The sequence below is a fragment of the Oreochromis aureus genome, linkage group 3, assembly GCF_013358895.1.
Source record: "Oreochromis aureus strain Israel breed Guangdong linkage group 3, ZZ_aureus, whole genome shotgun sequence".
Lineage (NCBI taxonomy): Eukaryota > Metazoa > Chordata > Actinopteri > Cichliformes > Cichlidae > Oreochromis > Oreochromis aureus.
In genome coordinates, this window is record NC_052944.1 from 1,254,229 (window position 1) to 1,326,317 (window position 72,089).

The window sequence follows — 72,089 nt, forward strand, 5'->3', positions numbered from 1 at the left end:
TCAATGAACAGATGATGGATCAATAACTGCAGCTGGATTGTGTTTGTTCTCTCCATCAGATTCCTGTCAACTCACAATCGACACAAACACAGTGAACACAAAGCTCCAACTGTCTGACAACAACAGGAAGGTGACACGTGTGGAGGAGGTTCAGTCATATCCTGATCATCCAGACAGATTTGATAGTTTGTGGTATTATCAGCTGCTGTGTAGAAATGGTCTGACTGGTCGCTGTTACTGGGAGGTCGAGTGGAGAGGAGACGTTTATATATCAGTGAGTTACAGAAGCATCAGAAGGAAAGGAGACAGTGACTGTTTGTTTGGATTCAATGATCAGTCCTGGTGTCTGGACTGCTCTGATGATGGTCCTCAGTCTGTCTGGCACAATAAGATACAAACATCCATCTCCTCCTCCTCCTCCTCCTCCTCCTCCTCCGTCTCTAACAGAGCAGCAGTGTATGTGGACTGTCCTGCTGGCACTCTGTCCTTCTACAGAGTCTCCTCTGACACTCTGATCCACCTCCACACCTTCAACACCACATTCACTCAAACTCTTTATCCTGGGTTTATGTTCTATCCTGGTTCCTCAGTGTCCCTGTGCTGAGTGTAAAGAGTGTCTCCTGTTAGAGAAACACTCTGACTGTTGAACAGTTCAGTCTGTACATGTCTGTCTCTTTCACTCACAAACACGTTTTCACATTCATGGATTCAATCAGTTGATGTTTGAAACTCTTCTCAATGATTCCTTGTAAACTTCTTCAGTCACAAACAAACAGGAAGTGATGTCACATGTGTTCCTGTCCACACAGCAGAATGAGTCTATTGCTGACAGTGATGTGTACAAACAGAGTGAGCATTTCTGAGGCCAAAATAAACTGAGTAGTTCACTGAATGAACACTGTGAGCTCAGTTCCTTCATCATTAGTATGGATTATATATGTATATGTATTATATTAGTATCATATATATCAGGTGCTGCTGGTTCCAGTCATTGTGCAAATGTGCTGTTTGTAAGGTTGTAAAGCTGCAGTCAGCTGAGACTGAAGAAGTCACCTGATCAGTGAGCAAAGGTGAAAACGTCCAGATGAACAGAATCAAGCTTTTGGGATCAGCCAGCAATGCAGCATCATTGTTGTTCAGGTTCAGAGGTTTGCAGGAATGAACTGATGACCAGAAACAGCTGCAGAGTCCAATCAAATACCAGCTGGAGTTCAGCTGCATTTGAAGAAGTCAAAGAAAAGTAAGGATGGCAAAGGCGATGTTTTCTTCCAAAGAACTGAAAACATGGTCGACGCCTCATTAGAAGAATCATCTGGACATTTGTGAGGAACTCTAACCAAGAAAGCAACACAAGAAAGCAACGTCACACAGATCCAACAGACAGTTTCCATGACTGCAAGTGTTCAGTGTAAAAATGCTCCATTGCATTATTGCATCCTCTCACCACAGGAGGCGCTGTTGGCACCACTGATTGCTGATCAGCTGTTCTCTGATGATCTGATTGATCCTGTGAATAACGGGACTCACTGAACTCTGTGACACAGTGAAGATTACAGAGTTTAACATCTGACTGACGTCACACAGACAGAAGGATGAACCAGTGAGGCACAGAACACAGTTACTGGAGATACTGGATCAGCTCCATGTGAACCTCTGATGGAGAAGCTGCTGACCCAGAGAAACATCAGGACATGACAGGCAGCTGCACTGATCTAACAACATGTAGCAGAGCTGATCTATGTTAGAGGATCTATGACAGCAGCTGAAAGTCCAACACTGGATACCAGCTGAGCCTGTGCTGAGTGTTACAGGAAAAGAAACACTGACACTGGGAGACACAGTATGCTGACTGGGGCACAGAGCTGAATGATGCAGCATCAGGACACTGTTTCAGTCTGACTGACAGAGAAACCTGTAGCTGCATCTACATGTGAGGCAGAGGCCACACAAGCAGGTTTCTATGTTTCACAGTGACTGAGATCTTCAGTGGGGGTGGACATGCTCCTGTACAGACCTCTGAGGAGAACCAAGGTGCAGTCAAAGAGTCCAGTCTGTCCTCACAGATGTCAACATGTGGTTTCATCAGGTCTGCTGTCAGCTAGCAGGCTCACATCAGAATCACTGTTCCTGAAAAACACAGTCTGTGTGACATCATCAGTCAGCTGATCGTCCCAGATCTGAATGGTTTCTGTCTCTACTGAGGAAGTCAGAGAATCTCACTGAGGTGTGGATCAGGTCTGAGTGAGCTGTGGAGGGACAGCTTTAAACAGTCCACAGGTCTCACGTCCTGCTCAGTCTGGTAGCAGATACCTCGTATTGTTCCAGATGTGCTGACATCACCAGCAGCAGCAGCAGCAGCACAGCTGTGTGATACGATGAATCTCAGTTATTGATCCAACACACAGTAAATACAAAGATCAGGATTTATGAGAGTAATCATTATGAGTCTGAACACATGATCACTGAATGTTAGTCTCCACAATAATAAGCTAACACAAGCAAACACAGCTTTCAGCTCTTATTTTGAAACTTCTTTAGAGAGCTGTGATGTGAGCGTGCCTGGCTCTGAGGCACTTGGGTCAGCCTCTGTTGTTTAGAAGTGTTACAGACTGTGAATGACACAGATCTGTCAGTTTCATGTTTGTCTGTAACACAGCTCAGGGCTCCATGCTGAACGCATCCATCCAGTGTTATTGATCCAGGACTAATACCAGCATTGGGATCAATACTACACAATCACATGTGTCCACGTGATGCAGTTTGAAGACCAATCAGATGTCTCTGTATGAGGAGGCGGGGTCACAGGAGGTTCACAGAAACTCTGCAGCAGCATCATCAGCTCACATGGAAACTTTGATGATTCACTTCTGTGGTGTTTTACAGAAACACGTCACAAAATTAGCTCCACCTGTTTTGTGAGCTTTGAGTTTCTTGTCTTCATCCTGGATTCTTGTGTTGGTGTTTTTACACACAGCAGATGTTTCCTGGTTGGTTCCTTGATGACCACATGAAGCTTTCTGAAGCTTGGATTGAAAACGCTTCATTACTCAAAGCTTTCCAACACAGGCCTCTGTGCTGCCATCTGGTGGACAAACATATGAAGTGCAGCGTGAAGCTACAAATTAAACTGCTTCAGCTGCGTTTATATATAACATACTATAACCTATATAACTATATGTATAGTGTATTATGTAGGTTTTAGAGCTGGGGTAGAACTGCTGATGGCCTGGTTGTTATTTATGTTCCCCATGGTTCACCAGCTCTCACACAACATCAGCACCAATGATCCACGTCCTTATAAACCTCTGAATCAGGTCCTGAAGCAGTGACGTCCTGAGTGAAGACCTCACTGATCACATGACTCTGGTCACCTGGACTCAGTGTTTCTGAAGCAGTGTGCTGGGTTTTACAAATACGTGGCTGCTGCCTGATGTTGGGCCCACAGAGGAAGACGACTCACTCACTCTTCTTCACTTCCTCCTTAAACATGTGGAAGGAGAGCAAAGTGCTGCCAGACTCTTATTTCTGACAGGAACAGAAGAAACCACAGCAAACTGGTCCAGTTCTTCATCTTCATCACAATCTATTCATTTCTGATGGTGTCTTCAGTCTGAGGGTTTGAAGTTTCCATGTCTGTGTGATGTGTGGTGTGAAGGCTGCTGGTTAAACTGGGACTCACTGTTTAAAGCACTGAGTGCTCATAGAGAGATGCTCCATGAGTCCCAGTACAGACTACAAACATGGTGGAAACTTAGCTTTGATATCCACACACTCTGCACGTCTGTGAGTAACTGTGATGAAGATGTGCAGAGATCTGTGTCCAAACAGGAGAAAGACTGTAAAGACTCTGTGCTTCTAACAGCCTCTGTTAACATATGTGAGGCTGTTTGTTGTTGTTGCCATGGAGCTTTTCACTGTTTGGGTCAGCAGGTCATGTGATCAGGTTTGTTCTGCTGGACGATGGTTCAGTGTCAGGGTTTGTTTGCATTCATCAATAAATATCTAAATAAATCAAAGACTCCATGTTTGTTCTTTCATCATGTGACCTCTGCTCATCCATCTCTGTGTGTATCAGGATACATTTAGTTCATAATACACAGAAAAATCAGAGTTATTACCTGTAATAATGTGAAAGATTCCTGCAGTGATAACCAGGCAGGACTGAAACACATCACAGCTGTCACCACGGTAACAGCACCGTCCATCCACAGTTGAGGGGCGGAGCAAAAAGAGGGACTTTCACCATTTTATACTAAAAACACTCAACTAATGTTTCTAATATGAAACAAATAAGCCCACATTAATGTGAGCATTTATTAAATAATAATAATAATGATTTCCTCCTGATCTCATTTCCATAGCAGAGAAAACTGTGGTGTATATTGAGGTGGAGGGTGTGGTCTATGGCTCAGGTTTAGAGTGAGGGTGGGGTGCACCACAGCAGCATGCTGGGACTGCTGAGGGTGGAGGAGGGAGTGATGATGACATCAGAGCTGCAGCAAAGCAGTCAGCAGCACAGAGACCAGTGAACACACAGTCTGTTCATCTTTGCATAGATACAATATATAGCACAATATTGAATGACAGAGACGCTGTGTGAGCTTCCACAGATACACTGACGTCAGCATCCAGAGTCCTCCTGCTGCTCCCCCTCAGAGCCCCGTGATCAGCACCAACACATTCAGTTAGATGACAGAGTCCAGCTGCAGCTAGAATCAGCTCTGTGAACAACAGCACAGCGTCAGTGTTTCACACTCAGTGAAAGGAGGAAACAGCAGAAGAACACCATGTGTGCTACGTTTCCCAGGACACACTACAAACTGCACAAATACAGCACGTGGAAGGACCTGGAGCTGCATTTAAAGAGAAAAGACAGCGTGATGTCCTGTATGGACAGGTGGAAGGAACCAAGTCCTCAGCTGAAACACTCGTGTTTGTCCACAGGAAACACAGCAGGAAACAAAGAAGCTCATGGATAACACACTTCCTGTCAGTCACAATGAGGCTGCAGCCAAACACAGAAAGGTGTTTTTGTCCAGATGAGCCCAGAGAAGAAACACGAGTGTTCACAGACATCAGAAGCTCAGAGAGGTGAAACATGAGGTTGGAGTCCTCGTCAGCATCCAGAAGAGCTGCTGTGAAACCCTGAGTACTCATGACAGACTCTGATGGCACAAACACATCATGATTCAAACATGAAGACAAACATGGAGCTCCTGATCCTCCTGCATGAGAACAAGCTGACATGAGCGCTGTGTCTGAGAGTGTCTCCCTGTCACAGTGACAAGAACACAGCTGCTGCTCACAGTCATTAAACTGACCTGAGGTCAGCTGCTAGCACGTCTCTGTGCTCCTTACATATGAACCATGTGACCTCACATCAGTGCTGTGGATGACTGTAGTCATAGAAGAGTAGAGCTGTAGCAGGTGGTGTGAGGAGGAGGAGGAGGTGGTGTATTCTAGTTAACGCAGTACTGAAACACTCCAGCAGAGGGCGCTGTTAAGTCCTTATTGTAACACAGTTACTGTGTGCAGTTAGACTTCATACATAATCTGCACTGATTTCCATCAGACATGCTGTCAGTAAATGATTGTTTCTATTGATTCTACTTCCTGTTGACTAGTTTGATGACAGTGAAACAATCACAGCTGATTGTGTGATGATGTCACTGTTACATTCAGTGTGTGTGACATCATGTTAGTGCAGCTGATAACAGCCTGGTTATGATGCTGTTAGAAACACATGAACGTGTCCATAGATCAGTGTGTGTTTAACATGAGAGCTTCAGCCCTGCTGATGTGTTCAATAAAGACATGCAGGAAAACTGATGAGACTCTGAAATAACTCTTTATATTTATAATGTAACTCTGCATCAAAAGAACAACAAAGGATCCCAGACAGGTTTATGTCAACAAAGACGATTCTGATGTTTCTGTGTTTCTAACAGTTTGACATTATTAGTAAACAGACTGCAGTGAACAGGATTTATAAAGAGCTTATATATAAAGATATGACAGCTGTTTGTTGATCACTCTGTGTTTGGACCTGATCAGTCCAGCTGTTTACTTGAAATATGTTCATTTACCTGTGACGTTATATTTATGTTCTTGTCTCTGTTGAAAACACATTTTAATGTCCTCAGATTTTTCTCCCAGATGAATAAATATAAAAATGACACAAACTGACTGCAGCTACTTTTTGTCCTTTCTGTCAGAAACCTTCATGTGACTCATGAGAGACACGTTTCAGCTGTTTGTGACAGATCAGAGGCCAACAAGTCATTTATAACACTTTCCATCATTGTTTAGCACAAACACATGTTGACACAGCAGCGGGGCCGCAGTGAGAGTCAGAGCCAGGAGATAAAAACTCCTGTTTGACCACAGCCTCAGTTTGTTCCTGCAAACACTTCCTGTTGTTGACTGGGTGGAGTCAGGAAGCCAGCGAGGCCCTGCAGGACTGAGACTGCAGACTGGGACGTGCTCTGTGATGGAGATCAACAGCATCACTGACTGTTTCTGTGAGGACACCATCATCCCAGCAGGGCTGTTTCCCAACAACAAGCCTGGACCATCAGAGACCTGAAGCTGCTGCTGAATGAAAGAAGAGGATCTTCAGGTCTGGAACAAGGACCAGCTGAGAGTGTCAATAACGTTACTAATGTTCAGCTACACTTTACTAGGTCACATCTGTGACACACGTCACTTAAATAAAGAAGGAAATATTGGCTCTGTTTTATCTGCTGGGCCCAAAAGTGACTCCCGTATTTAAACTGCTATGAATAACTTGTTGGTCTATAATATGTGAAACATGTGTCAAATGTCTCCATCATGAAAGATATCAGGTCATCTTGAGCCACAAAACATTCCTATCATGAGGTAGAAGCTGGAATCAGTTTGTTGCAGAGGGACGTTTATATATCCCATATTTATCCAGTTAAAGTCACATTGAAATTCAAAATGTCTTTTCAAGAGTCGCCTGTCCAAGAGGAGCAGAAACAAATATAACAACAGTTATTTAAGCTGTTTTAAAGGCCACAAAGGAGCAGATTGGTTATAATGCAGCTGCTTCAGAGGAATAAAGATGAAACACTGTTTTTATTTCATGTGTAACACCTTTCAATCATGTGTTGACTAAAGTCTATTGACCAGTATAAGTAAAGACATCACACACACACACACTGAAACCTGTTTTTGGTGCAGCAGCGGTCCCAGCTGCTGGCCTTTATCTAGACTGGGTCGGCTGCTTATCTCAATATAATCAATGTTTAAAGTTCTCAGTGTTTCTGTGTTGCTTCCTATAGGATCTCCCAGCATCATCACTGTGCTGTCCAATCATTGTGTGCTAGGTTACCCTTATAGTGCGATGTGTGTTTGCACAAAGAGAAGCATGTGTGTCAAATATAAATAAGCACAGAACAGAAAAAGCTGCCAGTTTCTTCTATTTAGAGTCAAGTTAGTGTTTTGTGTCTTTGTTTGAGGCCTAATGTCAAGCAGAGGTGTGTGTAACTGCACTGCTCTGTTATATGTGTGAAATGTGTGCTTCAGCATCATCTTCGTCACTGCTGATTCCTTTGTGTCATCATGTGTTGAGAAGAGAGAACAGTTATAACGGAGGAGCAACAGGAAGCCCTGAAACCTGCATCAACAAGGAAGTGTTGGCTCACCAGTGATCCCAGCAGAGCCACTGGTTTGGCTCCAGTTGTTCTAGATTCAATGATGTTGTTGCTACAGATACATGTTAGCATCTTTATTGTAGTAAAGTCTTGTAATGTGAAGCTAGAAACAAGGCAGGAAACAGCTCCATGATCTGATCTTAATGATGTTGTTTTTATTTCTGTCTTTCAGAACTGGATTGAAACTATCAAAGGTCTAAAAACAGCCTCAACCCTCCCAAAGACAAACTTTACACACGTCATCTTTCAGCTACAATCTTTGTTGCAGGGATCTTCTGCCAAACAAGGCTGAGAGAAGATTTCTTACAGCTGTTGATGCTGTTTCAAACACACTCATATATTAGGGCTGATATCAGGGCTGCACAAGTTCTTTGTGATCATGAATAATAGAAGTGTGCCTGTTGAAGATCATGTTTCTACATGATTATATGTCCTGTTATTGTTCTGTATTATATTCAGCTGTCAGCATCCTTTCCCAGCCCCTGTTACACCATCCATACAAAGCCAATCTGACTGTGAGCCAATGTGTTTGATAGTTTGTGTTGGATCAATAGATTTGACAGACTTGGTTCTCATCCAGAGAAACAGTCCAAATTCAGATCTAATGAAATGATGGAGGCTGTTTCCTACCACGGTGCTAATGTGTGACTAACAAGGCTCATGGTCTCCAGCAGACAAGCGCCTGGAATGAGGTGAGCTGAGTCTTGCTTTGGTGGTTCTGTGCCCACCAGGGGCGGATCTAGAAGGGTGGCATGGGGTGGCAAGTGCCACCCTAAAATGATCCCTTGCCACCCCAGTTTTGCATATGACAGTGTTGTTTATTAAAATAAGATAGCATTAACAGTTTGAGCGTAGTTACAGTCAACAGTGAATATAAATGCTAAAACTGAATATATTGCATAGTGTTCCCCCCCTCCACCATTAACAAATGGTTCAGCCCATAGCAGGACGGCTTTTTTCTTGTTTTCAGTAGCAAGCGATGCTTCTGATTGTGCCAGAGCACATTTTGAACAACACCATGGGAATTTCTGATTTTACACAGGTGGGTGGATGTTACACTCTGGAAATGGAAGGAAGGTGAGTGTTATTAACCCTCTGTGGTCCACGGACACGCTGCACCTCCAAATCACATGACTGATGTAAGCTGACACAGCAACAAGCTGCAGCTGAGTCTCTGTTTCAGCCCACATTGAAAGTTCGGACTTCAAAGTTTTTACATTTTAATTACAGGCCAGTAAATCCAGAGTTATGATCATATATATAAGCAGGGGCGATTCTAGGATGAGAGCTTTCTGGGTGCTGAGCAATTTTACCTTCTCTGTGTAAGTCTGCAAATTTCTTTATTAAATCATCACAAAACATGACATCACTGTTTTGTACATGTTAACACAATTTAATCCCCACATTTGTGAAAGAAAAACAAAACAATTTTTTGAAAAGTCTGTAACAAAACCATCAAATCTGATAAAGGTTATTTAAATGCTGCAAAAGAAGAATGGATTGGAATTTAAAAAATACATGTCCTAACTTTAATTACTGTGCGAGAATAATGAATGATGCTCACAGTCAGTAAAAAATAAACAGTGCATTTTTTGGACAGAGGTTCACTTTTAATGTGTATGTATAATATAATACAGATACATAAAAATACACTCCAAAAATAGAAGAGTCCTTGAAATGTACAAAATATTATTAAAAGATTAGAAAAATGGAGACACCTTGGCCTCTGGTACAATGTATTGTCAGGGTTCAATGTTGAGAGAGGAATCCATAAATAACCACAGATCCAGGCGTGTGCAATTAGACGACATTTTAATGAACACATGTGTGAGTCCAACAACCCAATCAGTATTGAACTGTCTTTACCATATTCAGACAACGGTTTTATAGGGTTAAGATAGTACAGCCCCCTTTTCTGTTGCTAGGCAGATTTAATACAGCATACGTCAGCTCAAAACCACAAATGTTCTGTCAACAACCTTTAACATAGTTTTAAAGAACATTGTCTTCGGTCGGTACTTCCCCTCAGCTCGTCTTAAGCTGTCGCTTATCTCCTGGGACATCTGTTGCACTTCCTCTAAGTACGTCGGCACACCCTGCCTTTGCAGCAAAACACATCTTCACTTCTGCCCTACCAAAATAGATCTATTATGGTGTGCATGTGTGTGTGTGTGTCTGCAGTGTATGCTATGTATGTGTCATGACCTCTCCTGCACTCGGCTCACCTCACAACCCTCGTCCCAGCTAGCCAGACATAAGGCCTGTGCTCGTGCACAGCTGAACTATGTGTGACTTCTAAATGTCACACTCAACTGATGATACTCAAACCATGAAGGAAACTTACTCAAACTGAACATAAATGAAACTTAAGACTTACTCAAAAGGATATAAGTGATAAATGATACAAACTTAACTCTTAGCTCTAAAGAATATAAGGATATAAGGATATAACTCCAGGCATATGTCATGTAAGCAGGTGTGTTGCAATTCCTTTCAGAGCTCCTGTCCTCCTCACCGTGTATTGGCAGATCATAACGCCCGCCAAGAGTTTCTGACCTTCACTTGACCAGGAGCCACAGCTCTTTAATAAGCTCCAATGCATATTCCTCTCCAATGCTCGTTCAATCCGTTTCAAACTGGATGAAATACGACTGCAGATCGCCACCCGACGGACTTTCAACAACTGTTCGTGCATGATTTTCACTGAAACCTGGCTGGACAGCGCCATTCCCGACGCGGCTATTGAGCTAGCAGGCCGCACCGCCTACCGAGCCGACAGGTCTGCGGACTCTGGTAAGAAGACCGGCGGGGGGCTGTGCATCTATATCAACAACTTTTGGTGCACGAACGTCACGGTAACGGACAGACTGTGCAGTACAGAGGCAGAACTGTTGGTGTTAAAGTGCCGTCCATTCTATCTCCCCCGGGAATTTTCTGCCGTTTACATCTGCGCTGTTTACATTCCACCAGATGCTAATGCTAAGCTAGCGTTAGCACAACTGAGCAGCAGCATCAATAACAGCCTGGTAGCACACCCGGACAGTGTCTTTATTGCGGCTGGGGATTTTAACCACGCGGACCTGAAATCTGTACTTCACAATTTCCACCGAAATGTGAAGTGTGCTACCAGAGGAGATAGAACTTTGGACCAGGTGTACACCAACATGGCGAACGATATACAGAGCCCAGGCCTATCCCCACCTGGGTCTGTCAGACCATCTCTCTCTTCTGCTACACCCAATATACACACCAAAGATCAAGAGCACTGGGATTACAACCAAAACCGTGAGAACATGGCAAGAGGATGCTATTCCGATGCTCCAGGACTGTTTCCACTGCACAGACTGGGAGGTGTTCAAGGAGCAGGACACTGACAATCGTGTCGCATTGGACAGTTACACCTCCACTGTCTTGGACTACATCTGTTTCTGTGTGGACAATGTAACAACCTGGAAACGACTCCGTGTGTTCCCTAATAATCCACCCTGGATGACACACGGAGTTCAACAACTTATCCGAACGAGGAACAACGCTTTCCATTCCGGGGACCTGAGGCATACAGTGCTGCCAGGGCTAACCTGAGAAGAGGCATCAAGACTGCCAAGCAGCAGCACAGGAGGCGCATCGAGGCCAGGTTTGAGAACATCACAAACCCAAGACAGGTCTGGGAGGGCATCAGGGCTATCACGGACTACAAGAGGAGAACACCACCACCCTCAGCCGACAGTCCTACTCTGGCTGAGGACCTAAACCTCTTTTATGCCCGTTTTGATAGGGATAACACCGACCCTGTCCTGTCCCCACTCCCCTCAACCGACCCTGCTCCAGTCCTGAGCACTCATGAGCTGAGGCGTGTGTTCCGCAGCATTAACACCAGGAAGGCGGTCGGACCAGATGGAGTGCTGGGCCGGGTGCTAAAAGACTGTGCTGCGGACCTGGCGGACGTCTTCACCTCTATATATAACACCTCGCTGTCCTGTTCACTGGTACCATCCTGTTTCAAAGCAGCAACCATCGTTCCCATCCCCAAACAGTCAAATGTCACATGTCTGAACGATTTCAGACCTGTGGCACTCACCCCCATTCCCGCCAAATGCCTGGAGAGACTGGTCATTAAACACATCAGAGCTGCCCTTCCACCATCTCTGGACCCGCACCAGTTTGCATACAGGGAGAACCGGTCAACTGAGGACGCGATCGCCACAGTGCTGCACACACTACTGGAGCACCTGGAGCACAAGAACACCTATGCACGGCTCCTCTTTATAGACTACAGCTCGGCTTTTAATACCATCCGGCCATACAAACTCCGTCCCAAACTCCATCAACTGGGACTCAACTCCTCCCTGTGCAACTGGATTGTGGACTTCCTCACTAACCGTAGACAGAGCGTCAGAGTGGGTAAGAACACCTCTTCCACCCTTGTGGTCAACACCGGTGCCCCTCAGGGGTGTGTTCTGAGCCCTCTGCTATACACTCTCTTCACTCATGACTGTATTTCCTCCTGCGCGTCCAATCTCATTGTTAAGTTTGCCGACGACACTACAGTGCTCGGACTCATATCCAACAACGATGAGACAAACTACAGGACAGAGGTGCAACAACTAGAGTCATGGTGCCGCGACAATAACCTGGTCTTAAACACCAAAAGACCAAGGAGATTATTGTAGATTTCCGGAGGAAAGGTCACAACAACTACCTGCCTCTCTTCATTGGCAGTGAGGCGGTGGAGAGGGTGAGCAGTTTCAAATTCTTGGGGGTAACTGTGACTGAGGACTTGTCCTGGGGCAACCACATCACCTCAGCTGTACGGAAGGCCCAACAGCGCCTCTACTACCTGAGGAGACTGCGGAGCGCACACATTCCCAGACCTCTGATGTTGAACTTCTACAACTGTGCCATCAGCAGCGTTCTGACGTATGGATTTCTAGTGTGGTTCCCCAGCTGCACCAAGGCCGACCAGCAAGCACTCCAGCGGGTGGTGAAAGAAGCTGGCAGAATTATTGGAACGATTCTGCCAGAGATTAGCAACATCTTCCCCACTCGCTGTCTGAGGAGGGTGCACAGTATCCTGCGGGACCAACACCACCCTGCGCACCACCTTTTCCACCTGCTGCCCTCAGGGAGAAGGTACAGGTCCATACAGGCCAGAACGTCCAGACTGGCCAACAGCCTGTATCCACAGGCTGTGAGGCTTCTGAACTCTGCCCCCCCCTCCCTCTGCCCCCCCTCTCACGGACATTAACCATATCCAACTTATTAATAGCAGTGAACTGGTCTGGAAAATAGACAATTATCATATCTCACAGTACAATAATTGAACGGGTTGCACTGTTGCACTTTGTCATATTTCTCAGGTCTTTGTTTGAATGTCCCATGAACATTTCCTGTCATATTCTCATGTTTTTGCTAAGGATCGTCTCATTGCACTGAAGTCACACTGGGTTAAATAGTCACACTTGGGTCTAAGGGGAATTTAGTATTTAAAGGGGAATTTAGTATTTATTATTATCTGTTGTAGAAGCTCCAAACACAATTTCATTGTTCTTGACAATGACAATAAATACTTGAATTGAATTGATTAAAATCATTTTCATAACACAGGTTTTCCTTCTCAGATCTGCCAATATGTTTGCTCCTCCTAATATAGTCTAACAGCAACCCCAAGCAAAACAATTTGAACTTTCCCCTATCAGTGATCCCTCTAACTAAGTGTGCGTGTGGTTACGTGTATGTCCGAACCAAGACTATGTATGTGTACTCTACTGAATTAATGTTTTGATCAAAAGCCTCTACTAAAAGCTTAAATCAAAGATAAATGCATAATAAACACCCTACTCTTTGGCTTGCACTCGCTCTGCTTTCGGTTTCACTTCTGCAAAACCTGCCTTGCAGACGCATTTCCTGTCAGCCTGCAGTCAGCTTCTCACCCACTGAAGACTTCAGTATAAGAATACAAAACATTCAAAAACCTTTAAATTATAGATTCAACTCAACAATTTAAAATGGTTCTTACTGGACCTATAATAAAGACTTATATAATACCAATATATTTGAACATCTGAATGCGTCTGAATGCAACATCACTCTCAATCATGAAATATTAATGATGATTATACTAATAGCAGCAAATAATAGCAGGAAAATATTTCTATTCCTCTCAGTATACAATGTATGAAAAGATCTTTACTGCAGATACTACTATGGCTGCAGATTTTTTCTTTTCTTTTAACCTATGTGCCTCACCTTGAGGTTGGTAAATCTGTCCATCACATTTTGGTGGTCAAGTCTCTTGATGCATGATCTCTTTCTCAACTGACATCACAGCCAGGTGCTGGAGTCTGCTTTGACCCATGGTCCTTCTCAGGCAGGTATGGAGCTGATGAAAGACACTAAAAGACCTCTCACAGCTACAGCTGCTAACTGGGTTTGTTAGGGGAACCTGAATAACAGTTTTCAGTGTGGGGAAGATCTGATTATCCAGAAGATTGTACAATGTTAACATATCTGGGATGGTACCAGCCTCACTCTTGAGCTTCAAAAAGTTTTTGGCAACCGTGACTTCCTCTGACTGAAGCTCAATATGGTAATGCAGTGCCAGGGCTGACAACCCAGTTAGTTTTGCAGACTCTGTACAGCAGCTTTAATATAGGGAGAACACAACTTCCAGATTGTACGAGTAAAATTAGTTGTTTTTTTTCTTTGCCAGTTTAACAGTTTCTGCTTTGCCTGTTTGTATTTCCTGCCTGTTTTCTTACCTGCTTCTTCCTGACCTTGTACTTTCCCCTCTTTCCTCTCTCCCTCTTTGGACTGACAATCACACACAAATAGATTTTATTCAATTAGATTAAATAAAATACTATTAAGATCACTAATAAAAAAAGGCCTCTCTCAGTCTACTTTCAATCAAAAGGCAAATAACCAAACCACATGTACATCTAATAAAAGATATAAATACTGAAACACTGATCCAACATTATCCTTTATTGAGGGATCATTTGATCTGATCTTATATGAACCTGGCTGTCTCTCTGCACACACACACACACACACACACACACACACACACACACACACACACACACAGGAGTTATAAGGTTAATGGGAATCCAGTCAGTTAGCTATTAAGTACCTTGAGATTAATATTGGCACATATGACAAAATAAGCAGCTTCTCTCATTCCATTTCAAATAGTCTGTATACATTTCAGTGGGAGCAACAGGACGGTCAAGTGTAGCTGATTTTACTACAGAGCAGGACGGATTGTAGGGTAGCAAACATCGTCGGGAAACACGTTTCCAACACTGCAGGTTACCTGGTGTAATGTTTTCAGCTAAAAGGAAACATGGCCGGACTCCTACCTAACTATATAAAGACTGAAGGTTAAATGCTGCTAATATGTCCTGTTTTAAGGCAGGCGCTTCCACCTCCGCTCTGCTGCGTCTCAGCCACTCTGGCAGCAATGGCGCTAGAGCCAGAGTCGGGGAGAGCTGGAACAAACCATTTTGGGAGGGGGGAGGGGTTATCTATACTTTTGCTGTTAAAATGTTCCATCTCAATTACGTACTGTATGCTCTTTATATTCTTAGTAGTGTGTCCCACAAACAGCAAATATTGTCAAAAAAAAGTAAAAAAAAATCTCTGGGGGTGCTTTGATTCATTTTGGCCCAAAAATGGGCTAAAATCGCCCCTGTATATAAGCCACGCTTTACAGATACTGTCCTCACGTTTTGTGTGTGTGTGTGTTTTAAGTGCGAAAACAGGGAAAAAAAAGGGAAAAATCCACGTTTCCTATCGGTGGAAAAATGCACCATGTCGACCAATTTAAAAAAAGTCAACATGTGAGCCGCGGTCAAGCCAGCCGCCTCTTATTCGCCGCATAAATTTCCTTGCAATTTTACACCAGTCTTTACGGTAGCGCCTTTTCGCTTTATATCCCGATTGAAAGACACACGTGCACGCGCGCACACAAATTAAGGAGCTTCTTTCAAAGAAAAAACTCTGGTAGGTGTTATTTTATATATTATGCTTTGTATGTTGTTCAGTATATTTCTATGCAAAACAAGAGGAATTTCAACACACAGCAGTATATTCTTTCTAAAACCTAAAAGAGGAATTATGGATTTGATCAACTGGTCTCTGAATGCAATTGACACCCCTTTCTCAACAATAAGTTTGGGCTCGGGTGAGCCTGAGTGGTGAAGATATCTACCTATTCGGAACCATCGTAACAGGGTTCTTGCTGATCGGAGCTGGCCTGGCCCTGACTTATCGAAGAATTAAGGAAGCGGAACCGGCTGTTCAAACCTCCACAAGGCTGCCCGCTGGAATTGAAACGATGGGACGAGGCGTGAGTTTCTCAAAATGGGCTCATTGAGTGCAGCACGGATAAGATCTTGGAAAGGCTACGGCTGCTGTGAATACTCAGAATAAGATCTCTGAGTGCAAACTGGATGACATCTCGGGGAGGCACACTGTCGTGAGTTTTTCATAATCGGCTCCTTGAGCACAAGAATGACAACATCACAGAACGCAAGTATGGCGAAGCTCGCGGCTCTCCATCGGGAGATTGAGAGACCAGTGTTGGACTGTAGAACAGCTTTGAAAATTATATAAGCTGTTCGCACTAAAGTAAAAAGCACCTTCACTTCATGCAGATACCTTCTTGGCGCCAGCTGCGGTCGCAAGGCTGGAGCTGTACAACAACACCCTGATTACAGACTGTGTTTAGTCTGTTCCTTCCCATTCCATGCAAGGCCAACTGGGTTGGCTGGAAGACTGTTTACTTAGCCTGGCAGGGCGAAGGACACTGTCTCAGCTGAACTCTGGACACGCACACACATACATATACACTGATAAGCACACACTCATCCTCCCTCCCTTTCCAAACGCCTTCGACGCTTATTCCCTTCCGATGCTGACGGTGGATCATGGAGACCAGCGCATAGGCTGCAGGCCCGGATGTACTGTCTACATCGGCTGTCTCTCACCCTTTACCCGCCCCTGTTGCTTGTCATGTGTTTCTTTGGTGTATTAGAGTTTTTTCATGTGCTATGTGCAGAGGTGTTTTTTTCTGTTCTCAAATTGATCTCCCTGTTGGAGCTCAGTCTGGGGGGAGTTATTTTTTTCTCCTTATCTTTCCTCATGTTGTGCTTTTTCCATGTTATACCTCTCTGACCTGTCTTCCCCATGTGATGTTTTGTGTAATGTATGTATGGTCGGAGGGTAAGATGGCGCCGCCATTGCGTGCAATAGGTCGGCAGCCTTATGAAATTTCCCCCTTGTGGGACTAATAAAGGCATATCAATCAATCAATCAATCAATCATTCACAGTTTAAACCAGATATTTACACACACTTTATGGAAAACACAAGAACATTTTTTTACTGTACAACATCAATTTAGAGTAAACTTTTGTTTTAGATAAATAAATGTTGAAATATCTTTTGAATTAGTTAAATGTCAGAATAAAAAGAGCGAGCTGTTTATTTTAATCACTTTCATCAAATGTAGGAGAACATATACACTAAGTTCATTGTTAATTAATAAGAAAAATCCAGACGATTCCATTCTGAGCTGAAGAAGCTTCTGATAGGTTCGTAGAGTCCATGTGAGTAAATTGGTGGCACAGCTGTGGATGCATATAAGGCAAAACACAGAGCCTGTTTCTGTGACATGTGAAAATCAAGAGATATCAACCAAAACACCAGGAAAAGAATCGTGGAGCTCCATAAGTGTGGCTCAGTTTTGAATACAATTTGGTGCCATTTACAATTAAGAAATACAGAGTTTCTCTCTGATAGGTCCGTAGCTTGAACCCATTCGCTGGAACGTTGAAGGCAATGTAATTACACAGCAAGAACAAGACCCAAGTAGGCAACGTTCTTTGTGTTACTCATGCATGAGGAGGCCTGTCTGGAGCCAAGTGTCGTTCCACCCACTTGACCACCGTCAGACTCTCAGCCAGGTTCCCCATAGCACTCCTTTTATTGTGGTTACATGAATGTGCATAGGGTCATTAACATAAAACATCTTACATAGGTATACATGTGAACAAAGAATACCTTGTGTGTGCGTGTGTGTGTGTGTGTGTGTGTGTGTGTGTGTGTGTGGGGTCAAAGCATGACCCCATATATGACTTCCCTAAACCTGCTGGCCTGGAAGTCCAGCAGTTCATCTAAACAAAAGGCACTTAGGCTGCGTTCACACCGAACGCGATAGAGGCGAACGAAAACGCCCTAAACGCCCCTAATTTGACGCGTGCACATTCGCACCTCAACGTGTGTCCAAGAAAAACCCATCGCGCCTCAAAATTGCATCTTTCCACGCGCGTGGACCGGAAATGTGGGAGGAAGTTGTGCCAGATGTGTTGTGCTGCAGATGTCCTCTGAATAAACACATTATCTTGTTAGCGGAAAGGTATTTGTACATCAGTGGGAAAATAGCGGGGACAGTAGGCGGGCTTGCTAGCTTTTGCGCCGGCTTTATCGGGTCAGTCTGAAAATTAAAAGGAGAATGAATGAACTTACCAGGTTGCCCGATCTCCTCACTTCTGTGCCTCCAAGCTCGGTCCTTTTTATTCCTGTCTCGGTAGAAGTAGCAGCTGGCATCATACAGCTCTGGGTGATTAGCCACGGCAGTGATGAGTTTTTCCTCCATACTGAATGAAGAATGAAGGGCTTTGGTTTGATCTGCCCCTGTGACCTGGTTACAGCCACGTCACTGGCCTCCTGATTGGTTGTCGGGGCGCGATTTGATGCCGGAGTTCATATTTTCCAACTCCAGCGGTTGGCGCGGTACGGGCGTGTGCACAAAATGCAACACACAATCTGACATGCGTGGTTTTCTTCGCGAGTCAAACGCGCCCCACGCGGTACACTGACGCGCGTTTCACGGGTTTTGGCGTTTTCGCGACGCAAATCTGCTTCCGCATGTTCGCCGGATGCACAATCGCGTGTCATCGCGCTCTTTCCATTGACTTTACATGTGAACCTGACGCTCTATCGCGTTCGGTGTGTGCGCACCGTTAGACTAAACCAGATACAGAGGAGGTGTCCTCCTATACCATAAAACAATAAGACAAGGCACGGCCTCTCCCACGCTCCCTGAGTGCTCTGGAGTCTCTGCTGTCTCTGCAGACTACTAAGGATCAAACCTCCTATCACTACACAATCGGTTATATACTTCTAAGCATATGGTATAAATATTTCTAAGCATAAATGACAATCAACATTACAAAAACCTAACACTCTCTTTACTCTTAAAGTTAACAAATATGTTTTTATATTTATCAATTTAAAAAAATAAACATTTAGTCTGATTTGATGTTACAATTAAAAAAGTGTTTTTATCTAAAGAGTATGTAAATGTCTGGTTTCAACTGTATATTTGATGATGTTGGTGTTTAGCTTGATTGCCTTGATAGCACATAGAGGGAGAGAGAGAGAGAGAGAACAGAGATGAACAAGAGCAGGTGAGACTCACATGTTAGTCAGATGGTTGTTTACCAAAAGTATCACCGTATCACAGGTACTCGTGTATCTCATACCTAGTGTTTCTTTTTAGTTTGTTATTTTTCAAATTCTATATTTATTAAGTTATGCAGGCTTGTTTGCACAACAAGGCTAAATAATTATAGTGCAGGTCTATGATGATTTTTAGTGCTACTATCATCTAGTTCTGATTCTGGTTCTGGATCTTTGATTAAGTCCTCAGTAGTCCTGATTTTGAACTGTTGTAGTCCTGTTTTAATTCTGGATCAGTTCTGGGTCTGGTTGAATTGGGGTTTAGTCCCTGTGTCTTGATGCAGCCCTGATTTTGTTCTGCCTTGCTGCTTAATTAAAAACCTAGTTTAAGGTGTCCTGCAGATGTGATATTTATTTTTCCCTATATGAAGTCATTCTTTTTTGAACAAAACTCAAAACAGAGCCTATTAATCTTTCTTTTCTTTTCATTAATCCCCCCCAATCACACATGCATACTACCCTTTAGGGCTAAGCCCCGGGTGTATCAAATGTCTGCCTCCGCCTCTGTGGTAAACCCGTGTGTCTTATTAGTGGAGCTAATGCGGCTGTAATTAAGGAATTTAATTTAAGACGGCACTACGAGACAAAACGTCAGGATAAGCTGAAAAACCTAAATGCAGAAACTACAGAAAGTAGAAGAGCTAAAGAAGAATCTGACATTTCAGCAGACTTTTTTCACCAGAGCAAAATCACAAAGTGAAGCTGCTGTGAAAGCAAGTTTTATTGTAGAAGAGGAGCCAAATCAGCCAGTACCACTCTGAGGAGCTGCAGGATGAAGCTGTGCGACGTCTTGTGTCCAGACAAAAGGCAGATTTTGGCAAATGTGAGCCTGAGGAGAAACACGATGATCGGGTTTGTGAGATGGCCGCTGATTTAAGAACACAGTTGTGTGAAAGAAGCAAAAACTTTATTGCATACTCTCTTACTGTGGATGAAAGTATAGACATGATGGACATTGCACAGCTGAGCATCTTCATCCGTGGAGAGGAAATATTGAACATTAAATCGATGCACGGGACAACGACAGGAAAAGACATTTTTTAAAAAACGTATGTCAAAGTGTAACCGACATGAAACTGGGACAAACTTGTTGGACTTACAGCAGATGGAGCGCCGGTGTTGTGCGGTGAAAAAAGCGGACTAGTCAGCAGGATGCGAGTAAAGATGCAGGAGGAGAAGTGTACCGGTGAGTTAACAGCACATCACTGCATCATACACCAGGAAACGCTGTGTGGTAAAGTCCTAAAAATGGAGCATGTAATGATCACCGTAACGCAAACCGTAAATTTTATCTGAGCTAAAAGTTTAAATCACCGTCAGTTTCAGTCTTTTATGTGGGAAATAGATTCAGAGTTTGCCGACATTCCTCATCATACAGAGGTCCGCTGGCTGAGTTGGGGAAAGTTCTCAATAGAGTTTTTGAGCTCAGCAAGTAAATCTGTCAGTTCATGGACATGTATGATGCTGTGAAGGCATTTCAAGTGAAGCTGTCACAAATGCACCAGTGCAACCTGCCTCACTTTCCCTGTTGCAGTAATGTTGAACCAAGTCAGCGGACTTTGCTGCACCTGTGCAGATTCAGATGGAGCTGCAGTGTAATGATACACTCATAGGAAAGTACGACACTGAATGGCCCGCACAGTTTATTAGCTCCACTCCTGAAGCAATGCTCCGCCTACATGTGGCTCCAACCTTGTGTTTGCTTTCATTTATTTTTTCTGGGGGTTTTGGCAGCATGTTCATATTTCTAACTTGCAGGTTATATTTTTATGAAGAGCAAAATATTTAAAGTTAAAGTTTATTTGTTTAAGTTTATTTAATCTGGAATAATATTCCTGTCTGTTTTTATTCATATTTATGTTTAAAAAACATTGTTTTAGTGTGTTCAATAAATGTTTATCTTGTTTGGCCCGCGACCTAAAGTGGGCCTTGAGTTTTGGCCCCTGTGCGATTCAGTTTGACACCCCTGGTGTAGAGTATACAGCTGGAGTTGTTATTTGCAGTGGAAGAAGACGTGCCCGTCTTTTGCCAAATAAGTGATTTACTTTTGGCTGAAGACGACATTTTGTTAAACAAGTTGTTTGCAGAGAGTTTTGATAAGCATCTACATGCATTCAGAGTCGTACATACCGAGGAGAGATGTATAGTGAAAATGTACATTGGACCTTCATTCACAATGTTTTGAAGACAAAATAAATGTGGGAAAAATTGTTTTGTGCAATGTAATTAAACTTTAACACTTTTCAGTGTAGAAAGCCTGACTGAGTGAAGCCAACACTAACCAGAAGGTTCAAACGTGTATCTCAGCAGAGTCACTTGTTCAGTCTCTAAAGTGTTATTTTAACTCTGTTTTGCGAGTTAAAACATGAACTCTGGCACAGTGTTAAATATTTTAACCATTTCAGAAATGTTGATTTAACTCTAGAGAGTGTGGAGCTACATAAACCCTGAGAAAGTGTTGAAAACGACTCTGTGGGAGTTAACACCGGTCTTTTTGCTGTGGTGTGTCACGTACTTTCACGTATCGCATTCAAACTCACGGGGACGGCCATTTTGTCCCCATAAGGCAGTGGTTCCCAAACTTTTTTTTGCTGGGCCCCCCTTTGTTTTACAAGAAAAATGTTCACGCCCCCCCGCGTGCACGCACGCACGCACGCACATCCTCCAATCACACACACCCATATTTTGCTCCATTGCAGTTTATTTCACACCTCAAACATTTAGTAAACTATTAAGCAAATACAAGTAACCTGCAATAAATTACAGGTAGTAATAAAATAAACTACTAACTCTTTTACGCTGCGTCCACACCTACACGGGTATTTTTGAAAACGCAGCTGTTTCGTCCACACGTAAACGGCGTTTCGAATCACCGAAAACTTAGACTTTTTAAAACTCCTTATTTGCGTTTACGTGTGGACGAGGATTACAGAGTTCCTCACGCAACGTCAAAGGTATGTGCCTCTTTTCACGTCACGCTGTGCGCCACGTTATTGTTTACATGAGATGAATTGCAGAATGGCAGATAGAGACAAAATACTGTTAATCTATCTGCAGGTTTTACACGCTTACACACACACAGCTACTGTCCCTGCATTTAGAAAGGCAGAGGCATCACAGTGTGATTATTTTACGTGTAGTTGTTTTGTTTCCTGTGTAATAATGTTCAACATTGCTGTCAATACATTTTTCAAAAAATGTCTCTCTGTGCAAAATAGGTTTAAACACATAAACAGCTGTGGGATACTGTTTGTCCGTGATTTGAACCGGGGGAACAAATTACGGCAGGATCAGCCTGATATTATTTGTATCCCGCTGTAACTTTACTGTATAAAGTATAGTATAGTGTGTATATCTCCAAAATGTCAGGAGTAGTTAGTCATTACAACAAGTGTTTGTGAACTAAAAATCACGGATGTAGGATCCTGTTTGTCCGTGATTTAAACAGCCCAGCGCTGCTCCCGACGCAGGGAAATCAGTCCTGCAGGGAGACCTACCTCAGCACCTGTGCAGGTGAAACCAAAGGGAGGATTTCTTCACCATATTTTCTAGTCTTTGGCTTAGAATGAAGTTGGTTTGGAAACATATTCAGCGATGCTTCATCTCCTGCTTTGTGTTTCTGTGGGCGCCCCGTGCTAGCAGTGTCGTTTTGTTATTTTTCCCCCCTTTTCATGCCGCGCCCCCCGCCATGGCTCTGCGCCCCCCCTAGGGGGCGGGCCCCACACTTTGGGAAGGTCTGCCATAAGGGCTGTTGGCCCCACAAGTATGGTGATGCCAATTATCTGTCCTCACAAAGATGTCTAAACATGCACACACACACACACACACACACACACACACAGAGTTTGGACTGAAATGTTTAACATTAGAATTATTTCATTGTATTGATTCTATTCTTCTTCTTCCACTTTATTGATTCCTGATTCTATTTTGATTAATTACAGTATTAATAACTATGAGCAGAAGCATAAACGCTGTCACTCTGTGTACGTTACACCCACACAGCAGGATTTTATTTCATGTAGCTGAGTGATCTCAGTCTCCTGGTCTAATTGATGAAAGATGACTTCAGCTTTAGATCATCTGCTGTCTTCTTTAATGAAACGCCCACGTTAAGCTGAACTGAACCATCGATCACATCCTGCAAACACACCATTACACGGCCTGATGGGAGAGGATCATCTCTGCATCTCTGGAACTTCTTCGTTAGTTTGTAGTTTGGACACTTTCATCATCTTTGTGATCTTTAAAGAAAAACTATTAAAATTCACACAGCACTTCTGACACTTTGGATCAATACATCAACCAGCAGGTCAAATCTGGGAGGGGGGGTGTAATCATGTGAAGGCACTAGAAGCAGGTGAGAAGACATAAGATTAACACTTATGATTAAAGATCATCTAAACCATGTGTTCAGGTGTAAAATGTAGAAAATGAAATATCTGGAAACATCAGATAGTGAGCTGTTTTTTAATCATATTAAAGTTAAGTAATGTGAAAGCAACGTTATCCATCTGTCAGTCAGTCTCCACCTCCACCTGTGGTCTCCACCTCCACCTGTGGTCCTGAGCCAATGAGAGGTGCTAAACAGCTGCACTCCAACTCCATCAGCAGTGTTCAGCTGAACCAGGTCTGTCTTAAAAAATGAGACCCTGAGTCTCTACGGGACCACCTGTAGAAATAAAGGTTAAATAATTAAAGCTAACGGCTCTCCTTCAGTCTGCAAAGGCTCATGGGAGTTCTACCTCTGCTTCTTCTCTATAGCACAGCTACATGCTAACCACACAGCTTTCTGAGAGACTTCCTGTTTCCTGCGCTGTAACTTGAGGTGAACGCCCCTCGTGTTGTTTCAAGTGTTGTGATTGGTCCGTTCTATACAGTCGACTCCTTTTTAATGGATCAGTGAGAGAATAACTTCAAGGATGAGGAATAAGAATCAGATTATGAATATAAAGACTCACAGATGTCAGAACTTCCAGGAGGCTGAAAGTGTTGGAATGAATGTGAGCAGCTGTACAGAGAAGTGGAAGAAGCAGAGGGACGAGTGTGTTTCAGGCTCTACAGAGACACAGAGTCCATCAGACACTGAAGTCTTTATGAACCGTCGCCTCCAGGATCAGAGTGAGCGCTATCATCAGAGCCCTCATCATGAAGGCAGACGATGAACTTCCTGTGGTCAGTGATACCATTACTCCTTCATCAGTGAATCCATCCTCAGCTCCACCCTCACCACCTGCAGTCTGCTCTCCCTCCATGTGTGCGTCCCTGATACAGGTAGGAAACCTGCCTCAAAGAGAAACTTCCTGAGCTGCTCCCCTCAGGCTGCGCTCCATCAGGGCCAGAACCTCTCGGCACCAGAGCAGTTTCTGTCCACGTGAAGTTGAACTCCTGGACACGAGCTTTATTGCTCCAGCCCGTCCGCTGGTCACTTCATTAACTCTTACTATGAACACACTGGACTCAGGGCCACGTTTCTCCTAATCTGTGCATGGATCAATAAATAAATGTCAGAAGGTTGCCACCCGTCTGTGTGCAGCACTAAAATCTCCCGCTCCCTACCTTTTTACATGCATCATGTTTCAGTTTATACCATGAAAACTCATCTGCCCCCTCACTGATTCCTCAGTTTGGTGCATGTTTGTCACACTTATTGTTTCCGATTATTAAACAAATGTAGACTTCCGCTTCCGGACGATGGAGTAAGTAGCAACGAAAGGCAGCTCCGCCAAGATTTTCCATTATCCAAACCTCCTGGGACACATATTGACTTTGATTTTGACCAAGATTCAGCTGTACAAACTCCTCCTGAAAGATTACAACAAACCACACGACAAATGCCTGGATTTAGAAAACAGAAGCTGCAGAAAAAATGAGCGTGTGGTGGGCATTAATGAGGATGCAGAGGGGGGAAACCCCAGCCGTTTCATGGCAGAGTGTTTCTGTGCTCGGGAAAGAAAATGGTGATTCGCTTATTATAATAGACCGAGCCCACAGAACCCTCGCCCCGAAACCACTTGTTAAGTCTAATTGTCGAATGTTGTCATTGTGTTTCTTAAATTTGTAAAGTCTTAGTCCAATCTATAGGATCAAGACATTCCTTTGTCTCTGACCACCTCTACAGCCACTCTGTGTTGGGGGAGGAGTTATTGTAGATACATCCTGTCTGACAGATCTGTTTCTTGTGATGTTGTTGCTTCCTGCTTTTATGATCCTTTTGGTGACCTGAGGTCACACACACAATGATGTTTAATGATTTATTTAAACTGATATGAAGGCACAGCAGCTGAACTTTGTGAGCTGCAGCTTAAGCCTCTTTTATGGTTTGGTGTTTAATGTTTTAACTGTTTATGGCTGTAGAGACGCCCACAGTCAGGCTGTATACTCTAGAAAAGTGAATCGTTATATACAGTGCAGCAGCTGATCTTTGACCTGTGAGCTGGAGCTTCAGACTTTGCTGGTGTGAAGTGTTTAATGCTCATCTATTGAAGCTTGCAGACACACCCACATCATCTGATTTGATCTCAGTGTTGTTCGGTATGTTGAAGTTGGAGCAGAAACCTGCTGCAGGTTAATTATTGATCAAATTAATATCACATAAGGTGCAGGAGCTGACCTTTGACCTGTGAGCTTCAGACTCTTTGCTGGTGTGAAGTGTTTAATGTGACACAGCCTGCAGACACAGAGGACTGATGATGGAGAAGAAGCAGAGGATTGTCTCTGTTTCTACACAGACCTGGTCCAGATAGCAGAGAGCTGCAGAGTGAAGACGTTCATGAGAAGAAGCTGAGTAAGTGAAACGTCCTCTTTGAATCCTGGATCAGGAAGTAAAGCCGGTGAATATTTGGTGTTTAAATAAGGTTTCTGTCTTTGACTCAGTCTGCTGTCACTTTGTTTCAGAGAGAAAAAGAGGTTTCAGATTAACTGGTGTTGCTGCTGCTGCAGCAGCACTAAAGCACAGTATAGGTGACCGCGCTGATGCCTGTTCATGATGTCACTAAAGCTAATAAACTGTTGGCTAGATGTTCTTGTTGTCAGAGGTAAACAGAGGTGACATGAGCGGATAATAAGGATTAAATATATGCTGAGTAACTAAATACTGCTAGTCTGTGATGTAACTCCCAGCAGCATCACCTCATTTCTTTACTCTGACCTTCAACATGAGCTAGCAGAGCAAGCTAGCAGAGCAAGCTAGCAGAGCAAGCTAGCAGAGCAAGCTAGCAGAGCAAGCTAGCAGAGCAAGCTAGCAGAGCAAGCTAGCAGAGCAAGCTAGCAGAGCAAGCTAGCAGAGCAAGCTAGCAGAGCAAGCTAGCAGAGCAAGCTAGCAGAGCAAGCTAGCAGAGCAAGCTAGCAGAGCAGCTAGCAGAGCAGCTAGCAGAGCAGCTAGCAGAGCAGCTAGCAGAGCAGCTAGCAGAGCAGCTAGCAGAGCAGCTAGCAGAGCAGCTAGCAGAGCAGCTAGCAGAGCAGCTAGCAGAGCAGCTAGCAGAGCAGCTAGCAGAGCAGCTAGCAGAGCAGCTGCTACCTCTGCTGTCATGTGACTGAGTCAAGTGTGTGTAGTAGACTTGTTAGCATAGCTAGCAGGCTGAAAGAAGCTAGCAAACTGTGTGAACACTTTGTCAGAGGTGAGCAGTAAAGAGAAGGATAAGGAGCTCCTCCATATACTGATTATGCCCTTAACCTGATTTTACTCTTTGATGCATAATATGTGATGTTCAGTCGAAAACAATCACTTAAGTTGACTTTATTATTATTATTATTATTATTGTTTGTTTATTATTCCTAACAAGGCTCTATACCAGGGGTCTGCAACCTTTAACACCCAAAGAGCCACTTGGACCTGGTTTCCACACAAAAGAAAACACTGGGAGCCACAAATACTTTTTGAAATCTAAAATGAAGATAACACTGTATATATTGTTTTTTACCTTTGTGCTTTGTGTGAACAACTAAAGTAAGTAAGTAAAGTTTATTTATTAAGAGCTTTTCACAGACAGGCAGTCACAAAGCGCTGTACACAAATATTAAAATAAACAATACAATCAATAGACATTATACACAATGTAAAAGATCAAATGTAAATAATGTAAAGAATATAAAATACGTAGATCAACAAAAGGCTTGTTTGAACAGAAAAGTTTTTAACTGCTTTTTAATTGGAAAAAAAACTGTTGTGAGGGTGGCGGCTCACAACAGTTTTTGTTTGCTACATGGATCATTTTAGTTCAGCTGGGTGTCTTTGCTTTTGTTATATTTCTTTAAGAGTTCAAAATGTGTTAATTACATAAATAAAATGTAATTTTCTCTGTAGCACTTCATGGATTTCATAAGCAACACACCTTAGTTTCTCTGTGGATTCTTTTAAAAAGTAATTGGAAAAAAAAGCACTATGCCGCTAAAAAAATTGATATTTGCAAAATTCTGCCTAAATATGTATTTTACCTGGTTAATGTGTGTGGCGGGGCGTGGTCTGCAGTTCTGCTGCATGGGAATCGGACGCACCTGAGCGGCACCCGCAATCACGCCTCGCCGCCTTAAAGTCTGTGCTCTCTCTGCTGTTGTTGGTATATGTCGGGCTGTGAGCTGAAAAGCTACAGCCGGCTGTATGCATACAGCAACCGTGTGTGAAAAGTGGTAAATATAGAGATGCTGAAAAGCGTGTTCATGCAAACATCGTCGGGTCTGCCGTGATATGTTTACAATGAGACTTCTGGTCCCGAACCTCTGCGCACAGCGTCTGCAAATCGGGGCTTTCATCTTTACGCAGGACTGTAAGCTGTCATCTGTGAGGCGTGAGCGGTGTTTGTCTTTAACATAGTTCACGGTGGAGAACAGCTGCTGACATAATGTGGATCCGAAGATCCATAATTGGCCTACCTGGGGTCGAAAGTCTCGATAAATGCACGGCGTTTCAAGGGTACACCGCTTCATGAGTGTGGCGCTTATTGTGAGCGATGAAATAATAAAATATAATTGTATTTTTATATTTCAAAATCACAATAATCTTCCAATTTAGAACTACAAGTTAAAAAAGCACTAACATAAATAAAATACACTTCAGCTAAATACTTCTAATTTATTTTCCCAAACCACCCGGAGCCGCAGTATAAGGACTAAAGAGCCGCGGGTTGCCGACCCCTGCTCTATACTGTAGTGGTTTGCACATTTGATCTGAGGTTATTGTGTCCCTGCAGATTCAACAATGGGCCTCAATGCAAAGCATCAAACAAATATTTTTATTATCAAGTCACTCAACTTACTAAATGAATCATTGCAGCCCTGAAAGTGAAGCACACTCATTTTATTGATAGTCACCATGTAAGTGCTTTTAACTCTCATTGATGAGTAAAACTCATTAGAAACATCTGGAAGCAGTGAGTGAATAACAGGTCTGACAGCAGCAGCAGGGACGATGCTGTCAGAGTTTAATGTGGAGTCTGTCTGCAGTCACACAGTGAAGAGCAAAGAAAAGAACTGTGATGGTTCTTGGTCCTTTTGACCCAACACTGAGTTTCTGTGTTTTGGTGAAATTTTCTATTATGGTTTATGTTCTGGTTCATTTACAGACTTAGTTATGCTGTTTTCAGTTTCTTATGTTTCTTTTTTAGTTCCTTGATTATTAGATTCCCCCGTGTCTGTGTTTATGTCCTGTGTGTTTAAGCCCTCTGTTGTTTCCTTCTGTCCACTGTTGTGTTCATCCTTGTTTCTAAAGGCTGTGTTATTCTTTGTGTGTTTCTCTGTGAGTTTAGTTTAGTATTACTTTTTCCATTCAGCAAATAAAGCTGTGTTTTATTAAGTTAACGTCCCACCCATGAGTCTGCATTTGGGTCCTATCCTGCCTGCATTACACAACCAGTTCATGACAAGAACGTTTTTCTAGTTTCCAAAACAGTGAATCTGTGTGCAGTTCTCTCAAACTCAAAGTGTGTCAGTGAATGCATCGTGTGTGCTTCAGGCTTCATCTAGTGGACTGATAGTAGAGCAGCTGATGGCAGCTTCCTCTGCCTCACACTGCTGTCTGACTGCATTCAGCTGACACTGAGATGAAGCAGGAAAGAAGCAGCTGATATTTGGACAGCACACATGATGGAAAGGAGGATTTCAGTCGATGTGCACATGAATGATTTGTGTTTCCTCTGCAGGTGAAGGTAGAAAGTGTGTGTGAGCTGATGTGAGCAGCATGGATCAGTGTGAGGACAGAGAGGAGGGAGTCCCTCCCTCTAAAAGCACTCTGTGTGGGGAACATGAGAGCCAGACCAAAGCTCAGAGGTGAGATGACCATCTCTAACTGTCCATGACTCTTCTCCATGTCACAGCTCAGCACTCACTGCTCCATCATTATTCACAGGAACCAGCCTGGACCTCCACCCAGCTCTGTGTCCTGTAAGAGTGACTGGTCTGCTGGTCGCCTCATTGATTGTAAAGTCCAGCCTGTGTCTGCTGCAGAGAGGTGAGCTGTTAGTAACATGAAATCTTTGATTAAACTGCTTGATGTTGTTGGATATAAACTGCAGTGCAAATACATCATTCCTTCAGTCCCATTTAAACTGTCTTTTAAAACAAGCTTTTGGTTTTTAAACAACTGAAAATCCACTTCAGCAAACAGGAAGTGATCAGAGCGTCCGTCCACTTCCTGTCAGGCCTTGCAAACATTTCATATTGAAGAAAAGTAGTTGATATCTCACATTTTTACTCCACCACATTCAACCATTTTGACATTTTAGGCCACAGCATGAAACTCTTGTCACATGACTCCTGTTATGTTATAGAGTCATGTGACCACCAGGGAGTGATTTGTATGGATGAAACACATTCAAATCAATCTGATTCATCAATGGAAACATTTTTGGTGTAAAATGCACCAACACTGAAAACGCTGAAGATAAAAACATAACAGATGAAATATGAACAAATCGAGGCTTTGAATACACGTGTGTGTGTGTGTGTGTGTGTGTGTGTGTGTGTGTGTGTGTGTGTGTGTGTGTGTTTGAGACAAAGAGATAAATGGATTGTGTGTCTGTCCTATTGCTGCACGAGGATTTTATTGTAGATTTTGTGCGTGTACGTTTTTGACCACGAAGGTGTTGAAAGGGCGTAAAACAGTTGGAGGCACAAGAGGAAACACTAGTGCTGTCAGTAGATGAAAAAATGACTCATTAATGACACAATTTTCTGTCATTAATCGTGATTAATCACAATTACTTGATCAATAGCTGCAATTACATGTTTCCAACTTTATATTTAAGCCTGTAACAGACGTTTACACCATATAATGAAGTAAATGCAGAATAAACACAAAGAATGTTAAACGCTTCAATTCAAAGAGAATTTGAATAGTTTTCAGTCTTTAACTCAGCTTCTCTCCTGTAAATACAACTTTGTAACAAACATATATACTAAAAGGTAAGTATGCACTAATATATAATAATATATAATCTATATTACTGCTGTTAATGAACATGTTTAATCAGACTCATCACAGGGTTACTGTGGATTAATTTGGATTAATCACGATTAAATATAATCTTTAATGTAAACTAATCAAATTTCATTTCATGAGCAAACAGACTGGAGAGAAAAGGGCAAATTTACACACTGAACATGTTTATTGAACGTGTAAACATTGATTAACCTCCTGAATGAGCCCCAGGCACAGTCCTGCATGCTAATGATGGCTCTGCTCTGTACACTGTGATTCTGTCAGCCACAAACTCCTCAGCTGATCCTGAATCTGAGCCCATCTGTAAAACAATCATTTCCTTCACAAGTGTGTGGAGGTGGCACTGATCCTGCAGCAGTCTAACACACTCTGTCACTCTTCTTCAAGTCTTTGACACGAGGAACCAAAACTCTGTTATTAACAATATTAACAGGTCTGCAGTTTGTCCACTTGGCAGTTGTGTCATCAGTGCTTTTGCATTATTGTGATATTTTAAGCTGGAAGCTTCGGTGAAAAGAAAATTCCTTCAGTCACAATGTGCAGAATGCTTCATGTTGGTCGGCTGGTCCGTCTTGTTATTTTTTTAACACTCAAACTTTCCATCGAGAGGTCAGTGTGTGTTTATCATCTTCCATATTGAGCTGATTGGTTCAGCTGCCCGTCACTAACAGATGTGCTGCACATCTGCACGTGTGCAAAGGTAACTCTACTCGGACAAACTGCCCGAAGTGCGTTGATAGAAACATTTCAGGGATTTTGAGTCGTTCTGCGCTCCAGATGTGTCGTGTTAAAGATTTTTATCATGTTAATCATGATAACAGATGAACCCCCTCACCCAACCCTACATGTTCATTTTGACAGCACTGGTAAATCCTGTTTAATGTTCTTCTGTCAGATCATTGATTAGACTCGACTCCAAGTACGAGACTCAGAAAACTCAAATGAAAACTCAAATCAAACCAATGAGAAAAGGACTTCTTGTGTTAGAATGAAAACATATGGAAGTCGTCAGGTTTCAAACACTCGATGAATCTACTGCACAGTTACATTCAGGGACCTTTGACCTCCTGAGAGCATTAGTTGATGGTTCATCACAGTTTTACCTTCCAGTGAGTGAATTTATCAGTTTGATGAAGTCTCAAAGTTTCCTCTGAGCTTCTGCAACATCATCACTTCCATCACTGATGAAAGAAAGTTCATAGAAAACAGAAAATATATCTTCACAATCTGAGAGTCTAAAACTTGACAGACTTGATTCAGATGAAGTTATTTGAGCAGAAACTCCTGGATCTTTATCCTGTGTTGATCTAATCCTTCATGGTTCCTCCACAGAGTGGACCAGCAGAGCTCAGAGGTTCCCAGTGCTCAGTCTGCCCAGCAGCATCAAACACAGCTGGACTCCATATTTATGGTCTGTACATGTACAACAACTACTGTTACATCTGTTCTGTCCACAGTCATCTCCATGCTGCTCTTTGGAGACCAGTGTCAGTGTGTCCAACATGGATCTGATGTTTGGCTCCATGATTTCAGTCTGATTGGCTCATTCATAAATATTCTGTTCCAGCTGCTGGAGGACAACATCATCACTTTTGTGAAGAACGAGCTGAAGAAGATCCAGAAGGTTCTGAGTCCAGATTACCCAGAATGCTTAGAGAGTCAGAGGAGCAGCAGCAGAGAGGCATTTGTGAAGATCACAGTGGACTTCCTGAGGAGAATGAAGCAGGAGGAGCTGGCTGACCGTCTGCAGAGCAGTAAGAGGATTTATCTAAAGATTTAAGCTGCTGGATAAATGAACATTTTCCAGAGATGGAAGATGGAGCAACATGTTTTAAAGATTAGTTCTTTTTGGAATTGAGTGTTTATTTTTCTTCTCATTCAGAACTTCAAGCTGCAGTTTGTCAACGTAACCTTAAATCTGCTCTGAAGAAGAAGTTCCAGTGTGTGTTTGAGGGCATCGCTAAAGCAGGAAGCCCAACCCTTCTGAATCAGATCTACACAGAGCTCTACATCACAGAGGGAGGGACTGCAGAGGTCAATGATGAACATGAGGTCAGACAGATTGAAACAGCATCCAGGAAACCAGACAGACCAGAAACAACCATCAGACAAGAAGACATCTTTAAAGCCTCACCTGGAAGAGACGAACCAATCAGAACAGTGCTGACAAAGGGAGTGGCTGGCATTGGGAAAACAGTCTTAACACAGAAATACAGCCTGGACTGGGCTGAAGACAAAGCCAACCAGGACATCCAGTTCATATTTCCATTCACTTTCAGAGAGCTGAATGTGCTGAAAGAGGAAAAGTTCAGCTTGGTGGGACTTGTTCATCACTTCTTTACTGAAACCAAAGAAGCAGGAATCTGCAGCTTTGAAGACTTCCAGGTTGTGTTCATCTTTGATGGTCTGGATGAGTGTCGACTTCCTCTGGACTTCCACAAAACTACAATCCTGACTGACCCTAGAAAGTCCACCTCAGTGGATGTGCTGCTGATAAACCTCATCAGGGGAAACTGCTTCCCTCTGCTCGCCTCTGGATAACCACACGACCTGCAGCAGCCAATCAGATCCCTCCTCAGTGTGTCGACATGGTGACAGAGGTCAGAGGGTTCACTGACCCACAGAAGGAGGAGTACTTCAGGAAGAGATTCAGAGATGAGGAGCGGGCCAGCAGGATCATCTCCCACATCAAGAAAGCTCAAGCCTCCACATCATGTGTCACATCCCAGTCTTCTGCTGGATCACTGCTACAGTTCTGGAGGATGTGCTGGAAACCAGAGAGGAGGACAGCTGCCCAAGACCCTGACTGAGATGTACATCCACTTCCTGGTGGTTCAGGCCAAAGTGAAGAAGGTCAAGTATGATGGAGGAGCTGAGACAGATCCACACTGGAGTCCAGAGAGCAGGAAGATGATGGAGTCTCTGGGAAAACTGGCTTTTGATCAGCTGCAGAAAGGAAACCTGATCTTCTATGAATCAGACCTGACAGAGTGTGGCATCGATATCAGAGCAGCCTCAGTGTACTCAGGAGTGTTCACACAGATCTTTAAAGAGGAGAGAGGACTGTACCAGGACAAGGTGTTCTGCTTCATCCATCTGAGTGTTCAGGAGTTTCTGGCTGCTCTTCATGTCCATCTGACCTTCATCAAGTCTGCACTCAATCTGCTGGAAGAACAACAAACAACGTCCATGTGGTCTAAATTATTTGATAAACTAAAACTTCAATCTCTCCACCAGAGTGCTGTGAACAAGGCCTTACAGAGTCCAAATGGACACCTGGACTTGTTCCTCCGCTTCCTCCTGGGTCTTTCACTGCAGACCAATCAGACTCTCCTACGAGGTCTGCTGACACAGACAGGAAGTAGCTCACTGACCAATCAGGAAACAGTCCAGTACATCAAGAAGAAGCTCAGTGAGAATCTGTCTGCAGAGAAAAGCATCAATCTGTTCCACTGTCTGAATGAACTGAATGATCGTTCTCTACTGGAGGAGATCCAACAGTCCCTGAGATCAGGACGTCTCTCCACAGATAAACTGTCTCCTGCTCAGTGGGCAGCTCTGGTCTTCATCTTACTGTCATCAGAAAAAGATCTGGATGTGTTTGACCTGCAGAAATACTCTGCTTCAGAGGAGGCTCTTCTGAGGCTGCTGCCAGTGGTCAAAGCCTCCAACAAAGCTCTGTGAGTACATTTGTACTCATGTCTTTACTTTAACATCCAACTGTGTCAGTAATTTATTTCACCAGGCTTTCTTTGTATGAATTTGTATCCTAAAGTTTTGGGATTTCTCCAATACAACTGTAACCTCTTTGACGCCTCCAGAACTCGGTGCACTCGAGACGCTGAATCCACCATAAACTCTGACATCACTGCTGCTGTTATGTTATCAGTCTTTGTTTAAACACTTAGGCTGCATGTGCCTGATGTTGTGATACTTTATATTCACATGCATGCTCCTAGATACATTTCTACTGCAGGTCTATTTTTAGTCACAAATGTTGGTGAAACACTTGCTTTTACATGCATGGTGGGTCCTGCATTAAAGCATTTGAATTACTCAGTGAATGATGGCAGCCAGAGAAACATCCTTAGTTCCACTTTAATCTCTGCTTCGGTCCTCCACAGTGTGTTTGTTGTTTCTTTGTTGTTGTTGGCCTGCTCTCTCCTCTCACTCCAGTCTGGTTGCAGCAGATGTTTGTCCCTCCCTGAACCTGCAGACTTGGGTGCAGCACCTCAGTTCATCTTCAGTCTGAAACCAGCTGTTTTATCCCCTCAAGCACACCTTCCCTGGTCATCTCTGCTGTGGTTGCTATAAAATTTAATATTGATTTAAAAAAAAGAACAAACTAAAGTCAGACTTGATGCCATTTATTGGCAGCATGGTGCCTGTTTGATGATAAACTGCAGCACAGTCTAAAGCAAACCTTCTGACTTTATTGACTTTATGCATGTATATGTTCTTCCTGTTCACCTTGGACACACAACAGCTCTGTTTGTTGTGATTGGATCTAGAACAATTCAGATCAGCCAACATATCCTAATCTAGATGATTTTTAAGGTGGTATCTGGGAGGAAAAGTTAAAAATCAGCTTGGATGGCCTGTACTGTATGATGGCCTTGGTTGCACCACATTGACAGCCATGCAGGGTGGTTCACTCCTTGGGCAAGAAGACCGAGGAGTGAGCCACCCTTGGTCAAAGCTTGGTCATTCAAGCTCACTGTTGTCCCCTTGTTGGTTGATGATAGTATTTTTTTACCTGACTTATAGTCATCATTGTCTTCAAATGAACTCACACACTGCTGACTGCTGTAGCTTACCTGGCTGAGCAGGTGACCCATGTACTGAAGGTTAGAGTCGTGACTCCAGGGCCTGGTTTGAGTCTGCCCAAGACCATTTCCTGTGTGTTATTCTCCTCACTTCCTGTCTTCTCTGTCCTATACAGTGAAGACAAAAGGCCTCAAGTTGTGAAAACTCTTCCCCTTCATCATCTTCCATCTCTGTCATCTAAAATCACCAGTATTCTCTGAGTAGAGAATCTTTTCACAATCTTGACTGATAAGGATCCAAGTGGGTAAAGTTAGTTATTTGTTGTGTTCCTATTTGCAGCTGGGACAGATTGTGAAAAACTCTCTGCTGCCAAAATTACATCCAGTCTAGAAGAAAAACATTGAGTGAAGTGTTTGTTTCATCATCCTTCACAGCTCATCCACCAGGTGTCACAAACTGCAGCAGAGCAGTACAAAGCATGTCATACTGGAACTGCAACAACCAGAGTTTTACCTACCTTTGGTGTTTCTTGACAGCATGAGCGTAATATTTACTGAACAGAGTCGTCTTCTGTAATCTTTTCAGATTCAGAACACTGTATTTATTTTCAAGGGGCAATTAGGATCCTGACCTTGCCAACCGTACATACAATACACAAACATCACATTGGGGAGACAGGTCAGGCCAGGTAGCTGGCCGGTCAGCCGCTAGAGCAGCGACACAGAACCGAACAGCGGAAAATGCACAACATCAGGAAAGATGAGGAGAAAAAAGAACTCCGCCCAGACTGAGCTCCAACAGGGAGATCAGTTTGAGAACAGAAAAAAATGACCTTAGCACAGAGCACATGAAAACTCTTAATACGCCGTAGAAACACATGACATGGTGTCGTGGAATCAACTTTGTGAATTTGCGGTCATTAATTTGGGCTTCACAGACAACTTCTGCCCAGACTCCAGTTCCACTGAGGATGGCTTTAATAAATGCCCGGTCCATAGCAAGTAAAACGTTTGTCATAAACGATTTCTTTTCTTCAAATGGTTTGGATCTCCTTTTTGTGACTGAGACATGGATGAAAATTGGTGAGTCTAGCTTCATTTCTGAACTATTGCCCTCCGACTGCTCATTTTTAAATGCTCCAAGGATATCGGGTAGAGGAGGAGGAATATTGACAGTTTTTAAAAATAACTTTAATTGCAAGCAGCTCCATGTACCGGTTCCCCCCTCCAGTTTTGAACTTTTGATGTTTGAACTGGGACGTCATCAACCGGTTTTGTGTGCGGTAATCTACCGACCACCGAAGTTTAACAAAGACTTTTTAAATGACTTTTCATGTTTCTTGGCTGACATTGTGCCTAAATATGATCGGATTTTAATAGTTGGTGATTTTAATATTCATGTCTGTTGCTCTGATGGACTGCTTGCTCAGGAGTTTTTAAATCTTATTCAGTCTTTTAACTTTGTACAGTCTGTACAAGGCCCTACACACCAGCAGGGGCACACTCTTGACCTGGTGTTATCGTGCGGTTTATCTGTTTTTAATTTGGAAATTGGGGACTCCGTGTTTTCTGATCACAAACCTGTTTTATTTGACATTTCTCTTGTGCATGAGTTTAAAGCTCGCGCTCCACCCAGGCGCTGTCGAATCTTTAATTCTTCCACTGCTGCGCTCTTCTCCTCAACTTTCATAGAAAAAAATGCTTTTATTGACCCTGAAATTAGTTTAGGACTTAGTCCGGATGAGCTGCTTTTGCAGTTCCAAGAAACCTGTACTGAGACCCTAAACATTATGGCCCCATTAAAAACCAGGCGCCCTAAACGTATTCCCCAGCCCTGGTTAAATGAAGCCACCCGAGCGGTCAGGCGTCAATGCAGGAGAGCAGAGTGAAAGTGGAAGAAGAACAAATTGCAGGTTTCTTTTGAAATGTTAAAGGACTGTTGGAAATGCTATCAAAATACAGTGAAAAATGAGAAAAATAGCCATTTTTCTCAGGTGATTGCATCAAATTGTCATAATCCCCGCGCACTTTATAAGACCATCAGTTCTATTTTAAATGTGCCCCAGTCTGCCACCCTGGAAGGCTCTGCTAACAGATGTAATCAGTTTCTTTCCTTTTTTGTAAACAAGGTTAAATCCATCAGGTCAGCAATAGCACCTCCTACATATGACCCATCCACGTTTAGTCCCTGTTCAGCTGCCTTATACCAGTTTGAACCATCTCAATTACACTTCTTAACGAGATGGTTAGACAAATTAAACCCTCTGGTTCTCCCGTGGATGTGATCCCTGCATGGCTCTTTAAAGAGGTTTTCCCTTCAATTGGAACCTCAGTCCTTGCTATTATAAATAGCAGTATTACTTCCAGTGTGGTTCCTGATGGTTTTAAACATGCAATTGTTAGCCCTTTATTAAAAAAACCTGGCCTTGACCCTTTGGTTTGCTCAAATTTTAGACCTATCTCAAGGCTCCCATTCCTTTCAAAGTTATTGGAAAAAATTGTTTTTACCCAATTGAATGCGTTTTTGGATGCTAATGGCATCATGGAACTTTTTCAGTCTGGTTTTAAACATCTACACTCAACTGAAACAGCACTTTTACGTGTTTTTAACGATATCTTTTTAGCTACTGATTGTGGAAGTCCTGTGATCCTTGTGCTTTTAGATCTTACTGCAGCGTTTGACACTGTTGACCACAATATTCTTATCTCTCGTTTGGAACACCTGGTTGGCATCAAAGGTGCAGCACTGGATTGGCTTCGCTCATATTTGAGTCTCAGAACGTTTAGTGTTAAAGTTGAAAATTTTGAGTCCACCTCAGCCCCCCTTTCTTGTGGGGTGCCCCAGGGCTCAATCCTTGACCCTCTTCTTTTTTCATTATACCTGCTCCCTTTGGGGTCTATTTATAGAAAACATGGAATATCCTTTCACTGTTACGCAGACGACTGCCAAATTTATTTGCCTTTAGCACCAAATGGCCCAGGCTCCATCCAAATCCTTTTAAACTGCCTCGAAGATGTCAAAGCTTGGATGGCTCTGAACTTTCTGAGTTTCAATGAGAGTAAAACGGAGGTGATTGTATTTAGACCTAATAATATTTCATGCAACCCGGTCGTAAATTGTGGTTGGCTAGGGTCTTATATCAAGCAGCATGTGACAAACTTGGGAGTCATTATGGACTCAGATTTTAAATTGAACAAACATATTAATTCGGTGTTGCAAAAAAGCTTTTTCCAGCTGAGGCAAATAGCAAAGCTGAAGCCAGTTTTGTCAAGACGTGACATGGAGAAGGTAATACATGCCTTTATTTCAACACGGCTTGACTATTGCAATGCACTTTATGTTGGAGTCAGCCAAGGGTCTCTTGCTCGTCTTTAGCTCGTTCAAAATGCTGCTGCCCGCCTCTTAACTGGTACCCACAAGCATGAACATGTAACACCTATCCTGTCTTCTCTTCACTGGCTTCCTGTTCATCAACGAATTAATTTCAAAGTCCTAACACTGGTTTATAAATGCCTTAATGGTCTTGCTCCCCCATACCTTTCCGAGTTACTTCAGCCTTATATTCCTTCACCGACCCTCAGATCAGCTGACCAGCTGCTGTTGGTTGTCCCAAAATCAAGGCTCAAATGCAGAGGAGAGCGAGCCTTTTCAGTTATGGCCCCAAAACTTTGGAATATGCTGCCTTTAAATATTAGACAGGCATCTTCGTTTCCTGTTTTTAAAACGCTTTTGAAAACACACCTTTTTTCGATAGCGTTCAGACTGGCGTGAGTTGATATTTGTATATGTTGTGTTGACATTGATAGTTTATGTGTTTTATTATGTTTTATGTAAGTGTCAGTGGTTTTATCTTGTGTCTTACACTGTGTTTTTGTACAGCACTTTGGGCAAACCTTTTGTTTTTAAATGTGCTATATAAATAAATTGGATTTGGATTTGGATTTGGACAAGCAACAGGGATGAGTAACAGGTGAGAGACAGCCGGTGTAGACAGCGCATCTGGGCCTGAAGCATTTGCGCTGGTCCCCTCGACCCACCGTCTGCACCGGGAGGGGATAAGCATGCTTAGGGTGGAAGGAACAGTCTAAACACCGTCTGTTATCAGGGTGAGATTTGTTATGTTCAGCTCCAGCCTTGAGACCACAGCTGGCGCCGGTATGTTAGCCGCATGAAATGATGGTGGTTTTCTTTGGTGCCAACAACTGCATGTCAATTTCACAGCTGATGTAACAGTCCGTCACTCGTCTCTCGATCTCCCGTTGGAGAGCCACGAGCTTCTCCGAGAGGTTATCAGTTTAGCGCTCAAAGAGCAAAGTCTGAGAACTCACGACCGCCATGAGCTTCTTCAAGATCTTATCCGTGCTGCGTTCAATGAGCCCATTTTGAGAAGTCACGACCCGTCCCATTGTTTCAGTCACAGCGGGCCGCCTTGTGGGGTTTTGAACAGCTGATTCTGCTTTCTTTAATCTTCAATAAGCCAGGGCCAAGCCAGCTCAGATCAGCAAGAACCCTTTGCTGCTGGGAATGTCCGTGCTGCTATATTTCAGTATCAGGCTCTAAATGTACAAATGGATCTGAGAAGATCTCCAATCATGTTTCTACTAGATTTACAGTTTGTTTTCATGTCTTCTGACTCAGAAGGTGGAGCAGGTGGAGCTTACAAGGAGGAAGTGCTGATATAGAAGAAGAGTTGTGTTTTAATGAAGCTATTTAGTTAACCAATAATTGTATTGCATGCTGGCATTAAAAAATGTTTCATTTGACTGATTTAATTAATTTGTTTGTTTGTTTTCTTCCAGACTGAGTGGCTGTAACCTCTCAGAGAGAAGCTGTGATGCTCTGTCCTCAGTTCTCAACTCCCAGTCCTCTAGTCTGAAAGAGCTGGACCTGAGTAACAATGACCTGCAGGATTCAGGAGTGAAGCTTCTGTCTGCTGCACTGCAGAGTCCACATTGTACACTGGAAACTCTCAGGTCAGGATCCAAACATTCCCACTGCTGATCATTAAATGATATTATTGTATAAACAACCAAGCTTTATAGAATTAGCAGGTGAACTTTTCTTTATCTTTGGATTGCTTAGGAGATTCTTAATTACTGTCTGAAGATTTCTTACAGTCACATATTTTGTTTTAATGGTAAAACAGAATTATTGTTCAGTTCAATGAGCAGGTAGCTGTGAGATTCATAATAATGAGGTATATTTGTATTAAAGATGACTAAACTTGAACAGTAGCTGTGTGAGTTACTTTGTTTACCCATGTGTGCTGATGTTGTGAGTAATTTAAAGCTGAAGTAAACTTGTAATGAGTTTAATAGAGTTTCTGAAGTAAGTGTACTTGGAGATATTTATGTGTTTACTAAAGTCCAGCAGCAGGAGGCTGTGTGCAGCATAGAGGAACTCAGACCTCAGCTTTGTCTCCTGGTTTCTGTTGCTGCTGTTACAGTTTCCCCTCATTGTTCCCTTCAACAGTCTCCTCACTGTAACAAATCAAAGTGTTACTGTATAGATTCACGTCTGAATGTTGCCATGTGCTATTAAAACTAAAAGCGATGTTTCATACACCCACGTGGTTCAGTCACACAGTAACTGATGGTAAATAATGTTTGTGTTGAGCACATCGTACAGGTCAGCTGCTCCACACAGATCTCAGGTTTACATGCTGGAACAGTTTGTGATCATGAAGGATAAACTTCCTCTTTGTTTCATACAGATGTGACATGAACAATAACACGTTCATGAAATCCTGTTAGGAACACAAACACTATTGTAGCTGGAGAATATATTTGAATGTAGGATAATGTAGGGGATCATCAACAACAGTAATAACTAACCACCACCTCACCATTTGGGTTGGTAGCTGCATGTTGATTGATGAAGTCATTTTCTTCTTCCTCCATTTCTACCTTATTACCATCAGATTAAAAGCTGCACAGAGACAGGCACTGGACATGTTTAGCCTAGCTTAGCACAAGGACTGGACATGGGGGAAACGGCTCTCATCACTGGATCGAAACATGAAAACAAATCTGAAGTAAAGTTTTGTTGAGGTGAACTGTGGTGGTGCCCAATGTTCCCTCTAAGCTGCGCGCACTGCTGGCATGGTCTCTGCGCACAGAAAATCTGCGTTGTGCACAAAAAAAAATCAAATCTCAATTGAAAAAAAGTGTGGACTTTATACCAGTTTTTAAATTTTGTTGATCGGCCGTAAAACCAGAGTTATGATAAAATATCTGCAATGTTTGGTTTTCTTCCTGAATACTATCGTTGTTTATAACAACGATAGTATTCAGTATTTATTGCAACAAACTTTGTTTTTTGCAAAACTCAGTAACTTTTTTGATGAAGTAACTATATAATTAATTGCCCAACATTGGTCATTATTTACTGTATTTTGCAGACAGAGTTACAGACTCTCTCCCAGACCACAGACTCACAATACAAGTCAGAGCTTTATAAAAATAGAAGAAAGAAAGTTGTGTTCAAGTTATTTTTACTTCCAATAGTGTTAACATCCTACACAGGTCATGAACAAGGTTGTTTTTAATTTTCATTGTAAGTGGGCTAAAACAGTTAATTAAAAGTAGTCTAACATAAATGCTGTAATTTGATTACTTTAATAAACATGTAACTTGGATGGATTAGACGCTGGCGTGACCACAGTGCACACGTCTGCTGTTGCTCACAGTGGTCCAAGGGACGCTCAGGGAGTTTGTGTGTTCGCTCAGACACATGAAACATTAGAGGGAACATTGGTGGTGACTGGCAGGGAAAAGGGGAATGATAAGACTCACTGTAAATATAATTATGTATGTATTGAAAAAGGAAGAACTAAAATGTTCCAGCTGAAAAAATGAAATCAGTTTCAGTTTATGAGCTCTGTTTGTTTTCTTTACAGTTCCAACCTTTTATATTGAAATGAGCTGCTCATCCCTGTTTAGATGACCTGCGTAAAACAATACAGAGCACATTGGGCTGAATATGGAAGCATCACAGTACAGCTTCACTAAAGTCTCTGATATGAGATGAGAAATGAAGCAGCCAGAGCTTTTTCCTGAGTGGAAATCCACTGTGACTGTGAGCTGCTGCTACAGCCTCCAGATTAGCCAGCAGCTCATCCTGCTCAACATTTTCTCACCAACTTTAATGGAAGTGTGATGTTTTCAGCTGGAGTGATGGTCAGGGTGGCCTCCCTCTCCTCTTCTTCTCCTCTTCCTCTTTCATTTGTAAAGCCACTTCTGCTGCTTTCATTCATTTGGAAGTCCTGTAGCTGAGTTTGGGAGAGACTAACAGCCTCGGCAGCAGAGGGGAGAAAGGCTGTAACACCACCACTTTACTCTCTTCTACCTGTCACATCATTTTATCAGGAAACAAATATGTTTTTACTATGTTTGTCTTGAAGATGTAAGAAGATCACATGGTGCTTTTTATTATTGTGTTGGTTTGTTTCCTGTCTCTTGGATGGAGCCCAGCTGTGCGTGGCCCCTGGGCCTGTGGTCAGAGTGTGTGCTGGATAATCCGCCCAGGATGAGGCCAAACTGACATGGGATGAAATGTCTGTCACATAATTGAGCTTAGTGTAGTTTCATTTCTGCACAATTTAAAAACAACCAAAACTTTGTTCTGTCTTTTCTATGTTATACTGTAGACTTTCTTTGATACTGTGTCCAAAAGGAGCAGCTTTTACTTTGAAGGGGAGCCGTCTCTGTTTCCTCTTCAGGTTGGATGATGGAAGCAAATGAGTGTGTGATGTTCTTTCAGTGTTGCACTTTGTAGACGCTCCCTGAGCACTGGTCTCACAGCCAGCTGCACATAGAGACCAGTGTTGTTAGTCCAGGTCAGAAGATGACTTGTTGGAATGAAAATGAGCTTGTAGTTTGTCTGCTTTAATCATGTGACTGGAAAAAGGTGTTGGACTTCAAATATGTCCATTTCTTTCACACTTCACCTTTAAAAGTGAAGCCATGTGGTTCCTGGCAGGAAAAACACGACTTTTTCAAGTCTTTGTCCTGTTTTTATGATAAATGTACGACTTTAATGTGAAACATTCAGAGTTTTTTCTCTTGTTGTGTTTGTTTGAAGCTGCTTCCTGTTGGCTTCAGCTGTTTGGAGTTTCCATTTTCTAAACTTCTACATTCTGAACCTTCTTCAGCTCTGAACAGATGATGAAACACTGAATGATTTCAAGCACTTTGTCTAATAAACTTACATCTTTCATTCTTTATACAGATTGATGGACTGTGATTTGTCAAAGATCAGCTGTGATTATCTGGCAGCAGCACTGAAGTCCAACCCCTCCCATCTGAGAGAGCTGGACCTGAGTAACAACAACAAGCTGCAGGATTCAGGAGTGAAGCATCTGTGTGGTTTCCTGGAGAGTCCAGGATGTGGACTTGAAGCTCTGAGGTCAGTCAGCATGTTTTAGTTGTGCTGAGGTGAATATGATGTGAAAGTTGTGCTGACACTAAACTGCAGACATCAGGCTGATATTATACTGACATTCAAGCGACTGCTGAATGTTACAGGTGTTACAGCAGTGATACATCTCCTGTTGTCAGGCCTGCAGGTATCAGGCTGTTGTTCTCCTTTATCTCATAGTGGACATAAATTATTTTTTGGAGTGACACAAATAATTTGTGTTGCATCAGATTTGATGCAGAACAGCCGATTGTTCTGTAAATAGTTTAAAATGTTTATTTAAAAAAACGCCTTGGCTGCTGTTGTGTTCAAAAATTGGAGAAAGGAGTACGGAGGGCTCACAAGCAAAATAACAACTCTGGTCCAGAGGATGTGATCAAAACGAAGATTTATTGATTACACGTGTGGAGTCCGAAGCTGGGCAAAGTCAGCAATCGAACTGAACTTGCAACAATTAGACAACGGTCTTATAGGGTAGGACAACAAAGCATACGTCACTCCAAAACCACAAATGTTCTGTAACATAGTTTTAAAAGGAACATTGTCTTCGGTCGGTGCTTCCCTCAGCTCGTCTTAAATGTCGCCGCCCCTTATCTTCCCTCATCAGGTGTACTTCCTGTAAGCATCTAACAATATGCCGACAGAACTTGCACTTACAGCAAAAATACATCTTAACTTTTCACCTACTCAAGTCAATCTACTATGGTGTGTACGTGTGTGCGTGAGTGTGTGTGTGCCTGGTGTGCAGGCTATGTCTGTGTCATGACCTCTCCTGCACCCTGGCTCACCTCACACCTCTGTCATAGCCAGACATAAGGCCTGAGCTCATACTATGAGTAACTCCTAGACTAAAGGTCACACTCAAATGATGATACTCCAACCATGAAGGGAAACTTACCTAAACTGAACATAAATGAACCTTAAAACTTACTTAAAAGGATATCAGTGATAAATGATACCAACTTAACTCTTAGCTCTAAAGGATATAAGGATATATGGATATAACTCCAGGCATATGTCATGTAAGCAGGTGTGTCGCAATTCCTTTCAGAGCTCCTGTTCTTCTCACCTTGTATTGGCTGATCATAGCGTCTGCCAAGAGTTTCTGACCTTCACTTGACCAGGAGCCACAGCTCTTTAATAAGCTCAAATGCAATCATGTATAAAAGATTAAAATCATTTTCATAACACAGGTTTTTCCTTCTCAGATCTGCTAATATGTTTGCTCCTCCTAATATAGTCTAAAAGCCACCCCAAGCAACACAATTTGAACTTTCCCCTATCAGTGATCCCTCTAACTAAGTGTGTGTATGTCTCGTCTGTCTGTGCGCCGATGCTCTCTGAACCTTAGTTGACCTCAACTCAAGCAACCAGGCTAAAGCCATCCTGTGTGTAATGATCTTAACTTCTCTTTAACTTGCAGTTAAACTCTGGTTTCAGTTTCACTTCTGCAAAAGCATGCAACTTCAAAAGCCTATAACTTCCTGTCAGCCTGCAGTCAGCTTCTCACCCACTGAAGTCTGAACTTCAGTGTAAGAATATAAAACATTCAATAGCCTTAAAATTATAGATTCAACTCAACAGTTCGAAGTGGTTATAACTGGACTTGTAATAAAGACTGATATAATACCAATATATTTGAACATCTAAATGCATCTGGGAAAGCAACCTCACTATTAATACTGAAATGATAATGATGATTATAGAGATAGCAGCAAATAATAGCAGGAAAATATTTCTCCTCTCAATACTGCATTTTTAGGTAAACAGCTGCAAAAAACTTTGTTGTTTGCAAAACTCAGTAACTTTTTTGAAGAAGTAACTATATAATTAATTGCCCAACATTGGTCATTATTTACTGTATTTTGCAGACAGAGTTACAGACTCTCTCCCAGACCACAGACTCATAATACAAGTCAGAGCTTTATAAAAAAGAAAAGAAAGAAAGTTTGGAATGTGTGTTTGTCTTGAAGATGTAAGAAGATCACATGGTGCTTTTTATTATTGTGTTGGTTTGTTTCCTGTCTCTTGGATGGAGCCCAGCTGTGCGTGGCCCCTGGGCCTGTGGTCAGAGTGTGTGCTGGATAATCCGGCCCAGGATGAGGCCAAACTGACATGGGATGAAATGTCTGTCACATAATTGAGCCTAATTTAAAAACATCCTCCATAAATATTGAATAATAACAATAATAATAAAGGGTCAGAAGATGACTTGTTGGAATGAAAATGAGCTTGTAGTTTGTCTGCTTTAATCATGTGACTGGAAAAAGGTGTTGGACTTCAAATATGTCCGTTTCTTTCACACTTCACCTTTAAAAGTGAAGCCATGTGGTTCCTGGCAGGAAAAACACGACTTTTTCAAGTCTTTGTCCTGTTTTTATGATAAATGTACGACTTTAATGTGAAACATTCAGAGTTTTTTCTCTTGTTGTGTTTGTTTGAAGCTGCTTCCTGTTGGCTTCAGCTGTTTGGAGTTTCCATTTTCTAAACTTCTACATTCTGAACCTTCTTCAGCTCTGAACAGATGATGAAACACTGAATGATTTCAAGCACTTTGTTTAATAAACTTACATCTTTCATTCTTTATACAGATTGATGGACTGTGATTTGTCAAAGATCAGCTGTGATTATCTGGCAGCAGCACTGAAGTCCAACCCCTCCCATCTGAGAGAGCTGGACCTGAGTAACAACAACAAGCTGCAGGATTCAGGAGTGAAGCATCTGTGTGGTTTCCTGGAGAGTCCAGGATGTGGACTTGAAACTCTGAGGTCAGTCACATGTTTTAGTTGTGCTGAGATGAATATGATGTGAAAGTTGTGCTGACACTGCGGATCAGTAGGCCCGCAGACCTCTATACAGGAAGTCTGGTTCAGCTCTGTGTAGAACTTCTGATCCCTGATCCTCTGAGTCTGACTCAGTAGATAATGCAGAGTTCTGAGCTGATGTGGGTGAGCGGACTCAGGCAGCCTGACAGAGTTGATGTCCAGGTCTTCCCTGCTTGTCCTGAAACATAAACATGAGTATCCTTGCAGGTCAGATCTTATCAGTCACACCTGTTAGTGCAGCTCTCCTCTAGATTGTAGTGCTTGTTAAACTAGGATGATTTTAGGAGCCTGGACCGCAGATCCAAGGCAAGTTATGACTTGGAAAGACTAAACCCCAACCTATTAGAGGTGTTTGCACTAACATAGAGAAATACTCAGATTTACACCTTTAGTGTCTCACAAAGGGTTAAAAAGTGAATGTGCACAGAGAGGTTGGTGGTGAGATGGGCACTTCCAGCACTGTAGATGTGTTCCAGCTCAGTGTTCATGGAAATAATCCGGAGAGCAGGATTCCTTGATGAATGTCACATCTTCTTAAAGTTATAATCCACAGGGAAAACTGTGAAACTGTCGATCTGATATCTACTCAGCCAATCAGGTGTTTGATCTCCAGCCCCACCTTATTATCAGTTTCTCTCTTTCACATCTGAATTATCTCTTTCACTTTAGCATAATCCATTTTAATCCAAACACCTTTCTCTTTAAACTCTGTCAGTCACAGTATATCCAGTACAATCCTCTTCTTCACTGAGTCACACATTCAGAGATCAGAGTGTCCTGTGTGCTCTCATTCACTCACACTCACTCTCATATGGCTGAAGTCTGTTTGTACACAGGCTAATCTGGGACTCTCCACCATTTGACCCTAGAAATAAAGAAGCTTCTTGGATGAGAGGTGAAACGTCTTCAAGAAACTTAAAGAAGTCCAGACGCCTTTTTTCTAAGCTCTTTAGATGACTGCGAACCTTCACAGACACCTCATCAGTGGGACTCTCAGAGCTACCAGCCCTTTGCTACAATCACAAAGCTCTTCATTGAAATCAATGATATCAAAGCTGGAATCCAATGAGTCCAAGTCTTCTGCTGATTCAGCATCACATTCATCTTTGCTCCTTGTTCTGCATCCCCACCATGGACTTCATTCCTTTCCAAGCCAGCCTTGAGTGTCCTTTATTCAGCTCATCCTCTGCTTTACTTTTACACCTGATTTTAGCGGCTTTATCTCTCTTTCAACAAGTTTCTGTGCCTCAGTCTTTTTCTTCTCTCCCTCATAACAAGACAGCTTCTTCTGCCTGAGAACATGTTGGAGTGATTTACTAATCCAGGGCTGCTTATTGGGGAAAATACTTCCTGTTTTCAAAGTAATCCCCATTTTTCCCAGAAAGAAATGTAAGTAGAAATAAATGATCTAAGTGAGAACATGAGCCTTTAAAAAGGCTCTTCTGAGGCTGCTGCCAGTGGTCAAAGCCTCCAACAAAGCTCTGTAAGTAAATCTGTGATCATAGCTTTAGTTTTTAAATGCTTATCCTAGTTAACACAGATCAGGTGGAACAACTCAAATCAAATATCAAAAATATTAAGTGATCATCGGTACTCAGTTTGTTCAATACTGAATACATTGGAGCACAAATAGTATCTCATTACACTTCAACATAAGTGTTTTATTTTTGTAATTGTTTATCTGTTATTTTTCAGACTGAGTCACTGTGACCTGTCAGAGAGAAGCTGTGAAGCTCTGGCCTCAGGTCTCAGCTCTCAGACCTCTAACCTGAGACAGCTGGACCTGAGTAACAATAACCTGAAGGATTCAGGCGTGAAGCTTCTGTCTGAAGGACTGAAGAGTCCACACTGTACACTGGAAACTCTCAGGTGAGATGAAGCATTTTTCTTTCATCAACTGACAGAATTAGCAGATTAATAATAAGGCAGTCCTCTAATAAGAGGAGAAGTGGAGGTGTTTTGAAGGGCAGCATACTCTTATGTTAACAAGACAGGAAGTAGTTCCTGGGAACTGCTTCCTTTGTTATTGTCTAAGTAGAATCATGATGGTAAAACAGTGAGTTTGCAGAGGTGAATCCACAGCACACAACACAACAATGCTGCTGCGTGCTGAAAGCAGACTTCTCACAGATTCTGAGACTGCAGGTTTCATCACTGTCCAACCAAAATTCACTGAACCAGCAGTAAATGAACGTCCAAAACTACGCTTCATGTTTAAAAAACAGATGATCAGGGGGATTTGTGTTTACATCTTTGTTGTGTAATCTGTTCACCTGCTGTTTCAGCTGTTTGGTGGTTGTTGAGATGGTTTTGTGACCTTTCAGCTGAGATTCTGACATTTCTGTAGATATTACACATGTCTAATTACTTTGTATAGCATGAATGGCCATAACGAGGTTTTTAACAGTAAGAAAAGTTGTAAAACTTAAGAAAATATAGTTAAAAGTCCAAAACCTTCTACGTCTGGTCGCTTGTGGTAAGGAGCAGATCAAGCGAGTAAAGAATTAGGTTATAATTATAAATGGCTTCAACAGCACATTCAGGTCTGTGAGACTCATTCAGACACTGAGCCGTGGCTCTGTGCTACATGCACATATTTCTGCATCTCTGCCATTCAGACACACTTTATATATAGTTTATTTTATGTAGTATTCAATACTGAACTGTACATTTAGTCTTTTTAAAGGCAGCAATTTGTATTCAGTGTTTTCATAAAAGCCTTATTTTTATCCATTTACTGCTATTAGGAAGAACACGTGAGGTTTAAGACCTGGACCAGTTTGAAACCTTTTGTCCTCCACAATGAAAATGGGTGGAAATAAAAATGGGTCTCACTTTAGCCAGCTCCTAATTTTATCAGTCCTACTCTCAGCGTCTCCTGTATATCTCCTATATAAATGTTGCACTCAGCTTTGTGGTCTCCAGTATCACTGAAATGCAGCCAGATGCTGCTCGTTTTGCCTTTTCACTCTTTCCTGACACGCTTGCATTTCAGTACAGCTCCCATTTCTCTGTGTACCTGGTCTCTACCACTACCCTGCTGTCTATGGGACATGTCTTCTTTCACATAATGGTATGATCCCAGTCTGTCTCTTAAAGTGTTTGGCCACATGGTTTGCTCATCAGAATAACATCTCAGCCGTGCTCACATTGATTATCAGCAAGCCTGATAATTCATCAATATTTGACCTATGAAATTATCTCAAGGGCTGGATTTGGCCCACGGGCCATATGTTTGACACCCCTGGTTTACACAGTTTGGTATTCAATGTACGAGTTAGCTCTCAGCTAACTAGCAGACAAGCTAACTGCTGGGACTGCGTCTTTCTAACCAGAGCGTCAGACACTCAGACTGGTTTTCTTTGTGGATGATGATGTGTTCTCACACTGATCCTTCATGCTGATGCTGCCATCCACCCACTGCTCCTGGATTCCTCATCATCATCTCCATCAGCCCTCACAATACTCCACCTTCATCAGCTTCATGTTCAGGAGCCTGGATGGACAGTAATTCTTTCCATGGGTTATGGTGGGACATTGAGAGCTGAAGTCAAACAGCAGTGAGAAATGAAAGACTGATTCTATTTAGTCTTGTGATGTGCAGCTTTGTTCAGAGCATTAAGGCCCAGCAAAGATTACTGAGGTCACAGAGTCACTGATGAAACCTGTGTGCTCATAGAAACTGAAACCAGATGAACCAGAATAGAAGGACATTAAAATGAAGTGTCAGCTGCACAAAGCTGTTCAGTTGTTGGTGTGAGTTATTTAAATGGAGGATGGAGTCAGACTTTAAGCTGCTGGACTCAGTCACTATATCCTGTTCTCCTCATAGAACCTGGATACACAGACTCACCTGTGACACAGGGACACACAGTGTGGGCTACACACACATTAGAAAGTGGATCAGTCACACTTGTGCAATCATTTGTTGTGCTGGGAAACCATGAACACTTTGAATCACCATTAATGGCTTTGTTACAGCAACATGCAATCATGAGTTCAAAGTAGTGTATTGTGTCCTTATGTTAATAGTACTGCAGTATGAGAAGTGCAACATTCAGTGTGCAGAAACAAATCAGGTGCTTTCTAACAGCAGTGTTCCCTTTAACACAGCAGCAGTTCAAATATTTCTGTCAGTCTGAGCTGAAACATGAATCTAATCAAATATCAAATCAAAGTTCTTTGCCTCTGCCAGGACGTCAACATCTGATCTAGTTTTTTACAAAGTTCCCCTCAGAGTCCAGAGCCACCAACATACCTTTGACCAACAGCAAGTGAACATTTATAAATGTGTGTTTTCAGAACAGGAACCAGCAGAACTATTGTTCTGTTATCAGGGACAAGGGCGTAGATTTGGTTTTGGCATTGGTGGGGACGGATGATTCAACCACCGAACCCTGCCCTGTTTCTTTTTTTTTTCCTTTTTGTCTTTGCTTCTTGATAAAAAAGGAGAAATATACTTGCCTACATATGCTATTCTACATGCTTTTAAACCATTTAAAATCACAATTCATAGTTTTATATGTGAATTATATAATGTTAAATTACTATTAAACAAATGACTGACTAAGTATTTTAGACTTTAGTTTACTTCAGCCATATTCCATATAAATCAGGTATCATACAAAAATAAAAATAGCTTCAAATACAGTCATGACAATAAAAGGACTTAAGGACTTAACAACATTCCTTCAGTTATAGTACACCAACATCTCTGATACATTAGCACTAAGGGAACACTGAATGACCTGTTGGGTGTCCATAAAACTACTCGTCTAAGATTAGCACAAAGTAAAAGATCTCTCAGCAAAATTATGCAACATTTTAGGCACTATTGCCCCGATCAGCTCAGTGAGCTGGGATTTTTTATTCTAAACATGAACTACTGTTACAGCAACAGACATGGACACAACAACTCAATGTCCACTATGTGAAGGAGGCAAACACATGACTTCTCCTCTCGTTAACTGAGATAAACTGCTGGCATATTTGTTTTCCATCTATACTGTCCAGTCTCTCCTGGTGGACATACAGCAGCATTGTTTAATCTCATTTGAGTCACTGTTGACCTCAGACATCTTTTTAGTCTTCTGAGAGCACTGAAGCTTCTTTCAGCCTCAGCACATGCGTTTTATCCTCAGATTAAAATTATTATGTGCTTGATGTGCCTCACCTTTGGCCCTGGCTCCTCCCCTCTGACTGCACTAGGACATATTGCCATCTGATAAAATAACACATGGATTCGTGCCATATAAAAAGTGAGACATGTCAATTCAGATTCTTTGTCAAACATACACTAATGAAACAATTTACATCAGCAGCCTCACAATTGTCATGATAATAAATACTAGTTAATCTACAGCACCACCTGTGACCTCTTCACCTCTGAGCTACAACATGGCAGAGCTGCTTCTGTCACCTGATAAATAACAGTGAGACAAATACATGCAGTCACACGTGCTTCAAATACAGTCATGAACCAACAAGTCATCATCACATTTCACCTGTGATCTTGTGTCACCATCACTCTCTGAGCTTTGTGTTGGTTCTTCTATCACCTGACAAATAGGACATACATGACAATAAGAATAAAATGTGGAGCTGCTTCAGTGTTTCTGTCACTTTGTGCAGCACAACCTTGGTGTTGTGCGTGATGCAGGGACGTGTTCAAAGGCAGACGTCTGGCAGCAGCATCATATTTGATGCAGTATCTGCACTGAGTGTGCTGACTTTATTTCAAATGTCCCACTGCTGTGCAACATGAATCACATGTTCAGCACATTTCTGTAACTCCCAGGTAACCATGGTTACCCAGCCACGCCCAGTAGTCTCCAGAGAGACCAACAGCAGGTTCATGTTGTAACGCCGTGGCTTTCGTAGTCTCTCTTTTTCTACAGCTCATGTGTTCTTCTTGTGATGCTGCGTCTTGAGGCTCATACATGCCCTCATTTGTTGATCCTAAGAACGTTCCTCAGACCGACTTCTTCAACAACACAAACCTGCAGTTTGTAGCTACTCACTTCACTGTGGCGTTTGTTAGCTTGTCTTTCTTTGGTTTATCTAGACTCCTCCCACCAGCTGATCCAACGTAGTCTGCCAAGCCTCCCACCTCTGTTTGTTTGGGTTTGTTTGCTGCCATCAACAGTGTGTAATGCATTTAAGTGATACTTCAGACATGAAGTACTCCGACGATAAAAAACTCAACTTTGCTTCCAGATAACTTTAGTTGTATCAACACTGCCTCCTGGAACAGTTTAAAATGAACATGTCAAAGATCTGTACCTGTCTCCATGTTTCTGTCCCCGCCCCTTTCTTTCTGTCCTGGGTCATGTGAGCGCTGCAGTAGTATTAGGCCCACCCTCAATGCTCTCATTGGCTGAGACACATAATGACGCCCATTTCAAGCCAGCACTGGTCAACATCCCTCCTGTGACCCATGGCTTTATATTCAGAGCCAGTGAGCACTTTCACAATAATCATGATTTTAAAAACTGTGATTAAAATTATTGCTGACGTTAATCAATTAACGAGTTAACGAGATAATAACAGGTTAAGTTGCCCTAATAATTAGACTTTGATGACAAACTGATGTGATCTCCACACTGTAAAATATAACTTGTTGTTTCAACTTAAAAATATCAGGTACAGGGCTGCCTTAAAATTTTAAGTTAAGTCAAGAAATAGAGTTTGTTCTTATAACACAACCAATTGTTATCTTAATGAAAAATCACATGTTGTCTAAACTTTCGTCTTAGTTTAGTTGACTGAGATTTGTTAGTCAGTTCAACTCCTTTAATTGTCATTTTTACTTGGGAAAACCCTTTCAGCTAAATTAAAATAATCTATTGTTTAAACTCTTGTCCTAGTTCAGTTGACTTGGGTTTTTTAGTTAATTCAAATACTTTAGTAGTTCTTTTAACTTAGGAATCTATTTTAGCTTAACTAACATAATCTGTTAGCTAAGTTGATTTAAGTTTATTAATTAACTGAGCTCCTTAAGCTAGCTGAGTGAACTTGTAAATCAGTTTCATTTTAATTATCAGAGTTGATTGACTGGATGTAAAGAAAAATGTGTATTAAACATCTTAAGTTTTGTTTTTGTTTTTTTAGCTTTCTAACATCCATTTCAGCAAAACTACCTGTTAGGTTTATCTTAGATCTCAGGTTTAAATATCTACATTCCTTTAAATTAATTTTCTGTTGTTTACAGAAAAAAAATAAAACCCCACAGATTCCATTAAAGTCTATCTGATCATTTCAGGCAGAAAGTTTGTTTTAAGAACATGACAAGACAATTACTAATGAGCACCCAACATTCACCATTTATTGTACCATCTTAGTCATCTGAGAAACAGAAAAATCTGTGACGTAGCTCATCAGGCTCACAATCCATCAAAACTCAAAGGTTGCTCCCTGTGAAACAATAAATTTGAACTTGGTCTTGAGCCCAGTTTGGGTGAAGATTAAATTCTGACCAATACTCTAGGAGCAGTAGTGATTCTTGTGAAGTAACAACATAAAGTCTGCATTAATGTAATGTATCAACGGAACACTTGCTATTTTAGAAAAGTTATTCTTTACATTTGCAAAATTTTTAAACTTCATTGTGCTCAGTCACACCTGTTAGCATAAAACTTGAAATATTAAAATAGTACAAAACCTTTGATAAGTGACAGTAAAGATCAGTTTATAACAACTAAGACATCAAACTCTTGTATTTGTCTTCGTTTACAATTGCAACAAATTCCACAGAACCAATATCTCTGAAAATGAGTGCATGCTTCTGAAACATTTGATAATATGGATATTTCAGAAACATCAGTTTGAGTCTGCTCAATTGCAAAACAAAGGAAAAACTACTGACTTGCATGAGATAAGCATCTGCAGAGTCCACCATTATATTGTTGTTCACATAAGTTTCTTAAACCATGAACAAATGAGTAATTGTTTAATCTGGGATGTAAAGTGTAGTCATTTAGTGACATACAAAAGTGAGAATGAGAACTTGCAAGAATAAAAAAACAAACAGTAAAATTAAAAACTGTCCTTAACACCAAGGCAATTGTATGCTGTCAGCATACAATTACAGTTCTGCATGGCTTTCTGCAAGAGTCTGTTTCTTAGACCATGCACTGGTGAGATGCACTGCCTTCCACCAATGTTCATTAGGATGTTCTGAATGACTTCAAAGATGTCCTTAAGTTCCTTTGGATAGTCTATGTTGAAGGCAAAAAGAAGGCCCATCAGCATGGAAATGGCACTTGAGACATTCCTCAGATTAGACAGGATTACTGCCGCCTCAAGGACAACCAACACATCGATGATGTCTTCTTCTTTCACCATCGCAATGCCAACTTTCATCCTCTTAGAAAACGTGTCTTCAATACCTGTCGGCTATAAAAGGGTTCAAAGACAAAAAAAAAAAAAAAATTACACAATTACAATTACACAATATCCCTTGTGCTTAAGAATTCATGTCTTTCCAAAGAAGAGCCATACTGATGCTTTGGATGATGGTGATTGGCTTTGGGTAACACTTATTAGTTGTTAAAGTTTTTCAGAATGAGATATGCACCCCATGTTACAAATCCATTTCTTGCTTTAAACAAAGACCATGTTCATAAATAACTGAGCATGTCTTCAATTGCAGAATTCAAACAAAATTTTCAATTTAAATGGTAAATGGGATGTATTTGTATAGCGCTTTACTAGTCCCCTAAGGACTCCAAAGCGCTTTACACATTCAGTCATTCACACACATGGGTGGATGACTGAATCGTGACTCAAGAGTTGACAGTTCGTCTTATAATCGGAAGGTTGCGGGTTCGAGCCCCGGCTCCGACAGTTTCAGTCGTTGTGTCCTTGGGCAAGACACTTCACCTGTTGCCTACTGGTGGTGGTCAGAGGGCCCGGTGGTGCCAGTGTCCGGCAGCCTCGCCTCTGTCAGTGCGCCCCAGGGTGGCTGTGGCTACAATGTAGCTTGCCATCACCAGTGTGTGAATTTAAATCTACGTATGCTAAATATTGGCTGTGCTCTAAACCAAATCTGGCTGAGAATACATGAAATGTGCAAACTGCAGCTACACTACAGGATCAGATTATGGCTCCATAGACAATGCTTCTTTAATCAGTTTATTGATTAGAGTTTATTTTTTCCCCCTATATTAACAGCATGAAAAAAGAGCATATAGACATGGCTGAACAGGTTGCATAATTGGCACTGAATATCAACATCCACCTTTACCCAGCTGCCCAATGACTCTGGGCCAGTAACCTTTAATTGCTTACCCAGTCTACACAGTCTCTTTTCCAGGGTCCAGGACATTTCACCAAAGTATTGCCCCGACAGCTGTAGCAGCCACTGCAGCCCCTTAAATATCCTAATATCTCTGCCATTACAATATACAATGTGAGAAATCAAACGTAAAGCTGAAGTGAACAGTACAGCAGCGAAATGTCAAAGACCCTGGTGAAGACATGAATAAACACAAGACACTAATAATATCAATGCTAGCTTGCCAGTTAGTTTCTCTGAAACCCAGACCAAATCCAGTGTCAAAGATCTTGTAATAATACATTTGGTGAGGAAAAAGTACACATGTTATCATGTGGCATCTATTGTTTCATAGATGCCACATGTTTCATTTAAAATCCACTGTGGTGCTGTCATTATTAAATTTACTAAAAGAAACAATGCTAACCTTCACAGTCTTGAAAGTGTGTGAGGGATCTTCCTTTAGAAAATGAGGTCCTCTGTCCTCTTCCTTTGTGTAGGGCTCTGGTCAAAGAAGTCAAAAGAAAACAAAACACTTTTTAAACAGTGTTTATGAAGCATGTAGACAGCTCCAAATTCACAGCTTTTGATACATAATTCCATCAATATATGATTATCATTGGAGATTTTGAATCAGGCTTATCAGGACATTCAAGTAGAATATGATATCCAACCTACCACCAATATACACAGATTCTGTAAAAGTTACCACACTAAATGTCCAGTTGTGAAATATGATGACAGACTTTACTTATCAGCTTTCTTTCAATGAGTTCATCAGTTGAACTGGATAACCTAAAACTTAAACAAAGGATTAGATTTCGCAGTTGAACACTTACATCATCTCCGAAGCATTTTATGAGCCTAGTTAGCCTTTCTATGCCGCTCTTGATTTTGTACAGCTCCACGAACCTCTCCATAATGGTCAAGCACAGCAAAAAGGAACCCTTTCAGGCCAACAGATGTAAGACGGGCAAATTCTGCTTCAACCTGAGCAATAGAAAAAGAGGGGTGGAGAGTACAGGCAGAATAAAAAAAAAGATTCTTTGAGACCCAAATTTAAGCAAACGGTCATCTGAGGCCCATTAGAGAAAACACAAACACACAAAAGCAAACAAACAAAAAGATGCACTTTGCCATTCAGCAAACAAAGAAGTTCAGAGAACAATAAGCTCTGTCTTGAAATCTTTTAAAGTAGAATGATTGTGAAAATGACTTATGTGATGTAAAACTTTAGTAAACGTGCGATTAAAAAGAACACTGAGTAAAAGGACAAGTAACAGTTTCCTTATTCCTCAGATGTTTACCTTGATGAGCAATACTGTTTTAGTCCAACTGCCTCATTAAAGTTACACAACAGGCTTTTTACATTAAAGCCAGCAAGTCCATTACATACTCCCTTTTTAGATCTGAAATACTGTGCACATTCTGTGTATATGTAGTGGACAGCAATTTACCCAAAAGAGCGCAAAGTTTGCAAGTCCACCTCATTTAAATGACAAAGTCAGATGTGATCATCTAGACCTGTGAAAATAAATTAATGACAAACTTGCAGTTATGGATGTTATTACAACCACAAGAACCTAAACAGTCTGCTCCATTGCTTTTGTTAATGAATCACTTGTTGGTAACAGGTCTGAATATTTAGTTTATGCCACCTGCATGTGATCATCAATAGTGCCATATTACTTCTTAAGAAGTACCCTGACACTACAATCTTTTTATCATTTGTTCTACAGAGCTATTAAGTTACAATATAATCTGAGGTGTTTCCAGTATGACAAAATGCACAAATTGTAACTTACCATTTGACTCCACTGACAAAAATAAATCCCCAGCATCAAGTTTGGCTTCACAGACCTAAAATAAGTAAAATAAAAATATATGTTATAATTATATTGTTTTCGCCATTTATTCATGTTTGGTAATTTTCTGACATATAAACAATGTTAGTTTTGTTACAATACAGGGAATGCAGTTTAATTAAAAGGTAAATTATGCAAAAAAAAAAAAACTTCTGCAGTATACCATGCCAAAAATCAGTGTCTCTGATGCCAATTATTTTATCACTACAGCTCTTTTAGTATGGAAACTCACACAATCTAGTCATACTGATCACAAGAGTTCAAAAATAAGTCAAAATAGTGAGCTGTTGTTAAGCATAAAGCATTTCAGGGAAAGAAATAACTGCACAATAGAATTAAAGCAAATAATAAACACACTGGAGGACTATCTGATAAAAACTAATATAATGCTGGTTTGTAGACCATATTTTGTCTCAGTCCTCAGTGCACTCTCACAGCTTAGCATGCAGCAGTTCATAACAACTTAAGTGATTACATAGGGGTAAACAGATGACAACAAGCACCGGAGTCCTGCCAAAAAGTTCTTTTTGAACCCAGCCAGTTATTGGAAATATTGCCAAAATGAACTTCCACCAAAATACAACAGCCTGTGAACTTGAAAGAAATTTACAAGTACAGAGACAATATGAAATAAGCTTTATTAATTAGCTGAGTTAGCTTGCTAATATCGCAACAGTGGTTGAGTGCACAACCTTAAAGCTAGTGGCACAATACTTGTGATTTGGTCAGCGCCACATTAAACCCATAAAAAAGGCCATATGTCAGTTTATTAGGTCAAGTTTGGTCATGACACACAAGCTGGACCTTGTCGGCTAAAGTTACATTAGCTAAAGCAAACATTTCGGTAAAAGAGAAAAACACACATCATGCCATAAATTCAAAACATGTTCCAACTTTTGTACCTCTCTTTCCTTATAGTTATAACCAATGTTACTCACCTTGAAAGCATATTCCAAAGAAGACGATCAGAAAACGTCCAAGTAAAGTGAGCATGTCGTTAACCGCCAATTCCCCATGATGCACCTCGGTAGCAGTCACGTGAGGCAGTTTTGAATCCTGCTGTGCTCAACTTACCCACGTTGTCAAGTTCACATAAGTTTCTGATTTAGCTGGACATGAGTTTTCAAGTTAGCTTTTTTTGGTGTAATTGGGACGTTTTTAACTTGTAATTCTATGTTATAACAACAACTTCAGTCATCTATCGTCAAACTGATATAGAATAATATGTTGAAATAACAAACATCTAGAATTACATTTTACAGTGCATGTTTCCTTTGTTGGACTGTGGGCGAGTGTCAGAACTGAATGTACTGAGTAACATGTAGAGTTTAAACATGTGTCAGTTCCAGTTTCAGAGCTCTAAAGTGCAGCTATCATGTTAGGAATATGTGAGGAATAGACAGAAACACTGAGGTCAAATCTTTATTTTACCACTCGCTGCATTCTTGATGTTCATGAATTCAGCAGCTCCCAGTTTGAGTTCAGGAGACAGACGCCCTCTCTACTTTGAAGATCAGCTTCAAACTTTCCTTTTTGATAAAGCTTATAGTTCGAGCTGGGTCAGGTGACCCTGAACCATCCCTTAGTTATGCTGCTATAGGCTCAGGCTGTTGGTGGACTTCCCATGATGCTCTGCTTTCTTCTCCCCTCTTTTCACTCCTGATGCTTTTATATGTCACTACTGCATGTCCTTAACTTTTGTCTTCTCTCTCCTTAGTTTGTGTTTTGTTCTTGTCTCTCTGAGCTCATCTCTTCTCTTTCCCCTCACCCTGCAACCAGTCATGGTAGATGCTCCTCCTGGAGCCTGTTTTCACTGGGAGGATCTTTGTGTCAAAGGGAGTTCTTCTTCCCACCATCACCAAGTGCTGCTCACAGTGGATTGTCTGATGGTTGGGGCTTTCTCTCTAATATTGGAGGCTGTTACCTTACACTGTTAAACAGCTTCAGATGACTGTTGTTGTCTGTTGGGTATTGTCACTTATAAATAAAGTTACATTGAATGGATGTAAATGGATAGATGTTATTGTGACAAAGAGAAAACGGTTGTTGACAGATAGATTGTTGTTTTGTGTGTCTGCAGTCTGTCAGGCTGTCTGATCACAGAGGAAGGCTGTACTTCTCTGGCCTCAGCTCTGAGCTCCAACCCCTCCCATCTGAGAGAGCTGGACCTGAGCTACAATCATCCAGGAGACTCAGGAATGAAGCTGCTGTCGGCTGGACTGAAGGAACCAGGGTGGAGACTGGACACTCTCAGGTATGAAGAATGTCTGATAGAGGAGGAAGAGCTGGAAACATTTCCTGTGTCCTTCACTCACTTCCTGTTTGTTTCCTGCAGATGACACATGAACAATCACACATGCAGGAATATTTTCAGGGACAGTGTTAGGGTTCAAAAATATTGAGGAGGAATCCAAAATAATGACCACTGATCCGGCCGTGTGCAATTAGACGGCATTTTAATGAATTACACATGCGGAGTCCGAACACTGTGCAGATTTCAGCGTCGAACTGTCTTACAATAGTCAAAGGCTTTATAGGGTTTCTGTTGTCAGGCAGATCCAGTACAGCATACATCAGCCTAAACCACAAACGTTCAGTTAACTTTGAACACAGTTTTTAAAAAAGAACATTGTCTTCGACTCGGTGCTTCCCCTCAGCTCGTCTTCGCTGTCGCTTATCTCTGGGACATCTGGTGTACTTCCTGGAACAGACTAACACGTACACACCCCCACTTTGCAGTTGCAAGCAAAACATGATTAAACTCTTACCTACTCAAAGGAGTCTATCTAATATGTGTGTATGTATATGTCAGCTTCTGCTGCCCTCTGTTTCACCTCTCAGCTCCCCAGCCAGACCTTGTAACCTTTCCACTAGACAGAAGGCCAGCACAACTGAAACTATGTGTGTGTGTATGTGTGTAATAATCTTGACTGATATATAAAATATATAAAACAAATGTTTCAATCTAATACAACTACTTAAAGCTTAATCAAAGCTTAATCAAAGATAAATGCATAAAAGACAATAGCATCATCAAAACTGCTCCTCAGAATTATTGCACTGAGACTCTGCTTTCGGTTTCACTTCTGCAGAAGCATGCAACTTCAAACACATGTAACTTCCTGTCCCTGCAGTCTACACAGAAACATTATAGGAGCATTGAAAAGCATTTAAAATTATAGATTCAACTCAACAATTTAAAGTGGTTCTTGCTGGACCTGTAATAAAGACTGATATAATACCAATATATTTGAACATCTGAATGCATCTGCATGCAACATCACTATTAATAATGAAATGGTAATGATGATTATAGAAATAGCAGCAAATTATTCCTCCTCTTGACAACAGACACACTAGTCTAGCTGGATAGTACATGGATATTTATGTAGGGGTCTCCAAGATGTCTGTTTGCAGGAACATCTAGGTCACAGGTGTACCTGAGATAGATGCCAGTGCACCTAATAAAGTGTCAGCTAACATTTGGAAATGGAAGCTTAAATAATGACAAACTCTACATTCACAGCTGAATTCACAATAAATTTGTTCTCAAGTGCACATTTTTCTGTTATTGTTCTCAAACAACAGAATGAGAATGAAATATTGATTCTAACAGGGCCCATAAACAGCATTAGCTTAGCAGCATTATCAGTTTCCATCATGGTCACACAAATCCTTAGCAGAGCAAAGTGGCCTACTTAGCAATAGCTGCTCAAGTTGTATAAAGCAAGGGAAAACAGTATTAGCATTAGCTGCTAATGGCAGCTTACTTAGGATAAACTCTTCACATCTTTATAATGCAAGGAAAAGGAGTCACTCATGGAAGCCTATTTAGCATTAACTCCTCACTAATATAATGCTAATTCACATCAAATTAGCATTACCTGCTCATATTGTTATAAGGAAAGAGAAAACGGTATTAGCATTAGCTGCTAATAATTATTCACCCCTAATTAGAATAAGCCGCTAAAAGCAGCCTACTTAGCATTAACTCCTCACATCGTTGTTACCCAATGGAAAAGAGTATTAGTATTAGCTACTATCATTTAATAAGTAAGAGAAAACAGTGTCAGCATATTGAGTAATGCTAATTTACACTAAATTAGCATTAGCTATTTACAACAGCGTACTTAGAATTAGCTGCTCACATTGTTAAAAAGTAAGGGAAAACAGTATTAGCATTAGCACATAATGCTAATTCACGTCAAAGTAGCATTAGTTAATAATGGCAGCCTACTTAGCATTAACTGCTCACTAATATAATGCTAATTCACATCAAATTAGCATTAGCTGCTCACATTGTTAAAAGGGAAGGGAAAACCATATTAGCATTAGCTGCTAATAATTATTCACCTAATTAGAGTTAGCCCCTAATGGCAGCCTACTTAGCATTAACTCCTGACATCGTTATAATGCGGGGGGAAAGGGTTACCATTATCGGATAATGCTAATTCACATCAAATTAGCAATAGTTAATAATGGTAGACTTTGTATCATTAGCTGCTGTCATTCTTACAAAGCAAAGGAAAACAATATGAGCATTAGCTGCTAATGCTTTTTCATCTAAAATTAAAATTAGCCACTAATGGCGTCCTATTTAGCATTAACTCTTCACATCGCAGGGGAAAAGTTAAAATTGAATGAAAAATAGTGTTCACATTACCTACTCATATTGTTAAAAAGTAAGAAAAAATATTGTTGGCATTAACGGATAATGCTAATTCACCTCAAATTAGTATTAGCTAATAACGGTAACCTACTTAACATTAGCTGGTCACATTGTTATAAAGCAAGAAAATATGGTATTAGCATTAGATGCCAATTCCTATTCACCTAAAATTAGCATTAGCCATTAATGGCAGTCTACTTAGCATTAACTCCTCACTAATATAATGCTAATTCACGTCAAATTAGCATTAGCTGCTAGCATCAGCCTACCTAGCACTAGCTGTTCACATTGTTAAAAGGGAAGAGAAAACGATATTAGCATTAGCTGGTAATAATTATTCACCCCTAATTAGAATTAGCCGCTAATGGCAGTATACTTAGCATTAACTCCTCACATTGTTATAATGCAAGGGAAAACAATTAGCATTATCGACTAATGTTGACCTTGGCCCACTGGAAAAGTTCAGAACTAAAGATTTAGGAGTGTTTCTCGATAGCTCTTTCTCATTTGAGAAACGGATAAATTCTGCTTTTAAAACCAGCTGTAAGGTTTGCTTAGAAATATTTACTCATATATGAGTTTTATAATCGATTGAATAATGATAGAGGTTCGATCCTTAGTAGTCTGTGAAGACTCTGTGTGCCTTCCAGAGTGCTCTGGCATGCACACACATCTTAAGGTCATGAGAAAGGTCGTACCTTCTCTTACTGATTTATGGTGTAGGAGGACACCTACTCTGTGTCTGGTTAAGTATAAGAGCCCTTTGTTAGGGGGACCGCTGGACTCTTAGCACCAGCTTTGGGGTCACAGGGTCACATCTGGAACACACACACACACACACACACACACACACACACTATGCACAGACTGGTACTCTTTGTTCACACCTGTGTAAGACGTCATATGTTAATGAACTTATGCATATTCATGTAAGCTCAATAAAGAGCAGTGTTACGAGGGAGCAGACGAGAGCGACTGAGGTCAAGTGAAGGAACGGCGCTGTCACAGTTCTCTCCCTCATGAATTGTCTGGTTCCAGCGGTGGCTCTGTGCTAGACGACCCATCACCAGCTTTTTCCAGCTGTTTCCACTGGTTACCAGTACGTGGTAGAATCCACTTCCAGATCTGGTTGTTTGTCTTTAAATCTCTGAGTGGATTGGCTCCATCTTATCTCTCTTTAACAAAATAATCCAAGCAGAGCCCTCAGGTCTGCAGATAAGCAGCTTCTGACCAGAACTAGCCGTAAAAACAGAGGTGAGCTTTATCGATGGCTGCAGCCAAACTCTGGAACAGTCGCCCTTCACATCAGGTCGTCACCAACACTCGACATTTTTAAAACCCGGTTGGAAACACATTTGTACTCTGTAGCTTTCAATTCTGACGAGTCTTTATAGTAATTACTGTGTATGTTTCCTATTTTATCTCTACTCTGTGCAGCACTTTGGCTCAAGCTGTTTTTAAATGTGCTGATAAATAAATGTAGATTTCTTTGAATCAAACAGTGGAGCCGAGCTTTGAGCTCAGTGTGTAACAGTGTGTGTGTGAGAGCCATGTAATGTCCATGTGTGCATGCTGACTGTGCTGCTCTGACCCCTCCTCCTTTCAGGGTGGAGCCTGCTGGAGTCCGATGGTTGAGACCAGGTCTGAGGAAGTGTAAGTGTGTTTTTAATGGGATTCATGACAACAAAGCAGCACACATTCAACCATCTTCATCATGTCAGGAGTCATCATCAAAGTGTCAATCAATGAACAGATGATGGATCAATAACTGCAGCTGGATTGTGTTTGTTCTCTCCATCAGATTCCTGTCAACTCACAATCGACACAAACACAGTGAACACAGAGCTCCAACTGTCTGACAACAACAGGAAGGTGACACATGTGGAGGAGGTTCAGTCATATCCTGATCATCCAGACAGATTTGATGTTTGTCCTCAGCTGCTGTGTAGAAATGGTCTGACTGGTCGCTGTTACTGGGAGGTCGAGTGGAGAGGAAACGTTTGTATATCAGTGAGTTACAGAAGCATCAGAAGGAAAGGAGGCAGAGACTGTGTGTTTGGACACAATGATCAGTCCTGGAGTCTGTACTGTGATTATAATGGTCCTCAGTTTGTCAGGCACAATAAGAGACAAACATCCATCTCCTCCTCCTCCTCCTCCTCCTCTGTCTCTAACAGAGCAGCAGTGTATGTGGACTGTCCTGCTGGCACTCTGTCCTTCTACAGAGTCTCCTCTGACACTCTGATCCACCTCCACACCTTCCACACCACATTCACTCAAACTCTTTATCCTGGGTTTAGGTTGGACTGGCCTCCTGGTTCCTCAGTGTCCCTGTGCTGAGTGTAAAGAGTGTCTCCTGTTAGAGAAACACTCTGACTGTTGAACAGATAGTTCAGTCTGTACATGTCTGTCTCTTTCACTCACAAACACGTTTTCACATTCATGGATTCAATCAGTTGATGTTTGAAACTCTTCTAAATGATTCCTTGTAAACTTCTTCCTCTTCAGTCACAAACAAACAGGAAGTGATGTCACATGTGTTCCTGTCCACACAGCAGAATGAGTCTATTGCTGACAGTGATGTACAAACAGAGTGAGCATTTCTGAGGCCAAAATAAACTGAGTAGTTCACTGAATGAACACTGTGAGCTCAGTTCCTTCATCATTAGTATGGATTATATATGTATATGTATTATATTAGTATCATATATATCAGGTGCTGCTGGTTTCAGTCATTGTGCAAATGTGCTGTTTGTAAGGTTGTAAAGCTGCAGTCAGCTGAGACTGAAGAAGTCACCTGATCAGTGAGCAAACGTGAAAACGTCCAGATGAACAGAATCAACAGACATATAATATATATAATATCTAATAATAATAATGATTTCCTCCTGATCTCATTTCCATAGCAGAGAAAACTGTGGTGTATATTGAGGTGGAGGGTGTGGTCTATGGCTCAGGTGTAGAGTGAGGGTGGGGTGCACCACAGCAGCATGCTGGGACTGCTGAGGGTGGAGGAGGGAGTGATGATGACATCAGAGCTGCAGCAAAGCAGTCAGCAGCACAGAGACCAGTGAATACACAGTCTGTTCATCTTTGCATAGATACAATATATAGCACAATATTGAATGACAGAGACGCTGTGTGAGCTTCCACAGATACACTGACGTCAGTATCCAGAGTCCTCCTGCTGCTCCCCCTCAGAGCCCCGTGATCAGCACCAACACATTCAGTTAGATGACAGAGTCCAGCTGCAGCTAGAATCAGCTCCCTCTGTCAACAACAGCACAGCGTCAGTGTTTCACACTCAGTGAAAGGAGGAAACAGCAGAAGAACACCATGTGTGCTACGTTTCCCAGGACACACTACAAACTGCACAAATACAGAGCAGCACGTGGAAGGACCTGGAGCTGCATTTAAAGAGAAAAGACAGCGTGATGTCCTGTATGGACAGGTGGAAGGAACCAAGTCCTCAGCTGAAACACTCGTGTTTGTCCACAGACAGGAAACACAGCAGGAAACAAAGAAGCTCATGGATAACACACTTCCTGTCAGTCACAATGAGGCTGGAGCCAAACACAGAAAGGTGTTTTTGTCCAGATGAGCCCAGAGAAGAAACACGAGTGTTCACAGACATCAGAAGCTCAGAGAGGTGAAACATGAGGTTGGAGTCCTCGTCAGCATCCAGAAGAGCTGCTGTGAAACCCTGAGTACTCATGACAGACTCTGATGGCACAAACACATCATGATTCAAACAGAAAGACAAACATGGAGCTCCTGATCCTCCTGCATGAGAACAAGCTGACATGAGCGCTGTGTCTGAGAGTGTCTCCCTGTCACAGTGACAATAACACAGCTGCTGCTCACAGTCATTAAACTGACCTGAGGTCAGCTGCTAGGACGTCTCTGTGCTCCTTACATATGAACCATGTGACCTCACATCAGTGCTGTGGATGACTGTAGTCATAGAAGAGTAGAGCTGTAGCAGGTGGTGTGAGGAGGAGGAGGAGGTGGTGTATTCTAGTTAACGCAGTACTGAAACACTCCAGCAGAGGGCGCTGTTAAGTCCTTATTGTAACACAGTTACTGTGTGCAGTTAGACTTCATACATAATCTGCACTTATTTCAATCAGACATGCTGTCAGTAAATGATTGGTTTCTATTGATTCTACTTCCTGTTGACTAGTTTGATGACAGTGAAACAATCACAGCTGATTGTGTGATGATGTAAACTGTCACTGTTACATTCAGTGTGTGTGACATCATGTTAGTGCAGGCTGATAACAGCTGGTTATGATGCTGTTAGAAACACATGAACGTGTCCATAGATCAGTGTGTGTTTAACATGAGAGCTTCAGCCCTGCTGATGTGTTCAATAAAGACATGCAGGAAAACTGATGAGACTCTGAAATAACTCGTTATATTTATAATGTAACTCTGCATCAAAAGAACAACAAAGGATCCCAGACAGGTTTATGTCAACAAAGACGATTCTGATGTTTCTGTGTTTCTAACAGTTTGACATTATTAGGAAACAGACTGCAGTGAACAGGATTTATAAAGAGCTTATATATAAAGATATGACAGCTGTTTGTTGATCACTCTGTGTTTGGACCTGATCAGTCCAGCTGTTTACTTGAAATATGTTCATTTACCTGTTCTGTTATATTTATGTTCTTGTCTCTGTTGAAAACACATTTTAATGTCCCTCAGATTTTTCTCCCAGATGAATAAATATAAAAATGAGACAAACTGACTGCAGCTACTTTTTGTCCTTTCTGTCAGAAACCTTCATGTGACTCATGAGAGACACGTTTCAGCTGTTTGTGACAGATCAGAGGCCAACAAGTCATTTATAACACTTTCCATCATTGTTTAGCACAAACACATGTTGACACAGCAGCGGGGCCGCAGTGAGAGTCAGAGCCAGGAGATAAAACTCCTGTTTGACCACAGCCTCAGTTTGTTCCTGCACTTCAAACACTTCCTGTTGTTGACTGGGTGGAGTCAGGAAGCCAGCGAGGCCCTGCAGGACTGAGACTGCAGACTGGGACGTGCTCTGTGATGGAGATCAACAGCATCACTGACTGTTTCTGTGAGGACACCATCATCCCAGCAGGGCTGTTTCCCAACAACAAGCCCTGGACCATCAGAGACCTGAAGCTGCTGCTGAATGAAAGAAGAGGATCTTCAGGTCTGGAACAAGGACGAGCTGAGAGTGTTAATAACGTTACTAATGTTCAGTTACACTTTACTAGGTCACATCTGTGACACACGTCACTTAAATAAAGAAGGAAATATTGGCTCTGTTTTATCTGCTGGGCCCAAAAGTGACTCCCGTATTTAAACTGCTATGAATAACTTGTTGGTCTATAATATGTGAAACATGTGTCAAATGTCTCCATCATGAAAGATATCAGGTCATCTTGAGCCACAAAACATTCCTATCATGAGGTAGAAGCTGGAATCAGTTTGTTGCAGAGGGACGTTTATATATCCCATATTTATCCAGTTAAAGTTGAAATTCAAAAATGTCTTTTCAAGAGTCGTCTGTCCAAGAGGAGCAGAAACTGCAACAAATATAACAACAGTTATTTAAGCTGTTTTAAAGGCCACAAAGGAGCAGATTGGTTATAATGCAGCTGCTTCAGAGGAATAAAGATGAAACACTGTTTTTATTTCATGTGTAACACCTTTGTCAGGAGTTTACCTGTATTGCAACCCAGGTCGGAATAAAACGCTCAGACAGGTTTACGTGTACACGGGGAGACTCAGAGAGACTCTTCCCTGCAGCATAAAGAAGTAGTCTTTTATTGAAAGCACATACAGGAAGTGATACAGGAAGAGATAAAATAGCTGCTGCGTGCAGACTCTGAGTACAGAGTGTAACTTCCCCATTTAGGAGTCTGCACAAAGTGTGACTTACCGAAAAAGCAAACATAAACATAAAGAGCAAAAGACAAAGAAATAAAATAAAATAATAATAAAAATACCAAAATCCTGAGAAATCTCTTAACATTCCCTCCTGTTGTACATATGTATATGTACAGTTCATAGCTTATTGTATCAGTCTATGGCCACGTGTAAACATCATAAAACAGTGGGTTTCGTGAATATGTTATATCCAAGTGTCTATCTCATTATCATCTTCTTCATTCTGTGACAGGGTGATGTAAGCATGAATTGAAGCAGAGTAACAGTATTATAACACCAACAAAAACAAGTCCTTTAATCAGCAGGGACTTCCAAGAGCCGCTTAAAAGCCACGTAAGCCAGTCTTCTGTGTTTGCGGCATAGTCTCGTTGTTGTGCATCCCGAAGTTGTCTGAGTGTTTTCAGAGCGTCAGTCATGTTCGGTGAGTGCACATTATCTGGAATGTATGTGCAACATGTGTTGCTAAAGAGAATTCTCCTTTCTCGGCGAGAATTATGTCCAATGCTACCCGGTGTTGCATTACTGCAATGCACAGAGCATCAATCTCTTGATCCCATTCGTCGTTGAATTTACATGAAGCATTCAGAACCTTTTGTCTTTCAGTCCAAAGTTTAAATTCCTCTGGGACATCGGAACCCCATATGGAATCATGCTGCCTGAGGTCTGGGGTGCTTCGTCTTTTCCTTGTTGTTGACGTTGAAGTTGACGTGGCGTCCATGGTTATCTTGAAAGTGTGGTCAGATATGAAAATGGGAGCGCACTGACCTGTCCAGTTCCCAGAAAGGATATCCCAGGCCATCCCTTGCACCCAGAAGGTGCCATTTGAGATGTTGCTGCTCTTCACGGGCCCTCCAGGAGCGTGTGTCTGTACTGCTTTACAGTTGGTGGTGGTGTTTCCCATTGGCGTGGATCCGTTCTCTTGGCGGTAGCATAGGCTGTGGCTCAAATTCCCATTGTTTCCAAGAAAGACTGGGAATGATTTAGCCTTACTTCTGTGCTTCACTTTCAGGTCAACCCAGAACCATTCGTCACATGTGCCGTTTCGTAGTTCTATCTGGAGAGGTTCCTCATGGTTGACCACGATTCTCTGGAATTGATGCCCACAGCTGGCGTAGCTTGCGGCACACTTTGCCTGAATTATGTTCATTCCCTTCGCATACAAGGTGGCGTACTGTGTCGTTGGGGGCATATAGGAGCAAACATAGCAGTCCTTTCTGGGTGTGCTGTCATGTATATATCGGTACCATGCGTTGTTCATCTTCTTTCTTTCGGGTGAGTGTTGAGAAACTCACCAGGAGTGCAACATTAGCCACTAGGAGGACGAGCGTCTTCATGATGACCAGACGCACCAGGTCCTATAGGTGAGTAGACTAGGGGCGAGAAGAACAGGGCGGGATTCTACCCAAACAGCCCTCTCTCCACCTTCCTAGATCACCTACAGGCAGGGGCGTCGGCGTTTCTTAGTCTATGTTGTCACTCACTTTTTTGCAGTGGCTTTGATGGATCCAGGACGGCCTTTCTGCTATTTTGCAGGCAGTAGGTGTGGTGAGTAGCACTTGATAAGGACCTTCCCACCTTGGTGAACTCCAATTCTTCCTTTGGAGCACTTTGATCAGGATCCAATCACCTGGTTTCAACCTGCAAGATACTGGAGAGTTGTTTAGAACAATCTCTTTATTTTCAAGTAACTTAGTCATCCACTCGGCTAGTGTAGTTTCTCTTATTGACTTATCTATAGGCTCACTTGTAATTGGCAGTGGAAATGGTCTGCTGTGAATGATTTCAAAAGGTGTGAGTTTCTGAGAACTTTGTGTCTGTCTCATCCACATTTTTACCAGGCCTATACACTCAGGCCATGGTCTCCCTGTTTCTTCCATGCATTTTCTCAGTCTCTGTTTTATGTCCTAGTGCTTCAGAGACCTTACTGATTACTTCATTAACAATATGTGTCCCATTGTCTGATCTTATCAGAGTGGGGATGCCATATATTGAAATAAAATGGTTGCACAAACATTTTGCTACTGAGATGGCGTCTGTTTTTGAGATCACGTCTATGATCACTAGAGCGTATTCTGAGCCTTGGCTTTCATTTAGCTCAATAAAACTCATGTGGATTGTATGAAAAGGATGAGGTGGTGTGCATTATGCGCAGTATGTGCATCATGTTTTTGGCAAATCATGCATGTTCCGACAAATTTCCGAAATTTTATCTACCTACCCCCCCCTCCTGTTGACAATAATGCTGCTGATATGTGTAGGGGTTTGGTAGTATTGGTTTGCTATTACAAGTCATCAAACCACTTTCTGGCTGTGCTCCACCATTAACCATTTCCTTTGTTCTGTAGTTGGTGCAGGTTTCTGTTCGTTTATAAGCACATCAAGTGGTATTTGCATTGAGGAGTCAGACATTAATGTGTCTATAGTTTGTTGTGCCGCTGCTTTTGCGGCTTTGGTCTGCCAAATTATTGCCTTCAGTGACCTCTGAACTGTTTTGGCAATATAAACACTTCCAACAGTGCCTTTAAAAGATTTCCATGTTGCAGTTGGGTTAGGCACGTATGACAGCTGTGAGTTCTGCACTCACAGCTGAGTGTGAGGAAGTTGGTGCTTTTGCTTCTAAAATTGTGTCTACTGTGATCCACAAGTATGATCACAAATTTGTTTTCCAAACTTACTAAGCAAACAAACAAAAATAAAACAAATTGCCTATGGCCTAAGGCTTTGAGTTCATATTAATTGAGTGTAAGCTGCTTTCTTCATTGCAAGTGTTTATTGCCATAAGGTTTAATTCATGCATCATATCACTGAGTTCTAAGTTCAAATTATCTCTTCTGACCCTTTCCAAAAATAATTTCACATATAACAATTTGAGTATGTGTTGTCTATTCATTCTATTCATAGAGTCTATTCATAGAGTTCTGTTTCTCTCTATGGGCTGTCTTGACACACCACAGGCACACATATATATTTATATACATATTTCCTGTTTCTGCAGACTAATCGAACTCTTTTGTTTCTCTTTGTATTCATAGTCTATAAAACCTCTTTAATTCTACTAAATCTTGATCTAAAACCAACACCTTTATGTCACGCTCACACTTCTAAATAGAGCCCTTTCAGACATCAGGAATCATCACACACACTGCCTTTTCTCTCAAACTTCTACTCGTTCACTCACTCCACTATGAACCTTTGTAGTGTTAGTATTACTTATGTTTTATTATTTTTGTACAGATCACACCCAATCACTCAAAACCTACTACTCACAGCATTTACACAGTTAAAATCACTCAAAATATGCTTTCATACGAGTATTTCAGACATGCTTTTCAAGATATATAGAGGTCACTCACTGTACATCCACAGTAATGAATTCAAACTCTATTTATACAATTGTAGTGAGCAAAACCAGCATCTCCATGCACGTCACCGCTCCTCATTAGCTTGGTAGTGTCCACATATTTAATTCAGCTTCTCATTAGTTGTTAGTATAGGTTTGCTCTTCATCTTAACAAAGTCTCATCTAAGATGACAGGTTTACAAGCAGGTCAAGTGTCTCTATGCACCTGATTAGTGTAGTTATTTCCTTATTTTCTTCATCTCTTATATCATTGTACTGAGTTTGAGCAAACCTTAAGCTTGAATCAGACTATTTTTAACAATCTTCCACCTCACATCATAACTGACTGAGGTGCCTCTTCCTAT

At 41.8% G+C, this 72,089-nt stretch overlaps 2 long non-coding RNA genes across 2 annotated transcripts; both read left to right on the forward strand.

Annotated features, from left to right (window-relative positions):
- Window positions 1-29,407: 29,407 nt before the first annotated feature.
- On the forward strand, window positions 29,408-32,024 carry LOC120438532. Its single transcript, XR_005611983.1, has 3 exons — window positions 29,408-29,464; window positions 29,544-29,645; window positions 31,968-32,024. It is a non-coding gene; the product is annotated as an uncharacterized LOC120438532 (long non-coding RNA).
- Window positions 32,025-46,531: 14,507 nt separating this feature from the next.
- On the forward strand, window positions 46,532-59,896 carry LOC120438527. Its single transcript, XR_005611978.1, has 3 exons — window positions 46,532-46,588; window positions 48,341-48,514; window positions 59,865-59,896. It is a non-coding gene; the product is annotated as an uncharacterized LOC120438527 (long non-coding RNA).
- Window positions 59,897-72,089: the final 12,193 nt, after the last annotated feature.